This window comes from Dendrobates tinctorius, unplaced genomic scaffold (genome assembly GCF_039654945.1).
Source record: "Dendrobates tinctorius isolate UK_male_01 unplaced genomic scaffold, ASM3965494v1 ptg000054l, whole genome shotgun sequence".
Classification (NCBI taxonomy): domain Eukaryota; kingdom Metazoa; phylum Chordata; class Amphibia; order Anura; family Dendrobatidae; genus Dendrobates; species Dendrobates tinctorius.
The window spans coordinates 2,081,692-2,153,780 of NW_027361722.1; the positions used below are offsets into that span (position 1 = coordinate 2,081,692).

Below are 72,089 nucleotides of genomic sequence, written 5' to 3' on the forward strand. Positions count from 1 at the left end.
CAGCGTGACCCCTCCTGGCTGTGATCTTTGACACGGTACCTGTTCTGTTTTTTACGCCTTTCACTTGTTCAGACACGTGATAATTGGTCGGTGTATTCTCTATGTGCACCATGGACCGCAGACGGAGAGTCCTCTGACCTATTATAGCACATTGATGATTTTCCACACGGATTGCTGGATTGTGTGTAAAAAAATCACAGCATGCACTGCTTTGATCCATATTGCGTATCAGAATAATGCATGTAATGAAAGGCAGCACTGACACTCCCGTGCAATACGGACATGCACATGGAGCTGAACAGGGAGGCAGTCATATCCGCAATCAGACGCTTATCACCTACAGAATCCGGTGAATGGGTGATGTACAATATATGGACTATGGTAAAACCACCTTAATATTAACTTAATTCTGATGTGTCTACACAGGTGTCCTCATTCTCCTGACCGGACCACCACTCTCATCAGGTAAAGCCTATGTAGGGAGAGGATCAGACATTATCGACTGCAGCATGAAATGTCCCCTTGCAGACGGCGTTCTGGAGCTGTACCGAATATGTGGAGAAGAGTCACGTCTGCTTGAGTTCTGGTGTGATACTATGTGGTCCATTAATCTCTACGAGCCCAGACTCCTCTATAACACGAGCACCGGGTGCTGGAGCCTGAGAGACGCCGAGAAGAACGACTCCGGTGTGTACAATGTGCTGTATTATTATGGGGACAATGGAAGATTCCTGACCACGTTAACCATCACTGTACTAGGTAAGAGCTCACAGAGCAGATGAAGAGTTGTCGCCTTTACTAATAAAAGCTACCGTCCAGGTGCCAGGTTTACACGGGGTAAGTTGATTTGTCTTTGGTGGGTGGCTTTACACGTAAGTTTGGGATTTTTTAAGAATCTTCCCATTTTCTGTGAGGGCTCATTCACACATCAGTTTTCGTCATAGTGTGTGCCGTGTTCTGACTGGTAGAGAGCGAACTAGGAGACAAAAGAGCGCAATAGGGTCATTTCCAATGATAACGAAAGGATAGGAAATGTGAGGATACCCACCTGGTGTGTTTGCAACCAAGCAACATGAGATGGACACGTATTACAGCTGCTGCAGGACACCGGTCACGTATGGACCCATGGAAAATGGAGAACAGGAAGGAGGTGTCATTCAATGCGCTGCTGAAGGAAGCTCGATGGCAAGGTGAAATCAGCAGTATTTTATTGTAAAGGTTTATGGGTCCTGTAAACCTTTTCAATAAAATACTGTTGATTTCCCCTTGCCATCGAGCTTCCTTCAGCAGCACATTGAATGACACCTCCTTCCTGTTCTCCGTGTTCTGTCTGGTCCCATTATAATCCATGTGTTATTGTTCATTTGAGAAAAACAAGTAATATATGTGTTCTGCCCATTCATGTGCAGCAAGACATTTCTTAAGTGCTGTTCCAGCTATGGCCATTAGGTGTCATAGTTGTCCTTGTTCATGGATTTAGAATCCTTTCCCTTTAATTGTTGTTCTGTTCAGAACCGCCCCTTAGGTTTCCCGGGCTTGAAACTTGTAGCCATTTCTCCCGGGTCTCTGAGCTACTCACAATGTGTCCTGCTTTCTGCAAAATCATTGCTCCTATCAAACGAATTCCAATGAGGATTTAATGCAGTTATGTGTTGTGCTATGTACCCATGTTGGCTAGCCATAATGCAGCTCCCCATGATATTTGCAATGTATTTTCAGCTCCTTTTAATGCTCTGAATGTAGTCATGTTTAGATATCTCTTTTCACTGCATTGTGTGTTGTATTACTCAGCCTCTGTAATAATGCCAGCTACTGATATAACAACACTCTGTATCATTGCTTTACTGTTATGATAGCACCTTGTATTATTGCTGTGATGTTATCTGACAGCACTGACATACTGCACTATCTGTTTCTTTATAGTTTTTGCCCAATCTCCTCCACTATATCATCCGTTATCATCTACCATTGTTGTTCACATCATCTCAATAAATATAGACTTAAGCACCCATACAGTCTTGTTACTGGGAGTGGATGAAGGGTTTAGCCGTATGCTGGAATCCACACAGCGTCATTCGTGGAAGAAGGCAGAACAATATGGATTATAAAATAGACCCAGACACTGGAAATAAAGGTCTGTTTTTCACTTATGAGAACTTGAACTCTAGTGCCACCTATAGGAATTAGCAATCCTAGAAGTCAATGTCGACCCTTTAACGAGTCTTGTCACATGACTCAGGATAAAAACCAAAACCAGAATCTCAATTTACAGACACTGTTTTTCAGGATGCTGACCCTCATTAATTCAAAGTGTGAGATCTGGTTTGGCTATGAGAGAGGCGTCTGACCGGGATCCAAAGGGTATTGTTTCTCCTTGCGGAGAGTGACATGTTAAGCATGCTGAGATGAGGAGCCTTTCAAGCCGCAATGCTCCTCTGGGAAATATGCAAATTGTCTCTTCAGAGAGGAAGAGGACTAGAACTCTAGTGCCACCAGGGTCGGTGTTAGGGGCAGGCAAACCAGGCAGCTGCCTAGGATCCCCCCTCCTCCAGGGGCCCCCAGGTGTTTGTGTGTTACACTGCGTGTTAGGGAGAGGTGCACTATACTGTGTGTTTGGGGAGGATCTGCACTATAATGTGTTTTTGGGGGGGAGCCGCACTACACTGTGTGTTGGGGAGCTGCACTATACTGTGTGTTGGGGAGGAGCTGCACTATACTGTGTTTTTGGGGGGGAGCTGCACTATACTGTATGTTGGAGGAGGAGCTGTACTATACTGTGTGTTAGGGATCTGTACTATACTATGTGTTTGGGATCTGCACTATGCTATGTGTTTGGGATCTGCACTATACTATGTGTTTGGGATCTGCACTATGCTATGTGTTTGGGATCTGCACTATACTATGTGTTTGGGGGATGCTGCAATATATTGTGTGTGAAGGGGGCTGCACTATATTGGGTGTGGGGGAGCTGCACTATACTGGGTGGGTAGAGATGCATTATACTGTGTGTGTGTGGAGGGGGAGCTGCACTATATTGTGTGTGTGTGTGTGGAGGGGGGCTGAATTATACTGTGCATGTGGAAGGAGCTGCACTATACTGTGTGTGTGGGGAGATGCACTATACTGTGTGTGGAGGGGGGCTGCATTATACTGTGTGTGACTGCATTATACTCTAAGGGGGGCTGCATTATACTCCTTCAAGGACCATGGGGAGTGCATTATACTATATGTACTATATGGGACCTGCATTAAACTGTATCGAGGACTATCTGTCCCCATCACTCTTCCTCAGTCTGTGAAAAGAAACTTGGGAAAAAGCATCGAACAACTTTAATGCTGTCGATCACGCTCGTTTAACGGCCTGAACTCTGCACCTGTAAATACAACTGAAATGTTTGTGTGATGTGGAATATGTGAGCATTTAGGGCCCCACTTTAAACTTTTGCCCAGGGCCCCACTTTCTCTAAAACCGGCCCTGAGTGCCACCTATATGAAGTAGCAATCCTAGAAGTCAATGTCGACCCTTTAACAAGTCTTGCCACATGACTTGGATTCCGGTCAGACACCTCTTGTACAGCCAATCCAGATCTCACATAATATCTCGAAACACAGTTTCTGCAAATTGAGATTCTGGTTTTGGTTTTTATCTTAAGTCATATGACAAGGCTCATTAAAGGGTCATTAAAGGGTTGAATTGTAAGATTTCTTCTTCCTATAGGTGGCACTAGAGTTCTAATCCTCTTCTTCTCTGAAGAGACAATTTACATATTTCCCAGAAGAGCATTGCGGCTTGAAAGTCTCATCTCGGCATGCTTGGATGCCTTATGGATCACTTACAAGAAAAAACTGATGTGTAAATTTACCCAAAGGAGTAAATTCCAAATTAAGGGAAAAGAGTAGCTGATTTGCTCAGTAGCCTGAGAATTCAATCTCTCTCTTCAGATGAGCGCTGAATTTTGTGCCCAGGCACATGACCGGCTCTGTGTGCCCATCCACCGGGTGCAGAAGTTGCCTGCTATCTACAGTATGTAAACAGGTGCTTGGATGCAAAAGTGCAGCCAGTGAGGAGGTAGTGATACTTAAAGAAGTTGTCCAGTATTATAACTTTTTTTTTCATAAATCTTGCTATTATGTGCCACTCAAAACATCCACTGTGTTTATTTTAGCAATATTACCTTTTATCATGCTGTAGCAGCGCATCCTCAGTGCTGGCTCCAGCTCTTATGGAGTTAATTGACAACTTCCTTTCTCCTGACTTCCTGTCCTCTGATACTACAAGTTCCATGATGCATTCCACTGGCCTGTAAGCCAGCACCTAGCACACCAACTGCAAAACACACCCAAGCCCGTCCCACCTCTATCTTCAATCTGCGTGCGCACGCTCCATACTGAGCTGTGACGTGCGGTGCAGCACCGCCCACAGCCCAGTCACTCTTGATGACTGACCGCAGTCTGAGGAGGCTGGGTCACGCCATGCTGATGTCACGACAAGTTCCAGAGTCGGGAACTTGTCGTGACGTCTGGGGATATTAGCGGAAGCTGCAGCCTGGGGGTCACGTGACCCGGACTCAGCCGCCTGCATAGCGCCTCTCAGAGGCTATTAGGACTGCACAAGGTATTTAACAAAACCATTGTCTTACAGTATTATATTGATATGCCCACTCTGGAAAGTAGTGGACAACCCCTTTAAACAAAACTTTGTATTTGACTAGCACAGAAGAACAAACTACTAAAGTATTTCCCACTAGGCAGCAAGTCCCAGAGACATGGGTGACATGATACACAGTATGCTTGTCCTCTGGTCATTTTCATGTTTGAAGTATGGCCCCTTCCAACCCTCTGTACTGTGTGTCTGCACTGCAAGTAACAGCCCAGGGACTTCTCATAAACATGGCAGGCACTCCTCTCTTCTTTGGAGAGAGTCAGGTCTCCAGACCTTGACCTGCGGAGTCTGTAAGGCAGAGTTTGACCAACGTAGTCTGTACTTCAGTTCTTAGCTGGCGTGGTATGGTCTTCGGAGCTTAACTGCTAAAGTATGTGGGTCGCCCTCCGTCCCAGGGCTGTGGGGTACTCGGTACCGGGCCGGTGTCAGGGGGATGTGTCGCGGTGGCGGTGACCCGGTCCCTGGCCCTGGGCGCCCAAATCAATGGTGGTTTTGTGATATAGTTTATATGGTTAGTTCGTGACGCCACCTGTGATGTTCGGCAAGTAAGATGTTAAGCCAACGCTGCATGCAGATGCACTGGGAATGATGATGTGGTGCAGCAAAGATGGTGTAGCTCCCCACAGGTGGAGCTGTAGTCCCAGGTCAGTGTAGGTGCAATGGATGAGGAGAGGGGCAGAATGGCATGGTTGCTGGTACCCAGATGTAGCGGTGCTGAAGGTGCTAGCGGCGAATGAATGGAGGACACCAGGGCTTGCCGTTTCAAAGCTTTACTCACAGTTTGTGGTACACACTGGTGTCTGCCTCCGTGCCGTGTCCTCCGGGGTAGAGACTCAATCAACCTCCCGGGCAAGTCAGGGCTCACCTCTCCAACACTCCGCCAACATGTACCTTTCTGAACGACTCCACCAATGCGCCTTGTGGTGTGAAGCACTCCAGTACTTAGTTACCCTGGAATGCCTCCTTACAGATGTTCCTAGAACTCTACTTGCATGGCAAACAGCTGTAGCCTGCTTTGGGGACGCCTCACTCCCAGCTCTCTATCCGTTTTGCTGTTGTGCCTCAAGTCTTGAATGGGAGTAGTGCATTTACAGCCAACTACTCCACCGGTGTCTGCTGCAGAACCATAAGTGTCCATACAACCTCAGGGACCGGGCCCCGGCCTTGCGCTGAGAACCTATAGGCAGGGTTCCTCTTCCAACCCACTCCTCCTCTCTGTTCTCTCTACTCCTTCGTTCCGTACTTGTCCTTCTCTCTTATGGAAGCTTAGGTTGCAGTTCTACGTCTTTCTCCTCTTCTCTTTCCTGTGCCAGCTGGCTCAGATCACTGAGGCAGCTGCAGCACTCCTTCTATTCCTTTCCTCGGGAGCTCTTTCCACTAAAACCAGTCCTCAGCCTCTTCTGACTGACTGTCTTCCCTCCGCCTGACCTCCCGTCAGGCTGACCTTCTGTCAGCCTGCTCTCAGCCTGAGCTCCAGACTGAAGTAACTGCTGTTTCTAAACCTACCCAACCTTTTATATGAATCTGAACTCCACCCACCTCCCAGCACATCTCATGTTACGAAGCAAGGAATGACCAGAGGTGCTCTGCTACCCTCTAAGCATGGAGCCACAATGTGGTTGTTTGCTGAACTATCCTGTGTGTGGGTGCAGGTGTTGGAGTGTGGCAAGGAGTTCCCACCTTACCGGGATGGTGGGGCACCACACCCAGGAGAAGGTGCAGTACCTCTGTGGCTACTGAGCCTCAGGGGCACCACATATGGTCTTCCCTGGGGTCAGATAGCTCTCCGCAATCTCTACTGCCGTGATAGCCGCGGGAGATACCTTGGACGATTGCAATAGGTGTTCCTATGGCGCTCCCCTTCTGGCTGTGCCCAGTGTAACTGCCAAGCCTACCCACCCACATGTAGTTACACCCTCTGGACTCTCTCAGTTGCACCATACCTTCCAGTTTGCTCCTAACAGACTCGTACAAGTCAACTCCTCTTTTTTAAAGGTATTCAGACATTTCCACTGCCGTCTTCTCTCGGACGTCACCCTCTATCGGCTTCTGTCACCAGTTCACTGAGTCTCTCTGAGCTTCTCCTCAGCTCCAGGAGCTGTACGGTAACCTGCTCTCACACTCTTCTCCCTCTGACTACCATGGCTGTCTCAGCTGTGGCAGAACCCAGGAGTCAATTTATAATCAAAATCATCCACTTCTTCTGGAAGCTTTAGCGATAATTAATGCCTCGAGTGCTCAGTAGAAGGAGCCAGAACCTGTGTACAGGGCCCAGAAGAGGAATCGCACAGTACAATTACAAGTGAGGCATAACATGTTTAAAACAAACAAAATCACTATAAAACCTTTTTTCTGGTTGATAAAGGTTTTGGGGAGCAATGACCACCTGGTAGCAGGCACCGTGAGAGGATAGTCAAGATTTTCCAGTATCCTCCACTATTTCAGCATCACTACCTCAGACTTTACTCCTCCAGGTCTTTCTTTGATTTCTCACAGGGCATGCTAACAAAAAGCGCTGTTCAAAGGGCCACAACTACAATTTTGAAGACAACTGCATCCTGCTTCTTGTTTGCTAAGAAGGCTGCGATTGGCTGTTAGGCTCTCTAGTAACGAAAGTCTGCTCATCGGGTATGTTCGGAGGAATTAGTATGTGTGTGCTGATTGGTCAATATAGTCCTTTATGGCATCCAAGAGCAAAATAAAGAAACAAAACAAAACAATGGTGGTTACTGTGGCCAGATAAAAACTTCCACTGCACCGGCCTCAATTCTGGTCCAGATTGCAAACTACAGGTCAGGTGTAATCCGAAGTGGATCACACAGCATCGACATCTCATGTAATAGAGGCCAGCAACACGAGATCAGTAGTCACTGACTGTATGTGGGGAGGAGACCACAGGCCACGTGAGCAATAGCCAGAACCCTAACCCTAACCCTAACCCTAAGGTACTTACCAGGGTCTGAAAATGACCACAGAGCTCGCGCTCTACATCCTGCGCTGAGACCCCACTCCCTGACTGGTGCTGACCAACCTTCTCCTGATACTTCCAGATCCAGTTCTCATCTCCAACATCACCAGTAACAGCAGCCGGCTGGGTGAGGACATCGCTGTGAGCGTCCAGTTCTCTGGAGAGGAGGCGACTGTGACCTGGGAGGTGGATGGGGGACTTCTCCCTGACCGATACCGACTGATAGATGATAATAGGACGGTGATAATTCCAAGAGCCCAGAGAGACGACGCCGGGAGGAGACTCCGAGTCCGGATCACAAACACAGTCAGTGAGGAAACCCAGGAATACCAGCTGGAGATTACAGGTAAGAGGGTATTACTGGGATATTATATGTACCCCACACCTTCTATACCCCATGTACTGGAGATTACAGGTAACAGGGTATTACTGGGATATTATATGTACCCCACACCTTCTATACCCCATGTACAGGAGATTACAGGTTAGAGGGTATTACTGGGGTATTATATGTACCCCACACCTTCTATACCCCATGTACTGGAGATTACTGGTTAGAGGGTATTACTGGGGTATTATATGTACCTCACACCTTCTATACCCCATGTACTGGAGATTACAGGTAACAGGGTATTACTGGGATATTATATGTACCCCACACCTTCTATACCCCATGTACTGGAGACTACAGGTTAGAGGGTATTACTGGGGTATTATATGTACCTCACACCTTCTATACCCCATGTACTGGAGATTACAGGTAACAGGGTATTACTGGGATATTATATGTACCCCACACCTTCTATACCCCATGTACTGGAGATTACAGGTAACAGGGTATTACTGGGGTATTATATGTACCTCACACCTTCTATACCCCATGTACTGGAGATTACAGGTAAGTTGGTATTACTGGGGTATTATATGTACCCCACACCTTCTATACCCCATGTACTGGAGAATGCAGGTAAGAGGGTATTACTGGGGTATTATATGTACCCCACACCTTCTATAACCCATGTACTGGAGATTACAGGTAAGATGGTATTACTGGGGTATTATATGTACCCCACACCTTCTATACCCCATGTAATGGAGATTACAGGTAAGAGGGTATTACTGGGGTATTATATGTACCTCACACCTTAAATACCCCATGTACTAGAGATTACAGGTAAGAGAGTATTACTGGGGTATTATATGTACCCCACACCTTCTATACCCCATGTACTGGAGATTACAGGTAAGAGGGTATTACTGGGGTATTATATGTACCTCACACCTTAAATACCCCATGTACTAGAGATTACAGGTAAGAGAGTATTACTGGGGTATTATATGTACCCCACACCTTCCATACCCCATGTACTGGAGATTACAGGTAAGAGGGGTATTACTGGGGTATTATATGTACCCCACACCTTCCATACCCCATGTACTGGAGATTACAGGTAAGAGGGTATTACTGGGGTATTATATGTACCCCACACCTTCTATCCCCCATGTACTGGAGATTACAGGAAAGCGGGGTATTACTGGGGTATTATATGTACCCCACACCTTCTATACCCCATGTACTGGAGATTACAGGTAAGAGGGGTATTACTGGGGTATTATATGTACCCCACACCTTCTATCCCCCATGTACTGGAGATTACAGGTAAGAGGGGTATTACTGGGGTATTATATGTACCTCACACCTTCTATACCTCATATACTGGGGATTACAGGTAAGAGGGTTATTACTGGGGTATTATATGTACCCCACACCTTCTATACCCGATGTACTGGAGATTACAGGAAAGAGGGTATTACTGGGGTATTATATGTACCCCACACCTTCTATACCCCATGTACTGGAGATGACAGGTAAGAGGGTATTACTGGGGTATTATATGTACCCCACACCTTCTATACCCCATGTACTGGAGATGACAGGTAAGAGGGTATTACTGGGGTATTATATGTACCTCACACCTTCTATACCCCATGTACTGGAGATTACAGGTAAGAGGGGTATTACTGGGGTATTATATGTACCCCACACCTTCTATACCCCATGTACTGGAGATGACAGGTAAAAGGGTATTACTGGGGTATTATATGTACCCCACACCTTCCATACCCCATGTACTGGAGATTATAGGTAAGAGTGGTAATACTGGGGTATTATATGTACCCCAAACCTTCTATACCCCATGTACTGGAGATTACAGGTAAGAGGGTATTACTGGGGTATTATATGTACCCCACACCTTCTATACCCCATGTACTGGAGATTACAGGAAAGAGGGGTATTACTGGGGTATTATATGTACCCCACACCTTCTATACCCCATGTACTGGAGATTACAGGAAAGAGGGGTATTACTGGGGTATTATATGTACCTTACACCTTCTATACACGATGTACTGGAGATTACAGGTAAGAGGGATATTACTGGGGTATTATATGTACCTCACACCTTCCAAACCTGATGTACTGGAGATTACAGGAAAGAGGGTATTACTGGGGTATTATATGTACCTCACACCTTCTATACCCCATGTACTGGAGATTACAGGTAAGTTGGTATTACTGGGGTATTATATGTACCCCACACCTTCTATACCCCATGTACTGGAGAATGCAGGTAAGAGGGTATTACTGGGGTATTATATGTACCCCACACCTTCTATAACCCATGTACTGGAGATTACAGGTAAGATGGTATTACTGGGGTATTATATGTACCCCACACCTTCTATACCCCATGTAATGGAGATTACAGGTAGGAGGGTATTACTGGGGTATTATATGTACCTCACACCTTAAATACCCCATGTACTAGAGATTACAGGTAAGAGAGTATTACTGGGGTATTATATGTACCCCACACCTTCTATACCCCATGTACTGGAGATTACAGGTAAGAGGGTATTACTGGGGTATTATATGTACCTCACACCTTAAATACCCCATGTACTAGAGATTACAGGTAAGAGAGTATTACTGGGGTATTATATGTACCCCACACCTTCCATACCCCATGTACTGGAGATTACAGGTAAGAGGGTATTACTGGGGTATTATATGTACCCCACACCTTCTATCCCCCATGTACTGGAGATTACAGGAAAGCGGGGTATTACTGGGGTATTATATGTACCCCACACCTTCTATACCCCATGTACTGGAGATTACAGGTAAGAGGGGTATTACTGGGGTATTATATGTACCCCACACCTTCTATCCCCCATGTACTGGAGATTACAGGTAAGAGGGGTATTACTGGGGTATTATATGTACCTCACACCTTCTATACCTCATATACTGGGGATTACAGGTAAGAGGGTTATTACTGGGTTATTATATGTACCCCACACCTTCTATACCCGATGTACTGGAGATTACAGGAAAGAGGGTATTACTGGGGTATTATATGTACCCCACACCTTCTATACCCCATGTACTGGAGATGACAGGTAAGAGGGTATTACTGGGGTATTATATGTACCCCACACCTTCTATACCCCATGTACTGGAGATGACAGGTAAGAGGGTATTACTGGGGTATTATATGTACCTCACACCTTCTATACCCCATGTACTGGAGATTACAGGTAAGAGGGGTATTACTGGGGTATTATATGTACCCCACACCTTCTATACCCCATGTACTGGAGATGACAGGTAAAAGGGTATTACTGGGGTATTATATGTACCCCACACCTTCCATACCCCATGTACTGGAGATTATAGGTAAGAGTGGTAATACTGGGGTATTATATGTACCCCAAACCTTCTATACCCCATGTACTGGAGATTACAGGTAAGAGGGTATTACTGGGGTATTATATGTACCCCACACCTTCTATACCCCATGTACTGGAGATTACAGGAAAGAGGGGTATTACTGGGGTATTATATGTACCCCACACCTTCTATACCCCATGTACTGGAGATTACAGGAAAGAGGGGTATTACTGGGGTATTATATGTACCTTACACCTTCTATACACGATGTACTGGAGATTACAGGTAAGAGGGATATTACTGGGGTATTATATGTACCTCACACCTTCCAAACCTGATGTACTGGAGATTACAGGAAAGAGGGTATTACTGGGGTATTATATGTACCTCACACCTTCTATACCCCATGTACTGAAGATTACAGGTTAGAGGGTATTACTGGGGTATTACGTGTACCCCACACCTTCTATACCCCATGTACTAGAGATTACAGGTAAGAGTGGTAATACTGGGGTATTATATGTACCCCACACCTTCTATACCCCATGTGCTGGAGATTACAGGTAAGAGGGTATTACTGGGGTATTATATGTACCCCACACCTTCTATACCCCATGTACTAGAGATTACAGGTAAGAGGGGCATTACTGGGGTATTATATGTACCCCACACCTTCTATACCCCATGTACTGGAGATTACAGGTAAGAGGGTATTACTGGCAATTATATGTACCCCACACCTTCCATACCTGATGTACTGGAGATTACAGGAAAGAGGGGTATTACTGGGGTATTATATGTACCCCACACCTTCTATACCCCATGTACTGGAGATTACAGGAAAGAGGGTATTACTGGGGTATTATATGTACCCCACACCTTCTATACCCCATGTACTGGAGATTACAGGTAAGAGGGGTATTACTGGGGTATTATATGTATCTCACACCTTCTATACCCCATGTACAGGAGATTACAGGTAAGAGGGGTATTTCTGGGGTATTATATGTACCCCACACCTTCTATACCCCATGTACTGGAGATGACAGGTAAAAGGGTATTACTGGGGTATTATATGTACCCCACACCTTCCATACCCCATGTACTAGAGATTACAGGTAAGAGTGGTAATACTGGGGTATTATATGTACCCCAAACCTTCTATACCCCATGTACTGGAGATTACAGGTAAGAGGGTATTACTGGGGTATTATATGTACCCCACACCTTCTATACCCCATGTACTGGAGATTACAGGAAAGAGGGGTATTACTGGGGTATTATATGTACCCCACACCTTCTATACCCCATGTACTGGAGATTACAGGAAAGAGGGGTATTACTGGGGTATTATATGTACCTATCACCTTCTATACACGATGTACTGGAGATTACAGGTAAGAGGGATATTACTGGGGTATTATATGTACCTCACACCTTCTATACCCCATGTACTGAAGATTACAGGTTAGAGGGTATTACTGGGGTATTACGTGTACCCCACACCTTCTATACCCCATGTACTAGAGATTACAGGTAAGAGGGTATTACTGGGGTATTATATGTACCCCACACCTTCCATACCCCATGTACTAGAGATTACAGGTAAGAGTGGTAATACTGGGGTATTATATGTACCCCACACCTTCTATACCCCATGTGCTGGAGATTACAGGTAAGAGGGTATTACTGGGGTATTATATGTACCCCACACCTTCTATACCCCATGTGCTGGAGATTACAGGTAAGAGGGCATTACTGGGGTATTATATGTACCCCACACCTTCTATACCCCATGTACTGGAGATTACAGGTAAGAGGGTATTACTGGGAATTATATGTACCCCACACCTTCCATACCTGATGTACTGGAGATTACAGGAAAGAGGGGTATTACTGGGGTATTATATGTACCCCACACCTTCTATACCCCATGTACTGGAGATTACAGGTAAGAGGGTATTACTGGGAATTATATGTACCCCACACCTTCCATACCTGATGTACTGGAGATTACAGGTAAGAGGGTATTACTGGGGTATTATATGTACCCCACACCTTCTATACCCCATGTACTGGAGATTACAGGAAAGAGGGTATTACTGGGGTATTATATGTACCTCACACCTTCTATACCCCATGTACTGAAGATTACAGGTTAGAGCGTATTACTGGGGTATTACGTGTACCCCACACCTTCTATACCCCATGTACTAGAGAATACAGGTAAGAGTGGTAATACTGGGGTATTATATGTACCCCACACCTTCTATACCCCATGTGCTGGAGATTACAGGTAAGAGGGTATTACTGGGGTATTATATGTACCCCACACCTTCTATACCCCATGTACTGGAGATTACAGGTAAGAGGGGCATTACTGGGGTATTATATGTACCCCACACCTTCCATACCCGATGTACTGGAGATTACAGGAAAGGGGTATTACTGGGGTATTATATGTACCCCACACCTTCTGTACCCCATGTACTAGAGATTACAGGTAAGAGTGGTAATACTGGGGTATTATATGTACCTCACACCTTCTATACCCCATGTACTAGAGATTACAGGTAAGAGTGGTAATACTGGGGTATTATATGTACCCCACACCTTCTATACCCGATGTACTGGAGATTACAGGAAAGGGGTATTACTGGGGTATTATATGTACCTCACACCTTCTATACCCCATGTACTGGAGATTACAGGAAAGAGGGTAATACTGGGGTATTATATGTACCTCACACCTTCTATACCCGATGTACTGGAGATTGCAGGAAAGAGGGTAATACTGGGGTATTATATGTACCTCACACCTTCTATACCCGATGTACTGGAGATTACAGGAAAGGGGGGTATTACTGGGGTATTTTATGTACCCCACATTTTCTATACCCCATGTACTGGAGATTACTGGTAAGAGGGTATTACTGGGGTATTTTATGTACCCCACACCTTCCATACCCCATGTACTAGAGATTACAGGAAAGAGGGTATTACTGGGGTATTATAGGTGCCCCACATCTTCTATACCCCATGTACTGGTGATTACAGGTAAGGGGGTATTACTGGGGTATTATATGTACCCCACATCTTCTATACCTCATGTACTTGTGATTACAGGTAAGGGGGTATTACTGGGGTATTATATGTACCCCACACCTTCTATACCCCATGTACTGGAGATTACAGGAAAGAGGGGTATTACTGGGGTATTATATGTACCCCACACCGTCTATACCCCATGCCCTGGAGATTACAGGTAAGAGGAGTATTACTGGGGTATTATATGTACCCCACATCTTCTATACCCCATGTACTGGAGATTACTGGTAAGAGGGTATTACTGGGGTATTTTATGTACCCCACACCTTCCATACCCCATGTACTAGAGATTACAGGAAAGAGGGTATTACTGGGGTATTATAGGTGCCCCACATCTTCTATACCCCATGTACTGGTGATTACAGGTAAGGGGGTATTACTGGGGTATTATATGTACCCCACACCTTCTATACCCCATGTACTGGTGATTACAGGTAAGGGGGTATTACTGGGGTATTATATGTACCCCACACCTTCTATACCCCATGTAATGGAGATTACTGGTAAGAGGGTATTACTGGGGTATTATATGTACCCCACATCTTCTATACCCCATGTACTGGTGATTACAGGTAAGGGGGTATTACTGGGGTATTATATGTACCCCACACCTTCTATACCCCATGTACTGGAGATTACAGGTAAGAGGGTATTACTCGGGTATTATATGTACCCCACATCTTCTATACCCCATGTACTGGAGATTACTGGTAAGCGGGTATTACTGGGGTATTATATGTACCCCACACCTTCCATTTCCCATGTACTAGAGATTACAGGAAAGAGGGTATTACTGGGGTATTATAGGTGCCCCACATCTTCTATACCCCATGTACTGGTGATTACAGGTAAGGGGGTATTACTGGGGTATTATATGTACCCCACATCTTCTATACCCCATGTACTAGAGATTACAGGAAAGAGGGTATTACTGGGGTATTATAGGTGCCCCACATCTTCTATACCCCATGTACTGGTGATTACAGGTAAGGGGGTATTACTGGGGTATTATATGTACCCCACACCTTCTATACCCCATGTACTGGTGATTACAGGTAAGGGGGTATTACTGGGGTATTATATGTACCCCACAACTTCTATACCCCATGTAATGGAGATTACTGGTAAGAGGGTATTACTGGGGTATTATATGTACCCCACATCTTCTATACCCCATGTACTGGTGATTACAGGTAAGGGGGTATTACTGGGGTATTATATGTACCCCACATCTTCTATACCCCATGTACTGGAGATTACAGGTAAGAGGGTATTACTGGGGTATTATATGTACCTCACACCTTCTATACCCAATGTACTGGAGATTACAGGTAAGAGGGTATTACTGGGGTATTATATGTACCTCACACCTTCTATACCCCATGTACTGGAGATTACAGGTAAGAGGGTATTACTGGAGTATTATATGTACCCCACACCTTCTATACCCCATGTACTGGAGATTACAGGTAAGAGGGTATTACTGGGGTATTATATGTACCTCACACCTTCCATACCCCATGTACTGGAGATTACAGGTAAGAGGGTATTACTGGGGTATTATATGTACCTCACACCTTCCATACCCCATGTACTGGAGATTACAGGTAAGAGGGTATTACTGGGGTATTATATGTACCCCACACCTTCTATCCCCCATGTACTGGAGATTACAGGTAAGAGGGCTATTACTGGGGTATTATATGCACCCCACGTCTTCTATACCCCATGTACTGGAGATTACAGGTAAGAGGGTATTACTGGGGCATTATATGCACCCCACGTCTTCTATACCCCATGTACTGGAGATTACAGGAAAGAGGGGCATTACTGGGGTATTATATTTACCCCACACCTTCTATAACCCATGTACTGGAGATTACAGGTTAGAGGGTATTACTGGGGTATTATATGTACCCCACACCTTCTATACCCCATGTAATGGAGATTACAGGTAAGAGGGTATTACTGGGGTATTATATGCACCCCACGTCTTCTATACCCCATGTACTGGAGATTACAGGTAAGAGGGTATTACTGGGGTATTATATGCACCCCACGTCTTCTATACCCCATGTCCCCCCATATCTCCCCCTACAGAGCCAGCGCCACTATGTACTGACAGGACCTTGGTGAGGTCACAGTCATGTAATCAGTTACAAAAAACAGACGGAGGGCACCGCTGTACTACAATAAAGCAAAAAAGGGGTTCTCCCAAGACATGTTAGTGAACAATAGCACAGAAAAAAGGGAAAGCAACATGCCCATGAAATGGGATCACCACAGATAGTGGAATGCAATTAACAAATTTTATTTATCAATACTGGCACAAACATAGAACAAATAAAAATGAGAAAAATGGTTGCACTCATTTGCATTAAAGCATGTCAATGTGAAATACAAGAAGTGTGAATAGCATAATGGCTTTTGAAATTTAGGAAAACACATGAGATACATAGCACAAAATTTGGCCAAAAAATGTGAACCCATTCACCAACGTCAAGGTAATCTCAATGAATGGGTCCCTGACCTGACTGCCTAATATGAACACTTACCTCTGGCTAATAACTTGGTAAAGCCTATATTTATAGGAAGGTCGGAACAAAATGTGATTGGATGTAATTAAAATCACAGCATGGTGAATGGTGGAGTGCTCAGTCAGAAAGCTAGCATACAAATTACGCTATTCACACTCCTTGTATTTCACTTTGACATGCTTTAATGCAATTGAGTGCAAACATTTCCTTATTTTGATAAGTAAGCTGTTTTTCGGTATGCACCTGTTTAGACTAGTTCTAGATGTGCCATCAGTTTTCTGTAATTTACAAACATAGAACAACACAGTGTCCATAAAAACAGCTAAAAACATTCAAAAAAGCAAACAGGTCATTGTAATGTCCACACATATAAGGAATTCAAGAGGGAACGCTTTAACTGTACTTTATTCTTCTCCTTCTTCCTCCAGCACACAGCATCACATTTCCCTCATCAGGCTAAACTGAAACTCCCAACCCACTTCCTGTCTATAACCTTCCAGTCACAAGATTTCCTTTCTTAAAGAGACAGGTCAAATCATTATACATTACATCATCCCTCTTCTTTTTTTTTTTTTATATATATATATATATATATATATATATATTAACAACCTCAAAAAAATATTGACAAGGCAACAACGAGAAAAGAAAAAGAAAAGAGAGAAAAAGAAAAAAACAAAGAAGAACATCCAAGAAAAGACATATGTCTGTACTGTCTTATTTGTTAATTTCAAATCAGACATTTTAATTACATCTCTTCAATAAGTCTCGATGGAGCCCTTCTTTCCAGTGTAGGGTAATGTCTGGGTTCATTGGGGGTGTCCATTGCTGACTGATCAACTACCCCTTGATGGCCCTCTCCACCGTCGGGTACCATATCTTCCACCGGTGGGATTTCATTACCATTGTCCAAGGGTATAATTTTAAAATGTGAGGAATTTCGGGTTATAGCGTGTCCATCTTGCTCAACCGTGACCATGTTGCCTCTTCTCTCAGTAACATTATATTTTGCCAGACCATATACAGCTGAGGTTTTGTTGGTTGATCTTTGACGCTTCGCCTTCTGTCTGCATAATGTTTCATGGCTTGCTTGTTAGAGAAATCTGTTGATTGCACTGAAGAGTCACTTGGTAGGGGATGGCTGGTCACATCAGGGATCCGTATACGAAGAGTTCTACTGAACATTAGATGCGATGGAGCAGCATTAGTGGTGGAATGTGGCGCATTGCGGTAATTGCGCAAGAATTTGTATAGTGATGGTTTCAGTGGGGTGTGCTCCAGACTAGCTGCCTTGATTCGTTTCCCCATAGTGCGCATGAAACGCTCTACAATTCCATTGGCTTGCGGCCAGCAAGGTGTGATTTTCCTGTGGCTGAACCCTAAGTATTCAGAAAACTGTGTAAACATATGTCCATTCAATGGAGGTCCATTGTCTGTTTTAACCACCCTTGGAATGCCATATGCAGAGAATATGTCGTCCAGTTCTGGTATGACACTATTAGCAGACGTTGAAGAGATGAACAAAATAACAGGGTATCTAGAATATTCATCAATTGTTACTAGAATGTATTGGCCATTTGGTAATGGTCCATATATGTCGACGGCCACTTCCTCCCAGATAGCAGTGGGTAACGGAGACATTTGTAGCGGCTCTAAGGCTAGTTTCACACTAGCGTTTTTGAGCGCAGCGACGGCCTGCGCACGGCCGCCGCTAAGCCCCGCCCCCTGCTGCGCCTCCGCCGGTAGCTCCGCCTACCGGCGAATGACGCTGCATGCGTCCTGCGTCCCCTATCTTTATCATTGGGGGCACAGGCCGTGCGCAGTATGCGTTTGGCGGCGCATGCGCCTTTTTGACGGTGCGCCGGCGCAACCAAACTGCAGCAGGTTGCGTTTGGCGCAGGTTGGTGCACCGTCAAAAAGGCGCATGCGCCGCCAAACGCATACTGCGCACGGCCTGCGCCCCCAGTGATAAAGATAGGGGATGCAGGACGCATGCAGCGTCATGCGCCGGTAGGCGGAGCTACCGGCAGAGGCGCGGCAGGGGGCGGGGCTTAGTGGCGGCCGTGCGCAGGCCGTCGCTGCGCTCAAAAACGCTAGTGTGAAACTAGCCTAACCTTGGTGATGGTGTAATTAATTGACAAGTAGAACAGCGTCTAATCTTCTCTTCCACCAATTGATCCATACTTGGGAACCACACTTTTTCTCTGAGTAACTTTTTTGTACCAACAATCCCTAGATGACCTTCGTGTGCTATCTGCATGACTAAGTTGTGCAAGGCCTTAGGTACAACCAGTTTGGTACCTCGATGGATGAGGTGCTCTTCAGTGACTGACAATTTCTCACGTACATTTGAAAATAGTTTTAATTCCTTCAGATCAATCCCAGAATCAGGAATTTTTTCTTTTGAATTTCATGCCACCTTCGATTTTGGATGATTTCTATTAAGGCACAGAGTGTCTTGTCACTTGTTGTATTCACAAACTGATCTGCAGAAAGTCCTTTTGGCACGGCGTGAGCTGCAACAAATCGTATGTATTCTTCCATGGAGGCATGCCCAGGTATATCATCATTCACAGGATGTCTTGAGAGATAATCAGCCGGATTGCTATATTTTCCATGTTTGTGAACAATGTTGTAATTGTAGTCCTGTAGACGTAGACCCCATCGTTCGATCCGTGCAGGTATTTTAGCTCGGGGATTTCCAAAAATTGTAAAGAGAGCTTGATGATCCATGACAATGGTGAAGGGAGCTCCATAGAGAAATAAGTAAAAGTGTTTACATCCCCAGACAAATGCCAAGCTTTCTTTTACAGGTTGTGAATATTTTCTTTCAGTGCTTGTTAGGTTTTTGCTTGCATAGGAAATGATGTGGGGACTTTGATTGTCATCCTTGTATTGCGCTAAAATAGCACCCAGTCCCACCGGAATGGCATCCACAATGAGGTCAGTTCGAAGAGCTGGATCAAAATAGGCCATGGTGGTTGTTGAGCAGAGTTCATTTTTAATTGTGTCAAAAGAGGCCTGACAGTCCTGGGACCATTGAAAGACACAACTTTGTTTTGTAAGTTCTATTAATGGAGTGCTGATTGTTGAAAAATTTGGAATGTATCTAGCAGAGTATTTGAGGCTGCTCTGATGGATTCCACTTTCTTGAGATCAGGTCGTACTCCTTCCGCTGAGAAGATGTGACCATAGAACACCAATGAACTTTTATCAAATTCACATTTCTCTTTGTTCAAAGTAAGTCCAGCAGAGAGCAGGCATTCGAAGATAGCATATAGGACACGATTGTTTTCAGCTTGAGTTGTCCCAAAAACCAGTATGTCATCACTATAATTGAAGGCATTTGGAATGTGTTGAATGACGCTCCTTATCATGTCTTGAAAAATTTCCGCTGCTGAGAAGACCCCAAAAGTCAATTTTTTATATCTTCTGAGACCCACATGGGTGGAAAATGTTGTTAAGTATCTGGATTCAGGACTCAATTCTAACTGATGATAGCCCTTATTGAGGTCAAGCTTTGAGAAAACGGTTGCTCCATTTAATAAACGAATGATGTCATCAATTGTAGGTGAGCTATGTCTTTCTCTCTGAATAGCGGTGTTGGGCAGGCGCATGTCAACACACCGTCTCACCTGCTCTGGAGTCTTTGGTTTTGGAACTACCACAAGTGGAGAGACCCACGGAGTGGGACCAGTAACAGTTTCAATAACGTCCTCATCCATGAGCAATTGGAGTTCCTTTTTCTACCTTCTCTCTCAGGTGAAATGGAATCCGCCTGTGAGCCTGGGCTACTGGACGAACACTGTCATCTACATGAAGATGCACTTGAGAGTTCTTTAGTTTTCCCAAACCACTAAATAAGGAGGGGAAGCTGTTCACCATGGCCTGTACGTCCAGATCCGCTGGGTCGGTTATAGTATGAATAATCTGGAAGAGTCCTAGCTTCAGGGCAGTGTGATAGCTGAGAAGACAGCCTCCCGATCCTTGTAACGGGTGAAATGTGGTTTTCTGCCTATTTTCTTTATAGCTAAGTTCAGCGTCAAATTGTCCCATTGTAATTAGAGGTGTTTTAGATCTATATGGAAAGATTTTAGTATGCACCTGCTGTAAGACTGGCTTTACTTTCAATTGTTCATATGCATTGCTGTCTATGATATCCACTGAAGCTCCCGTATCTATTGTAAAGGTGATATCCGTGTCGCCGATGGCGAGCGTGATGCAGGGAGACCGCACTGAGCCAGTGACAGAGGTCGTGAACACATAGTTCTCAGCCACAGACATTTCTTCTGTATCCTGATTTACCATTTTTATATTCGCCGGCTTTGTAGTAGACAGAGGAGACTTGTTGTGCGCTGATTAGTAGACAGCTGTAAAATGGTTCCCTTTTCCACATTTACTGCATGTTTGTCCGATAGCTGGACATTTGTTCAGGTGGTGAGGGAAAGCTTGTCCATATCTATAGCATTTCTTCTGTGTCGGGGCTTGCTTGTCTTGTGCACTTTTATGTTTGAGATTATGCACATGTAAATTATCCCCATTCTCCATTGCGGTGGCCTGATGATCTGCTAACTCGATAGCCCGGGCCATCTGGAGTAAATCACGCAGAGAGAGATCCGGCTGCAGTTCTTTACGCCTTATGTTATTAGACGAGCAGATGACAATTACTTGAGTTAGGATTTCATCATCTACATCCGTAAATGCACATCCATGGGCTAGCTCTTTTAGCCTTGTGACATAGGTGTCGATGGATTCTTCTGGAAGCTGCTTAGCAATTATGAACTTGTATCTCTCATATCTGAAGTTCTGTTTGGGGTTGAAGTAGTCAGTGAGAGCTTTGGTGCAGTTGCTGTACGTGTCTGTGTGGCGCCCCCAGGAGTATGGTCGCCACACTGGCTTTGCCTTCCTCCAGGGGAGGGTAATGCCAGGCTTGGAGGCAATGATGGGTCTCTCTCACAGTCAATCCATACATGCAACACAGTTCCACTCCAGGCCAGCAGGGGGAACTCTGAACCAGGATGTAGGGGAAGGGTGTCCTCTGAGGGCCGAGTGGGAGGAGTGGGGAGATAGTCTGCGGAGGGTCAAGTGTGCAGACATGGAGAACGAAGCTGAGAGGTTGAGCTGCAGAAGGTGAGCTCCCTCAGCTTGAGAGCGCGCGAACTGGAGTCTGGTCTCCACGGTGGTACGGATACTGATGGTCCTGCCACAGATACCAGCGGAGTAGGAGGCTGTAAATGCCCTGCTCTCACCACAGACTTTGGACACAACAGTAATTGAATAGAGAGCCAGGACTCAGGAGAGGAGTCCCCGAGAGAGGCTACAGCTGTCTGTCATACAAGTAACATTCTAGGAACATCTGAGGAGAGGCATTTCAGAGTAACTAAGGACTGGAGTGCTTCACACTACAAAGCGCTAGGAAGGAGACTGCACAGCCCATCTGTGAGAGAATCCTGAATTGCCTCCAGGCTAACCTGCTCCAATACCATCTGTGATCAGGACCCTAGACTGCATATACTCAGTAAAGGTATAGAAACTGCAACTGCTGTGTCTTGTCTGTTCCTACGCTTCCAGCACTGCTACATCCCAGTGCTGGATACATCTACACTGCCCTGGGACTCCAGCTCCACCTGTGGGGAGCTTTACCATCTATGCTGCATACACCATCAGTCCCAGCGGATCTGTATGCAGCGTTGGCCTAACACCATACTTGCCAAACACCACGGGTGGCGTCACGAACTATCCTACCATTAACTACATCTCCCCATTGCTTGGGAGCCCAGGGCCATGGACCGGGTCACCGCTGCTGTGACACATCCCCTCGACACCGGCCCGGTACCACAGCCCTGGGAGGGCGACCCATCTGTCTCTGGTGCAGGTAACATGCTGTATATGTCATAGACTGCTGTGCCCGCGCAGTGCAGGAACAAGGCTCTCTTTCTTTTCTCCTCTTTTATGTCCATAGCTTGCAGGAAATTCTCTAACCCGTTTAGCCATTTTCTCCAGTTATGAGAGAGATTAATGATATCAGACATATCAAACTGTGGAAACGTGTGCAAGTAGTCAGCCATGATGGAGTCTCTCAGTGGCGCTGGCGTGTGAAGCGGTAAAGCAGGGGTTAGTACTCACAGCAGCAGGTGATTGGATCCCATCCTCGTCGCCAGTTGTAATGTACACACGGTATAAGGAATTCAAGAGAGAACGCTTTAACTGTACTTTATTCTTCTCCTTCTTCCTCCAGCACACAGCATCACATTTCCCTCATCAGGCTAAACTGAAACTCCCAACCCACTTCCTGTCTATAACCTTCCAGTCACAAGACTTCCTTTCTTAAGGAGACAGGTCAAATCATTATACATTATAGTCATGTCATGGAATGATGATACAATGACTCTCCCACATCAAAATCCCACAAATGAATGTAAAAACACAGGGTACCCTCCACACACTGAATATATTAAATTAGATACAATACCATGCAATATAGTTCATGTAGGATAAAGTGCTTTATCCTCCCTTGAAGAAGCGACTTGGGTAGTGGCGATACGCGTGAGGCTTTGCTCTCCCCACCATCTTATCCCACAGCTGCACCAGGCACTTTACTTTTCTCATGCACTTTCATGCTCTCATGAGCTCAGATGCTCAGGGTTTCATCCTTTTCCGTCTTATTATACCTGGCCAACTAGGCCCTTTACCTTTGGACAGTGTGTAGCTAGTTTACATTTCACTCAGCTACTTTGCAGTTTTCAGGCTCATATTTTGTTGCCATACATGGACATAACAATTGATTGTATGGTGCTGTGAATAACCACATTTTTTCGGTGCAGGCCTCCTCGCCATCTACATGAACTATATTATATGGTATTATATTTAATTTAATATATTCAGTGTTTTCCGGGTTACAGTCTAGTCAGAGTCCAGGACTCATTCAAGGACAAGGGCAAGTTCTGGGTGGAGTGGAGAGCATGGCTGAACGTAGCAGAGTTAGCAGGTTCCAGTGCAGTGAAGGTGCAGCAGTGAAAGTTTCCTAGAAGAATGAGAGCACATCTTCCTCCATGTCTGGATGCTGGTACAGTCTTGGACATAAGGTTCGGAAGAGGTATAGAGAGTTATGCCTCTGTCTCCCCGATGAGGAAGATGTCAGCCGGATTGCAGAGTGAGGGGGAAGATGGTGGGAATCAGGACAGGATGGGCACAAGGACTGATGGGACACAAAACTAAGGGAACATCACTAAAAAGAGATTGTGTCTTAATCTGTATGTTGCAGCCATGTGTAAAAGAATTGCACAGTAGTCGGATCTGCTATCCCAGACCCAAGGTCTCTGTTTTGTTTGTATCCTGAACAAATCTCATGGACGGGGAGGTAACAAGGGCTGAAGCAAAAGTGAGTAAAGAACGTACTCGACCACATCACACACTCCACCCAGACATCTGTTTAGAAGAAGGGTTGCGGGCAATCAGAAGTCCATTCCGACCCACAGCAAACCGCCCCTGTACCCACTTTCACATGTAAGATTCACCTATTTCTTCCAGTGTCATGCGGCTCCTAATGATTCAGGTGCTTCTCACTTCAGCGACCTTTAGGACTGAGGAGCACAACGCCGGTCTCAATGAATCGCGCCAAGAGTGTCTTAGAAATGTCTCCTCACATGTAATAATATGGAGGCAGGAAACAGTCGGAGATTATAACTGAGCTCCGGTGTCTTTATCTCCTCAGATCCAGGATCTTCTCGGCTTCGATCCTCTGGTGGAATTGTTGTTGGGATGAGTCTCTTATTTCTGATAAATTCCATCGTTCTGCTGATAAAGGTGAGTCTGTATATCTCAATCAGTCCAGGGCCCTGGGATGTAGAGTCACAGAGGACTCCCATCCTCAGCACTGACCTCTGTGACAGGATCGCCAACGTGACTTTTTATTTTTTCTGGACAAATTATCAAAAGATCACGAACACAAAATATGCTTTACTACACACTGGAAAACCATAATGAATTATTATGATTATTAGTGATCCTCGTCTCCAGCCCATAATTCTCATATAAGACATCGGTCGCCATCATCCAGCCCTGACCTCCATGATACCAATCACTACACATCATCCTGCCCTTACCTCTCTCAGAGTCAGATGTCAAAGCCACATCTCAGGGTATTTAGCATCAAACTGACACTATTCTGATGTTTGACTTTGACATCTGATAATGTCCTAAAATGGACACTGTACTTACCTCCCTGATGCCTGTCACTACACATTACCCGTCATTTAACCCTTAAGGCCCCGTCACACACAGCGATCTCGCCAGCGAGATCGCTGTGTGTGACGGGGATCAGCGACCGGCCCCCTGCCGGTATCGCTGATCGTGCTCCATCGTCCTGGGCCATTTTTTGATCGCTGGTCTCCCGCTGGCCAGCACGCATCGCAGCAAGAGACCAGCGATCAGCGACAATGGTTTCCAATGTAAACATCGGGTATCTAAAAGCCGCGCGGCTCTTAGATACCTGCTGTTTACATTGGAAACCAGCTTGCTCGCTGGTCCTGATCGCTGGAGGGGCTGTCTATGTGACATCTCACCAGCGATCAGCCTATGTCCCAGCGATCCCATCCATGTCGGATCGTTGGTGGGATCGCTGGGACATCGTTACGTGTAACGGGGCCTTTACCACCCTGATGTCGGCTTTGATGACTCCATGTCATTCTGGCCATTTGTGTGTGGGGGGTGAACTATTCTTCCTTTTTACCAGATGTACCATTCCTTCCTATTGTTCAGTAAGTCAAAGGTCATAAGCCATAGTTTAGTGTGAGACAGTCTGATTCCCCTTTTTGCATGTTAATTTGTGGAATGCCTGCTGATTACAGATTGCATCAGTCCCCTGCAGTGTACTAGTCTGCATTATTTGAGGTGCAATTATGCAGTTTAATTGAACCAGTGAACAATGAGGGAACAGCCATGACTATCTCTCCTCAATCCTGTGGGGCAATGACCTGAAATGGGAGTTGAGGCATATAAAATGGGACCTGCTACAGGACTTCAGCAAAAGGACAATAATTCCTCCTGCTGGATTACAGAACTGCTCCACTGCCTAACATTGATGTAATGATTCCACCCCTCAGTATGTGCAGTGATTGACAGCTCAGTTGTCCAGTCTGGTGCAGGGGCATGCTGAGCTGTCTGTGCAGTGATTGACAGCTCAGTTGTCCAGTCTGGTGCAGGGGCATGCTGAGCTGTCTGTGCAGTGTTTTCCCTGTGCCTAGTGCCTTGCCTATCGATATATCTCTACCTGACCTTGTTCTAACCATCCGTTTGTCTAATCCTTTTGCTCTGTTCTGCTTTCCTCCTGGTAGTTTGACCTCAGACTGTTACTTGACAATGCCTTTGCCTCGTCCCTCTGTTTATGACATACCTGCTTGGCTATTGACTTCAGACTTCTCAGCTATCCCACTTATTGTGTGTCCGTGAGAACTAACTTAGTGTCGCATCTGAGCCCACAAGAACCCAGGGTGGGACAATTTTTTTTTGGCAACATACCTTGCTGTGCTCGGTCAGCTTCTTAAGCATGATGCTACCTCCACTTTGTGAGTGCCAGCCAAAAGCGGGTTGATGTTGGTTGAGTTTTTAGCCCAAGATGCCCTGAAATCACAGCGTTTCTAATCTCCGGCTAGCCAATGGAAGGGTGAGACTCTGTCAATTGCACCATCTTGTGTCTTTGTTGGGAATGTAATATATGATGTTACCAGTTGGTGATCTAATAAAGTCTTACCGGATTGAGGTACCCTCACCCTGTGTTGCCTGAGTAGTGTTCTACCCACGGGAAAGGAGTGCAGGCGTTCAGTGGGATAAGCCATGGACCGTGCAGTCTTTCTTAAGACAGCCGGGTCAGCAGACGAGAGCACCCACTGACCCTGTGTATCCATACTGGTCACTACACATCCCCTTTCATCCAGCCCTTTTCTCGCTGACGCCGGTCATTACACATCAACTATCAATCATAGAATCATAGAATCGTAGAGTTGGAAGGGACCTCCTGGGCCATCTGGTCCAACCCCCTGCTCAAAGCAGGATTCGCTAAATCATCCCAGTCAGATGTCTGTCCAGCCTCTCTTTGAAGACTTCCATTGAAGGAGAACTCACCACTTCTCGTGGCAGCCTGTTCCACTCATTGATCACTCTAACTGTCAAAAAGTTTTTTCTAATATCTAATCTGTGTCTCCTCCCATTCAGTTTCATCCCATTGCTTCTAGTCTTTCCTTGTGCAAATGAGAATAAAGTTGATCCTTCTACAATGTGACAGCCCTTTAGATATTTGTAGACAGCTATTAAGTCTCCTCTCAGTCTTCTCTTTTGCAAACTAAACATTCCCAAATCCTGCAACCTTTCCTCATAAGACAGGGTTTGCAGACCGGTCACCATTCTGGTCGCTCTTTTCTGAACTTGCTCCAGTTTGTTGATGTCTTTTTTAAAATGTGGTGCCCAAAACTGGACACAATATTCCAGAGGAGGTCTGACCAAAGAGGAGTAGAGGGAAATAATGACTTCACGTGATCTAGACTGTATGCTTCTGTTAATACATCCTAGAATTGCATTTGCCTTTTTTGCTGCTGCATCACACTGTTGACTCATATCCATCCCTGACCTCCCTGATGCCAGCTATTACACATCACCTGTCATCAACCATGACCTCCCTGATGCCGGTCAGTACACATCACTCATCATCCATCACTGACCTTCCTGACGCCGGTCATTATACATCACCCATCATCCATCCCCGACACCGGTATCTACACATCATACAGCACTGACGCAGGTCATTACCTATCATCCATCCCTTACCTACCTGATCCCGGTAACTAAACATCACCCATTATCCAGCCCTGACCTTCTTGACGTCAGTTACTACAGATCACCTGTCATTGTCTCCTGTTTCTATTGGTGGTATCTTTATGGCAGGAGAAATTTAAGAAAAGAAATATAATGAAAAAAATAAAATGTTATAACGATAAATATACAAATAATTTATATAGCAGGACAGAAGCCACATGGCTGCTCTGATATTAGACCTCACCCTGGAGATGATCTACTGGATCACTGGAGAGGATCACACAGTAGTGAAGACATCATCTGGGGAGTGTGTGACCCCCCCCCGTGTGTCAGGAGGACGGAACAGGACCCCGAGTGACATCACCGAGCCCCAACCTCATTCACTGATACATGAGCAGAAGATCCTAGAACTGACCAATAGGATCACTGAGCTGCTGAGCGGAGAGGTTCCTATAAGGTGTCAGGGCGTCACTGTCTATTTCTCCATGGAGGAGTGGGAGTATATAGAAGGACACAAGGATCTGTACAAAGACGTCATGATGGAGAATTACCAGCCCCTCACATCTCCAGATGGGTCTAGTCCGAGAAATCCACCAGAGAGAAGTCCCAGTCCTCTGTATTCCCAGGATCGTCCAGAGGAGAAGCAGAATGTCCTCCTGGATCATCAGCAGGAAGATCATGGTGACACAACAAGGGGACTTGACTTCACCTTATCCGAGTCGGTGAATGATTTTATTTCAGGAGAAGACTGGATGAGTGACTCCCATGGACATCTACTCTTATCTCCCTATTATGAAGCTAATGACAATTAGTTAGAGACTGGCAAAAGTAGCTCTGGATATGAACTTGATCATGGTTTCATATGACAAGCCTACAACCTGCTGTAACCACCGATCCACCAAACCGCTGCACGACCAGCTCTACCCTCACCTACTGTATCCTCACCCATCCCTTGTAGACTGTGAGCCCTCGCGGACTTGTATTGTGTAAGATTACTGTACTTGTATGTATTGTGTACACCCCTCCTCACATGTAAAGCGCCATGGAATAAATGGCGCTATAATAAATAATAATAAAAATAAATAATAATAATAATACAGTACAGTCACTGTCTCTTCCCTCCAGACTGTTTCCATGAAACCCTACAGGTGTGATGTAATGTATGGGCGAGGGTCAGCAATGACTGCTGATTGTTTCCATGAGATTCCGGATCTCACTGTATGATCTGTATATGGGGTCAATGTAGACACGTGGAGGAGGGATCACTTATGACCGGGCTAGAGGCGTGGAGCCGTGACCGATGTGACCTGTTTCTTGTCTTATAGTGGTGGCGTTATAAGAAGATGGAGACTGAGGATGAGGAGAAAAACACAGAAGAAAAAAAGAAGACTGGTCTGCAGCTCATCACTGACCGGTACTGACCATATCTGTGTGTAATTAATGTGACTGTCTTATCATTTACAGCGGCCGATTACAAGCGCTTGTTCCTGATTATAGATCGGACTTGTGGGTCCTATACATTGGGAAACCCCCCCAAAAGTGATACCATTTTAAAACAGCACCCCCTGACATACTGAAAACTGCAGTCAGGTAGTTTATTAACCTTTCAGGTGATGTTGAGGAATTAATACAAAGTGGCATGATCGGAATGAAAAATTGCATTATTACCACCGAAATGCTATTTGGTCGTGAATTGCCATGACAAACATCAGGACCACACGATCCTGATCTGATGGCACCAGTGGGGATAAAGAGGAAGCCCCCTACACTCTGTTAACTATTGACAGCGGCATCTAAGGCTTTAAACAGATATGGACGGTGCAAACACTGATCGTGGCTGATACAGCAACTTGTTAGCTATAGTGTACAGCCGACAGCTGCCGGATTGTCACCTGTAAGGGGGGGGGGAGGCTAGTCTCTTATATCTCAGGTCAGGTAAAAGGCGTATTGGCGGTCACTAAGAGGTTAAACATAAAATCCCCATGTGAACAGACCATTATAAGAGTGACGATCAATTTGTATACAGTCAATCAGCGATTGTATAGTAGTGATCAGGATATGATGGAGTCTTACTTCCCGGTCACCACCAGGTTATATTAGAGAAAGCTGAACCTGAGAATTGTGTCAGGACGTCCGTCTCCTCCAGGATGATTGCAGTGATATTGGTGCTGATTGCTGAATCTGTGATGTCTACACAGTGAAATAATGCAGCGTAGTGTGGCTCTGGCAGAGTGTGGCGCTAGGGAAGTGTGGCGCTAGGGAAGTGTGGCTCTGGCGTAGTGTGGCACTGGCATAGTGTGGCGCTAGGGGAGTGTGGCGCTGGCGGAGTGTGGTGCTTGCGGAGTGTGGTGCTGGCGGAGTGTGGCGCTAGGGGAGTGTGGCACTGGCGGAGTGTGGCGCTGGCAAAGTGTGGCACTGGCACAGTGTGGTGCTAGGGGAGTGTGGTGCTGGCGGGGTGTGGCGCTAGGGGAGTGGCGCTGGCGGAGTGTGGCGCTAGGGGAGTGTGGCGCTGGCGGAGTGTGGCGATAGGGGAGTGTGGCGCTGGCGGAGTGTGGCGATAGGGGAGTGTGGCGCTAGGGAAGTGTGGTGCTGGCGGAGTGTGTCGCTAGGGGAGTGTGGCTCTGGCGTGGTGTCGCGCTAGGGGAGTGTGGCGCTGGCGGAGTGTGGCGCTGGCGTAGTGTGGTGCTAGGCGAGTGTGGCGCTAGGGGAGTGTGGTGCTGGCGGAGTGTGGCCCTGGCACAGTGTGGCACTAGGAGAGTGTGGTGCTGGCGGAGTGTGGCGCTGGCAAAGTGTGGCTCTGGCACAGTGTGGCGCTGGCGGAGTGTGGCGCTGGCACAGTGTGGTGCTAGGGGAGTGTGGCGCTGGCGGAGTGTGGCGCTGGCGGAGTGTGGCGCTGGTGGAGTGTGGCCCTGGCGGAGTGTGGCCCTGGCACAGTGTGGCGCTAGGGGAGTGTGGCGCTGGCGGAGTGTGGCGCTGGCACAGTGTGGTGCTAGGGGAGTGTGGTGCTGGCGGGGTGTGGCGCTAGGGGAGTGTGGCGCTAGGGGAGTGGCGCTGGTGGAGTGTGGCGCTGGCGGAGTGTGGCCCTGGCACAGTGTGGTGCTAGGGGAGTGTGGTGCTGGCGGGGTGTGGCGCTAGGGGAGTGTGGCGCTAGGGGAGTGGCGCTGGTGGAGTGTGGCGCTGGCGGAGTGTGGCGCTGGCACAGTGTGGTGCTAGGGGAGTGTGGTGCTGGCGGGGTGTGGCGCTAGGGGAGTGTGGCGCTAGGGGAGTGGCGCTGGTGGAGTGTGGCGCTGGCGGAGTGTGGCCCTGGCACAGTGTGGTGCTAGGGAAGTGTGGCGCTGGCGGAGTGTGGCACCGGTGTACAATGGTGTCTGAGGACTTTGCTCTTCTGTTTTGTTTTAAAAAGAACAGAGATGATCAGATCTTCCTCCCTGAGGAGCGTTATCACATAGTGGCCTCCTATAACTGCTTATTTCCTTACAGATCGTCCTGTGGATAAAGAAAAGGAGACGAGAAAGAAGAAGATTCTTTTCATCCTGATCCAGAGAATATGGAAGACCGAGGCCGGGATGTGAAGAAACTCAGATACAGAGAATCAGAGTCCTCGTACCTTACACAGCGCACCGTCATTAACTGTATATATATTAACGTTATGGGTATTTATGACGTACCGATATGGTATTATTAATAGTACACACAGGTTCTCACAACATTAGAATATCATCAAAAAGTGACTCTCCTCTATTCTGTAGAGTCATTACACACAGAGTGATATATTCCACGGGTTTATTTCTGGTAATGTTGATGATTATGGCTTACAGCCAATGAAAACCCAAAAGTCATTATCTCAGGAAATTAGAATACTTTATAACACCGGCTTGAAAAATGATTGTAAAATCTGAAATGTTGTCCTCCTGACATGTATGATCAGTAAATGCACTCAATACTTGGTCGGGGTTCACCACCACGATCATCAACCTTCATTGTTACTAAAGTAAGTAATCTCATGGCACGGTTTCTATTGATTACATTGGGACACAGTAATTCTGCTTAAACCAATTTGCTGGGCATTAGAATGGAGAGGTTATATTTCGATTTGATATCTAGTGAAATAGTATAGGGTGCATGCGGAGCATATTGTTGATGCCTTGGGCACAAACCATTGTTACTCTATTCTATATTTATTGAATATTATTTTTCTCTCTTGATATATACCATGCGCAGTGTTTTTTGTTTCTTATGGTTGTTTTTATATGGTTAGTGTCCCCTTTTGGGGTATGTTCATTGAAATCATGGATAAGTACCTGTTTTTATATGGCGTTTATTATTGATCAAATAAATTTTTTTTTTTATTTATGTATGGTTCTCTTCTTGTTAGTGACAGTTTAATTACTGCCCCTATTGGTTTAAGATTGTATATGGAAGTGCCATTTTTTGTGATTTGGACAAAACAGATTTAATTGGAGTCCAGAGTATCTCTGCTGCCTCATTATAGTGAATGGATCCACCGGGGGTTTCATCTGTCACGTCACTCAGAGATTTAGATGGAAACCCCAAAGTAAGTGCTCAGTGTAGAGGGCAGGATAACTGTGATCCCAAATGTTATGTAAAATGTTCCCAATAAACGTTTCAACTCAATCCACAAAAAAGCAAGTCCCCACTCAGGTCCGTCATCTGTTAATGGAAATATAGGGGCTTCCATGTTACTGGTAGCACAAAGGCTCTGGAAAAGCGAAATAGCTCCTCCCTCCCCAAAAGAAATTCAGGAAATTCTGCGCTCCCAAATCCAAATGCCCCCCTCCCTTCTGAAGCCCACAGTATACCTAAACCACATATTGCGTCCACGTTTGGCATTTCTGAAGCAATGAGAGCCTGCCTAACTTACGGGTGCATGCTACCAGAAGAAAGGGCTGGGCATAACGTACTGGTAACTGCAACGTAGTGATCACTACAGCGTACTGGTCACTACAACATACTGGTCACTACAGCGTACTGGTCACTACAGCATACTGGTCACTACAGTGTACTGGTCACTACAGCATACAGGTCACTACAGCGTACTGGTTACTACAGCGTACTGGTTACTATAGTGTACTGGTCACTACAGTGTACTGGTCACTACAGTGTACTGGTCACTACAGCGTACAGGTCACTACAGTGTACTGGTCACTACAGCGTTCTGTCACTACAACATACTGGTTACTACAGCGTACTGGTCACTACAGCGTACTGGTCACTACAGCGTACTGGTTACTACAGCGTACTGGTTACTCCAGCGTACTGGTTACTACAGCGTACTGGTCACTACAGCGTACTGGTTACTACAGCGTACTGGTTACTCCAGCGTACTGGTTACTCCAGCGTACTGGTCACTACAGCATACTGGTCACTACAGCATACTGGTCACTACAGCATACTGGTCACTACAACATACTGGTCACTACAGCGTACAGGTCACTACAGCGTACAGGTCACTACAGCGTACAGGTTACTACAGCGTACTGGTCACTACAGCGTACAGGTCACTACAGCGTACAGGTCACTACAGCGTACTGGTTACTACAGCGTACTGGTCACTACAGCGTACAGGTCACTACAGCGTACAGGTCACTACAGCGTACTGGTCACTACAGCGTACAGGTCACTACAGCGTACAGGTCACTACAGCGTACTGGTTACTACAGCGTACTGGTTACTACAGCGTATAGGTCACTACAGCGTACAGGTCACTACAGCGTACAGGTCACTACAGCGTACTGGTCACTACAGCGTACAGGTCACTACAGCGTACTGGTTACTACAGCGTTCTGTCACTACAACATACTGGTCACTACAGCGTACTGGTCACTACAACGGCAGTTTGCAATTTTCACTCGGCAGCATTTATTGCTGCTTGTTTCTGGAAAACACCCATGGAGTCCAAATCATCACTACACCTGTAGATAAATTTCCCAAGGGGTATAGTTTCCCAAATGTGGTCACCTGAGCGTGGATTCAGCTCTTCAAGCAATTAGAGGCTTTGTATATGGAAACTGTTCTAGAAAAATCTGTGCTCCAGGAAGCAAATAGCGCTCAATCCAGGCCCGGCGTCAGCACCCGGTGTACCCGGGCAAGTGCTGGGGCCCTGGCACGACGGAAGGGCCCACACACTGTCTGGCTGATGGGGAATGCGACCTTGAATCTGATTCAGTGGCGCCGGCAGGAGACGCGCGCCGTTAGCCAGAGTCCAGCAGCCCAGGAGTGTCTTCCTTTGATTGGTGGAGAGCTCCCCTCCCCTGTCTTTTCTCACGTGTGCTGCAGGGAGGAAGTGACGAGGCGGAGACAGGACGAGGTGGGCGAAGGACGCAGGAGCCTCTCTTTCTGGAAACGGAGGGACCGGCGACCGGACTCCGACGGGCGACACATCTCCTGAGACCTAAGTGGCTGGCGCTCGCTGAGTGAGGCTCCTCGCTCCAAGTCAGTGAGTGGTGTGGCGGCTCCTGCTGCGGCAGCTCCAGCTGGCACTGGCACCGCCGCACCGGACACATCTCCCGGCGCTCAGTGAGGCTCCTCTCTTCGGCGGCTCCTGCTGCAGCAGCTCACCGCCGCACCGGACACTGGCTGACACACATCTCCCGGCTTCTCATCTCAAGTTCTCAACCCACAAGAAAGGTGAGTTCTGGCTTTAGGGGGGGAAGGGGGGTGACCACCTAACAGACCTAGCAAAGCAACACCAACAACCTCCAATGTCTCCAAACTCAAGACCCCGGCCTCAACCATCATTCTCCAGGACCTAGCAATCACAAATAATCAACACAAGAGCTGACCATTTAATTTGCCAAGGAGGACACAATTATCTACTAAGGGATGGCCCCTTTCTCTCATCCATACTGAAGTGTTGAACTTGGGTGGACCCTAGCACCCTCAATGGGGAATGTGAACCCCTCCAGGCTCCAGGAACTTTACTGGGAATTTTGGAGAACAGGCAGCTCCCAGGGTTGTGCCTGCTCATATCCTGACATCCGGTGTCTGCAGACAGCTGATTAAGGTCTAAATCCCCTACTCAATTTTGTCTTCTACATTGGTTCTCCAGCAAGCCACTATACAATAAATGGGGCTGCCTGTAATTCCCTGCCATGGTGGGGGGCCCAGAGGTTGAATCCCCCTATTTATGTGACGGCATATCCTATCTACATGTGTCTGTTAATATTTACAAAAAAAGCCATGATATTCAATATATTCAACGAAACTGAACTTCAGCTTTAAAAATTCTAGAATTCTAGAATCACCCCATCATATAATTAGATTGAGTTATGATTTTTTTCTGTTAAATTGTAAAATGAATATAATGGTATAAGGTAAGAGAATCGTGAGCTCGACCTCATCATTATCGTAACGTTTCCAGCTTGCAGAATGCCTTCCATTGCTCCCCTGCTCCCTTACAATATAACAGCTTTTCTCGCCTTACGCTTCGGCTGGAGATTGCAATTTGTTTTGCTAATGCATTGTATTTGGAATATGACTTTTTGCCATCGCACAGGCATAATATTATATGGAGGGAATAATTCAATCCGGAGGCAGTCTTTTATGGTTCCTGATGACTGTGGTTTTAGGATGAAAGTTACACTCCGATATAATGATTCCTTACTATTGCTCTTCATAAAATCTTTCAGTGGTGTTATGGAATACAAATGTCACAAAAATGGGTATTTTACTATATAATTGCTCAGCTTAAAATGAATTGATTTGTACGATTTTGACTTGCAAGGATTCCATTCCTGGAATTTAGAAAAGAAGCCACAGAGCAAATGTTAAAGGGTATTCACAACTCATAGCTGTATGGTAGATGAGGGTGCCACCAATGGAACTCGCATCTTTGTGACCCTATTGTGTGGTTCCCCTACATATTATTGAAGAAAGCTATGTACATGTGTGATGGTCAACGTGTGACTGGACACACCGCCTCCAGCAGGGCAAATTTCTATGGCACACGTGACCCTGGATACACCGCCTCCAGTAGGCGAATTTAAATAATATAACATAATATAAATAAAATAATCTGTCCTGGGCCCTGTATTGTTCAACATCTTTATCAACGATTTAGATGAAGGAATTGAGGGTAAACTGATTAAATTTGCTGATGACACAAAGCTAGGAGGGATAGCTAATACTAGAGAAGAGAGAGAGAGGATTCAAAAAGATTTAAATAAACTGGAGAAGTGGGCAGCAACTAACAGAATGGTTTTTAACAGGGAGAAATGCAAAGTACTACATCTGGGCAATAAAAATGGAAAAAACATATACAGAATGGGAGGAATAGGGCTAAGTGACAGCACATGTGAAAAAGACTTGGGTATACTAATAGATCACAGACTGAATATGAGTCAACAGTGTGATGCAGCAGCAAAAAAGGCAAATGCAATTCTAGGATGTATTAACAGAAGCATACAGTCTGGATCACGTGAAGTCATTATTTCCCTCTACTCCTCTTTGGTCAGACCTCATCTGGAATATTGTGTCCAGTTTTGGGCACCACATTTTAAAAAAGACATCAACAAACTGGAGCAAGTTCAGAAAAGAGCGACCAGAATGGTGACCGGTCTGCAAACCCTGTCTTATGAGGAAAGGTTGCAGGATTTGGGAATGTTTAGTTTGCAAAAGAGAAGACTGAGAGGAGACTTAATAGCTGTCTACAAATATCTAAAGGGCTGTCACATTGTAGAAGGATCAACTTTATTCTCATTTGCACAAGGAAAGACTAGAAGCAATGGGATGAAACTGAATGGGAGGAGACACAGATTAGATATTAGAAAAAACTTTTTGACAGTTAGAGTGATCAATGAGTGGAACAGGCTGCCACGAGAAGTGGTGAGTTCTCCTTCAATGGAAGTCTTCAAACAGAGGCTGGACAGACATCTGACTGGGATGATTTAGCGAATCCTGCTTTGAGCAGGGGGTTGGACCAGATGGCCCAGGAGGTCCCTTCCAACTCTACGATTCTATGATTCTATGATTCTATGATTAACATGCAGCCGGATACACCGCCTCCAGCAGGCGAATTTCAGTATTACACGTATAACTGGATACACCGCCTCCAGCAGGGCGAATTTAAATAATAAACATCAGGGAAACTGATACAATGGAGGGCCCTGCGATAGGGAACGGGGACGTGGAGACCTCCTGCACTCCCCTGAGCCAGTCTCTACACTCCTAACAGTCCCTATACAGGCTCCGCACCTGTTGCCGAGCTGGAACCTAAGAACCCTAGCTCGCCCTGCACCTAGCCCTTTCTAATGAAATGGACAGTGCAGAAACTAATCCCACCACTGCACTAAAACACACATTGACGAAAGTGACAAACAGGGAATCACCACTTAGCTTTGCTGTGTTGCTAATGCTCCCAGCAACAGAGTCCGACACCTGAGTGCATCTTTTCCTCCAACCGGATCCAACATCTGAGTGCAGCTTTCCAGCAACAGAGTCCCACATCTGAGTGCAGCTTTACAGCAACAGAGTCCAGCATCCAAGTGCAGCTTTCCAGCAACAGAGTCCAGCATCTGAGTGCAGCTCTCTTCCAGCAACAGAGTCCAGCATCTGAGTGCAGCTTTCACCATAGCTGCCACTCCACCAAGCTTTGAAAGAACTGCTCACTGACACCATAGCTGTCACTCCACCAAGCTTTGCAAGAACTCCTCACTGACACCATAGCTGCCACTCCACCAAGCTTTGCAAGAACTCCATACTGACACCATAGCTGCCACTCCTCCAAGCTTTGCAAGAACTCCTCGCTGACACCATAGCTGCCACTCCAGGATTCTAACTGAGCTGCCCGGGACTCTTCTCAAGTTCCTTCCTTCACCAAGGATGGTTGGAAAAGACCAATATTGCCAACAGTGATTGCAACCACCTGACACTCTTTTATAGGTAAGAGCCAGCAATCACACCTGCTTCATAATCAAGTGCACTAAACTAAAGTAACCAGAGTGCAATGACCCTAATGGCCAATGGGGGCAAAACTAGAACTGAAACCACCACAGTGCAATGACCCTAATGGACACCGGGGGCAAAACTCACTTTAAGCAACCAGCTTAAAGAAGAAAAAAGATTACAAGTGCTTTTCGCTGTCACAATCCAGCATGGATCATGATAACATGTAACAGAATTTTGACCATCTCTTTATTGACAGTGGCGCTCATCATGGAAGTTGTTGTCGAAGTAGATGTGGATTCCATTGGTAGGACCAGAAGGGGTGGCAGTGAGTGGCACTGTGTAGCGTGCAGTGTCAGTGTGCAGTAGGGTGACCGGATCTCATATGGGGAGGAAAAAATGTCAGAATCTTGTTCGTCTGGACCCCACAAAACGATTCCCCTTTCCAGATATTGAGAGAGCCAAAATTTGAGCTCGATCAAATGACGTTAACCCGTGCCGCTCGTCGCTCAAAGTTTGAAAAAAATCCAAATTGAGGTATTTTAAGATTTAGGTATTGTCATGATCCAGTGTTGGATCTGGCGGTATTAAAAGCACAAAGTGAACTTTTATTACTTTGGTTAAGTTCAAAGGTGTTTTGACTGTCCCCGGTGGTGGTTGAGTGGTATTGCACCTTAGGTTAGGTTGCACTTAATTATGGTTCAGGTGTGACACTCTATAAATGGGTCTCAGGGTGTTCACTCACGGCTGGTGATATTTCTTGCTGAGTTGTTGGAGAGCCTGGTGGAATGATGGAGCTGGATAGGAGTCCTGCGCAGTCAGCCAGAGAGAACGAGTGCCAGCTAATGGTGTCTGCAGGAAGGACTGGCATGGCCTGGTGGAGTCGCAGTTTATGGTGTCGGCGGGAGGTGCGGGCATGGCTTAGAGGAGTGGCGACTAGGAAGAGGGTTGCACTCAGCATGTTCGACTTGGTTGCTGAGAACTGGACTCGAGCATGCTTGGATTCTTGGCAGTGGCTGGACTCATCTTGGGACTCTGTGTACTGGACTGCTGCAAGTGGTGATGGACTCTGCTCCCAGGCTGCACGATGGTGACGGATCCAGTTATGGTGATGGATCCAGGGTGAGGGGAAGATGCACGCAGGTGGTGGGCTCTGTTGCTAGGCGCGCACGCAACAGAGCAAAGCTAAGAGGTGTTTCCCCTGTATTGTCTCTTTCCTCATGTGTGTTATTTGTGCAGTGGTGGGATTAGTCTCCGCACCGACCCATTCCCTAGTGAGGGTTTAGGGTCAGGGTGAGCAAGGGCGTTAAGGTACGCGTGCGGCGACAGGTGCGGAGCCTGTTTAGGGAATGTTAGGAGTGCAGGGACACTGGCTCAGGGGAGCTTAGGAGGTCTCCATGTCCCCATTCCCTATCGCAGGGCCCACCATTGTTAAAGTTTCCCAGGTTCCCCCCTTATTATTTAAATGCGCCTTTCTGGAGGCGGTGTTTCCAGAAATATATTTATAACGTGTAATACCTAAATTCACCAGGTGGAGGCGGCGTATCCACCTGCACGTTCTATTATTTAAATTCGCCCCACTGGAGGCGGTGTATCCAGGGTCACGTGTGTTATGGGTTCGCCTTGCGGCATCATCTGCGACCCGACACACGTGATCATGACAGGTATTTTGCATAGTCTGTTAGACTATAAAGAATGTGACAACAACATTGCAGAAATAGCCCTGACCAAATTTTCGAACCATTTTTGGTATTTGAATGCAGAGTTGGTGGGATTATCATTTTTTGATCCCACCATTACAGACAATGAAAAGTTGTTACTGGCTAATAAATTGCTCAGTAGCACAGATGAACCATCAGAGCACGCTAACCTACATGAGTTGATAATTTTACATAGTTATCTAATCTATTCTAGAGCTTTTGTTAAAGTAGTTTTTGAAACGTCAGAATATAACGCTCGACATTTGCTTACAACTTGCAGGACATTTTGCTTTTGTTCTTCATCTTTTGTCAGAAGGTCGTTAAAGTCGGTTACTTCCTACCTCTTTTAATTTTTCTTTCCTAACTTTTGGATTTACAACCCTAGCGTGCTCTGATGGTTCATCTGTGCTACTGAGCAATTTATTAGCCATTAACAACTTTTCATTGTCTGTAATGGTGGGATCAAAAAACGATAATCCCACCAACTCTGCATTCAAATACCACAAATGGTTCGAAAATTTGGTCAGGGCTATTTCTGCAATGTTGTTGTCACATTCTTTATAGTCTAACAGACTATGCAAAATACCTAAATCTTAAAATACCTCAATTTGGATTTTTTCAAACTTTGAGTGACGAGCGGCACGGGTTAACGTCGTTTGATCGAGCTCAAATTTTGGCTATCTCAATATCTGGAAAGGGGAATCGTTTTGTGGGGTCCAGACGGACAAAATTCCGACATCGATTTTTTGCGGTCACCCTAGTGTGCAGTAGTGGAGCTTGCTCTGATCCTGGGTGTCTGTGTATATACACCTGGCTGGGCAGTCCTACTCCCAGGACAGGAGGGCGGGACGGACAGGCTGGGTGGTAAAACAACATCCTCCACTCCACAATTACATACAGGGCTCCTTTCAGATGGTAAGTCAGTGACCCAACCCCTTCATTCCTATGGGAAAACATCTCAGAGATCTTCTATATTGTGACTGCAGGGAAAACTATGTAATAAGAACTCCCGCTTTCAGTTATGAGGAATGGTATGTTCCAAGCGTTGACTATCTGACACCTGCTCTTATCTGTAAGCCATAAACATAGGAATGGACATGGAGCGCCCCGCGCAGGGCCGTGGGGTACTCAGTACCCGGCCCGTTGACTTCAATGGGGGAGGTCGCGGCGGCGGTGAGAAGTGAAATCTGGCATTGTACTATACCTATATTTCTCTGCTGTATCTGTGCATCATGAATCGTGGTGTTAAAGGGGGGGGGGCCCACTGAGACGATTTTGCCCGGGGCCCTCAAAAACCTGGAGCCGGCCCTGGCTCCGTCCCTCCCGAGTCTCTCCGTATGGCTAAGTACTGTACAGCCACATATGGGGTACTGCCACGTTCAGTAGAAAATGTGAGACAAATTTTGGTGCCATTTTTACCTACTTCTTGTGTGAAAATGTAAAATCTGGGGCTAAGACAAAATTTTCGTGGTAAAAATGTAGTTATTTTGTCCTCACTGCCCAATGGTATAAAATTCTGTGCCCCACCTGTGGTGTCAATATGATCACTGCACCCCTAGATGAGTTCATTGAGAGGTGTAGTTTGTAAAATGGGGACACTTATTGGGGGGGGGCTCTGCTGTTCTGGCACCTCAGGGGCTCTCCCAGGGGGGTCATGCCACCTGCCAACCATAACAGTAACATTTGGCGCTCCTTCCCTTCTGAGCTTTGCACTGTGCCTGAAAAATATTTCCCGATTACATGTAGGGTATTGACGCGATCACGAAAAATTGAACCTCAGTTTGTTGTAAAAAAAATTCCTATTAGCCCTTAGAAAATTAAAAACTTGGGGCTAAAGCAACATTTTAGTGGTAAAAATGTAGTTTATTCTTTCTTCACCGCTGAGTGGTATAAAACTATGATCTCTGCTCCCCTAGATGATTTCATTGGGGAGTGTAGTTGGTAAAATGAGTTCACTTATGGGGGGTCTCTGCTGTTCTGGCACCTCAGGGGCTCTGCCAATGTGACATGGCACCCTCAAACCTTTCCACCACAATGGGAACTCCAATATGGCGCCTCTTCCCTTCTGAGCTGTGCACTGTGCCTCAAACGTAGCATTCCCCCACATATGTGCTATCAGCGTACTCAGGAGAAATTGTACAACAAACTGTTTGGGGCAATTTCTCCTGTTGCCCTTATGAAAATGCAATATTTTGTGCTAAAACATTTGTGAGGAAAATTTAGATTTTTTTTTTTTTTTTTACGGCTCAACATTATAAACTTACGTGAAGCACCTGAGGGTTCAATGTGCTCACCACACATCTAGATCATTTTGGAAACTAGACCCCTCAGAGAACTGGTGTCACTTGTGGGGGGTTTCCACTGTTTAGGCACATCAGGGGTCTCCAAACACATCATGGTGTCCACCAATTGTTCCAGCAAATTTTGCATTCAAAAAGTCAAATGGCGCTCCTTCCGTTCCGAGCCCTGCCGTGCACCCAAACAGTGGTTTTCTCCCTCATATGGGGTATCGGCATGCTCAGGAGAAATTACACAACAAATTTTTAATCCATTTTTTCCTGTTTCCATCGTAAACATAAAAAAATATTGGATCTGAAGTAATTTTTTTGCGAAAAAAAGTTAAATGTTAGTTTTTTTTGTTTTTTTTTTTCAAAAAATTCCTGTGAAGCACCTGAAGGATCAGTAAACTTCTTGAAAGTGGTTTTGAGCACCTTGAGGGGTGCAGTTTTTAGAATGGTCTCACTTTTGGGTATTTTCTGTCATGTACACCCCTCAAAGTGACTTTAAATATGATGTGGTCCCTAAAAAAAATGGTTTTGTAAATTTTTGAGAAATCGCTGGTCAACTTTTAACCCTTATAACTTCCTAACAAAAAAAAATTTTGGTTCCAAAATTGTGCTGATGTAAAGTAAACATGTGGGAAATATTATTTATTAAGTGTTTTGTGTGACATATCTCTGTGATTTAAGGGCATGAAAAATCAAAGTTGGAAAATTGCGAAATGTTCAAAATTTTTACGGAATTTCAGTTTTTTTCACAAATAGACGCAAGTCATACCGAAGAAATGTTACCACTAACATGAAGTACAATATGTCATGAAAAAATATTCTCAGAATCACCGGGATCCATGGAAGCGTTCCAGAGTTATTACCACGTAAAGTGACAGTGGTCAGAATTGTAAAAATTGACCTGATCATTAACGTGCAAACCACCCTCGGGGGTAAAGGGGTTAATAGAGAACAAATATCAATCATGCCTTTTACCGATCACCGTGAATAATCTGATCGCTGTGTTGTGCGGGTCGTTACGATTACAGGGACTGTCCATGTTATTTGCTAAGTTGTGATGTTTATTATTTTTTTAATAAAACACATTAAAAATGACACTGTAATTATTTTCATTATTTTTTAGTAAGTTTATAGGAAGAAAAAAAAATTATTTTATTCTCCCTCTAGAATACAGCGACCTAAAAATATACTGCTAGGTACAATATATCTCTATGTCTCAGCATAATCTGCCTTTGGGCTTCGTGGCTGCAGTACAGATCCAGTATACAAAATTCTCCCAGTGACGTCACCAAAGTCTGTGGCTTGATAGCTTTAGCTCTTGCCTGCAATTAAAGAGGTTGTCGGTTTGAGTTGCATAGAAAATCACAAAAAAGAGGAAACTACTCTTTAGTAATTGAGTTTAGTTTTAGGACTTGCTCACACTGGGGTATAATACAGAGGAGTGCAACGCAAGAGAGCATCACACTGATCTCTGACTAATGTTAAATTAGTCAGTGCTCATCTACGAGTTTTTTCTCAGCTCAGATAGAACTGAGAAAAAAAAATTGCAGCATGCTGCTATTGCGAGAATCGGATCACACTCGCCAATGCAAGCCAATGGGTGCAAGAAAAATCTCACGGCCCACGGCCCATACGTGAACTTTCCGACTTTTTTTTTTTCTAAAGAACATATCTCAAAGGAAACCCGACATATCTTCAGTCAAGTACAGTAAACTCACAACCTGAACCATCAGAATAGATAAAATAGATACATCGATTGAATAGACAAAAATATGTCTGAGATAAATACCGTAATCAGTGCTTTGTGTGTAGCTTACTGTTCATGTATTTAGCTTATAAATCAATAAATAAATGAAAAAAATGTTGTGGTGTCCCCCTGTTTTTTAATAACCAGCTAAGGGAAAGCAGACAGATGCGGGCTGGTCATAATAATCTGGGAAGGGGCCAATATCCACGGATCTTCCAAGCTTAATAATATCATCTCACAGCTGTCTGCGTTGCCTTTACTGGTTATTATAAAGGAAGGACGCTAAAAAAAATGACATGGGCTGCCACTAGTTTTAATAATCAGCAAAGGCTAAGCAGATAGCTGCAAGCTGATATTAATAGGCTGGGAAGGATCATAGGTATTGTCCCTTTCCCAGCCTAATAAGACCCAACCCTCAGCCATTCCAGAAATGACACATCCATTAGAAAATTGCCCTGGTGCGTTGGTGATCGGGGTAATGGGTTTGGGTTTGATGTCCGCTGACATCAAGCCCAGGGATTAGTAATGGAGAGGTGTCTGTCAGACACCCCCATTACTAACCCTGTGGTAAAAAATAAATAAATAAACACACAGAAAATTCCTTTATTTGAAAAAAGCACTCCCTGGCAAATTCTCTTTTACACATTTCTTACCATAAAAAAAAATCCACAGGGTCTGCTGAAGTCCATATGAAGATCCCACGAGATCTCCGTCTTCTTTGTCCATTGCTTGGAGCCCCATTCAGAGAACGCAGCTCCATAGAGTGGAGCAGCAGCCACTGCTAGGTCTCTTGCTGCGCAGTGCAAGAAGCTGACTTGACGTAAGGTTATCACAGTTCACTGGCGCTGAACTACGGTAACCTTACTGATGTCACCCCTCACAGCATGAAAGCTTACTGCTGATTCTTACTCTGCGAGCGGTGACATTAGTAAGGACACCACAGTTCAGCGGCTGTGAACTGCATTAACCTTACATCACAGCAACCAGCTTCTTGCGGTACACATCGTGAGACCTGGCAGTGGCTGCAACTCCACTCTATTAAGTTGCGTTCTCTAAATGGGGCTCCATAGACTGGACGAAGGAGACGGGGATCGTCATGGGACCTCTATATGCACTTCGGCAGACCCTGTGGATTTTTTTTATGGTAATAAATGAGTAAAAGAAGAGAATTTACCAGGGCGTGCTTTTTTTCAAATAAAGATGTCTTCACAATGCTAAGTTAGAAAGTAAAAGCAAGCTTAGTGTTTTGCCTTTTGGTGTGCCACCATGGAACTGACGAGGGCTACAGAGGCACATACAAGAAGCTCCATTGCTGCACTGCAGAGGTTATAGTCGGCCCCATGCAGATGAAGGAGCGGCCATTTCAGAGAGAGGGTAAATCACCACAGAGTGGAGCATCAAGGATTGTTCCTGTGAGGACAGACTGTGTCATCCAACAAAACAAAGAATAGCCGTCATACGAGCAAAGAATTCACACAATAGACGGGAGCACAGAGGCTAAAGGGGCTTTACACATAGCGAGATCACTAGCGATATTGCTAAAGCGTGGCGCAACAGTGATATCGCTAGCGATCTCGCTACATGTGACACCTCCGACCGGCCCCCCCGCTGGATATCGCTGGTGGCGCGTGAACGTCCAGGGCCATTTTCTCCTCGTTGGCTTCCCGCTGGCGCCGACTAGCGACGCATGGACGCAGGCCGAAATCATCATCATCGCTGCGGTGTGACAGGTAAGAGCGACGGCCGAGCATCGCTGGATCGCTGCTGGGTCGCTGGTGAGATCTGCCTATTTGGCAGCTCACTAGTGACCACTTAGCGATGCACGAGCGATCCTGACCGGGTCGTTTTGTTGTCGGGATCACTGGTGCATCGCTAAATGTAGCAGGACCCGTATTGTTAACTGTATGGATCACATATAAGTGTCTGAAGCCTCATTCGAGTACAGTGGCTGCACGGGAGGAACTGATGTGGTAACTGAGTGAGTGGGCTGCACGTTGCCAGACAGCAGCTACTGCAGGGTATCACTTCCAAGACATATGACAATAAGAAGCTGTATTGTTCAGTACTGCAGATGTGTGCTGCGCTTCACTATCAAGGACACAAGGAGATTGTGTCTACATGAAGAAAGTGCTGCTGAGGTGTTTGCCAGCAGGCTGTCCCAAGTGTGAGCAAAGTGCCACCAAGGTTAGTTTGTTCTTGTAAACCAAACTTTCCATCCTTGTTCAAGTCTGTTACTTTTTAAAGAAACTTTGTAATCATCAAGATCATTGCTGTCTTCTGAGTAACATTCATTTAAACTGTTTCTGGTGTCTGCATTGCTTCCTGCATCTCTGAGCGCGGAACCTCTCTGTCTGAGGACCGATGTATACAGAGTGTTTCACATGAGCCACCAGTCATTGGAAGCCCTTATTTAGAGGTTTATTTTTTATAGCACACTTGGACAATGAATTTATTATAACAAAGCAGTGAAAACCCCTTTAGGAGGCGTGAGAGTTGTAAAGTGGGACTGTAGATGTGACAATGAAAAAGTGTTCTCTGCCTTGGAGCTGAAAAACAGGAGGTATTACTACAGACTTAAAGGGAAATTATTATCTGAAAATTAAATAATTTGTTATGATCCATATATTTTAATCTTTATAAACAAATTTAGTAATTTTAAAATTTTCACACTGTCCACGAGGGCTTTTTTAGAGGCATTTTTCCTGTCCTTTCATGATGAGTTTTCTGTAAGGCTTCACATTATCTATCAGAGGCAGGACTATAATGACAAATAGTGCCTTCATATACAGCTCATAACATAGGATCCACCTATCACAATAAGTGATGTCACAGCTCACCTCCTCCTCCTCTACAATGATTGATAACTCTTTCATATACAGTAGATAACACAGGATCCACCAGCACCAGTCACAATACATGATGTCACAGCTCACCGCCACCTCCTTTACAATGACTGAGTGATAACACCTCCATATACAGCTGATAAGGATCCACTAATTACCATTTGTGATGTCACAGCTCACCTTCTCCCCCATCCATACAAAGACCAATAACATCCCTATATACAATATATAACACATGATCCACCATTCACATTAGGTGATGTCACAATTCACCTCCTCCTCATGTGCAATTAGTGATAACACCTCTATATACTGCTGACAACACAGGATCCTTAATTTACAAAGGGTGAAGTCACAGCTCACCTCCTCCTCCCGTACAATGACTGATAACATCTCTATATACAGTAGATAACATAGGATCCACTAATCACAATATGTGATGTCACAGCTTACCTTCTCCCCCATCCATACAATGACCAATAAAATCTCAATAAATAACTAGATCCACCATTCACAAAATGTGATGTCACAGCTCACCTCCTACTCATGTACAGTGACTGATAACACCTCTATATAAAGTAGATAACCTATTGTGAATGATGGATCCTGTTATCTCCTGTATATAGAGGTGGTATCAGTCATTGTACAGGAGGAGGTGAGCTGTGACATCACCTATTGTGAATGGTGGATCCTGTTATCTACTGTATATAGAGGTGGTATCAGTCATTTTACAATAGGAGGTGAGCTGTGACATAATTTTGTCTTTACATTATACATGTAAATATCTCTATATATAAAAGTGAATGTATGTATGTGTGTGTATCACCAATCAATCACAAAGCAGCAGTGGGACACCAACCACTCACGAAGCATCAGAGTGGGACGTGGATGGAGAGCGTGGCTGCGGACGGATACAGCAGGACGGTGCATGGAGAGCAGGGCTGTGGAGGAAGAGAGTGGGGCTGTGGAGGGAGAGAGAGGGGCTGTGGAGGGAGAGAGCGGGAGAGTAGGGCTGTGGAGGGAGAGAGCGGGAGAGTAGGGCTGTAGAGGAAGAGAGCGGGAGAGCAGGGCTGTGGAGGAAGAGAGGGGCTGTGGAGGGAGAGAGCGGGAGAGTAGGGCTGTGGAGGGAGAGAGCGGGAGAGCAGGGCTGTGGAGGAAGAGAGGGGCTGTGGAGGGAGAGCGCGGGAAAGCAGGGCTGTGGAGGGAGAAAGCGGGAGAGCAGGGCTGTGGAAGAAGAGAGGGGCTGTGGAGGGAGAGAGTGGGAGAGCAGGGCTGTGGAGGGAGAGAGCGGGAGAGCAGGGCTGTGGAGGAAGAGAGGGGCTGTGGAGGGAGAGAGCGGGAGAACAGGGCTGTGGAGGAAGAGAGTGGGGCTGTGGAGGGAGAGAGCGGGAGAGCAGGGCTGTAGAGGAAGAGAGCGGGAGAGCAGGGCTGTGGAGGAAGAGAGGGGCTGTGGAGGGAGAGAGCGGGAGAACAGGGCTGTGGAGGAAGAGAGGGGCTGTGGAGGGAGAGAGCGGGAGAGTAGGGCTGTGGAGGGAGAGAGCGGGAGAGCAGGGCTGTGGAGGAAGAGAGGGGCTGTGGAGGGAGAGAGCGGAAAAGCAGGGCTGTGGAGGGAGAAAGCGGGAGAGCAGGGCTGTGGAAGAAGAGAGGGGCTGTGGAGGGAGAGAGCGGGAGAGCAGGGCTGTGGAGGAAGAGAGCGGGAGAGCAGGGCTGTGGAGGAAGAGAGCGGGAGAGCAGGGCTGTGGAGGATGAGAACGGGAGAGCAGGGCTGTGGAGGAAGAGAGAGGGGATGTGGAGGGAGAGAGAGGGGATGTGGAGGGAGAGAATGGGGCTGTGGAGGGACAGCGGGACACGGATATAGAGCGCGGCTGCGGAGGGATACAACGGGACGGCAGGTGGAGAGCGGGGCTGCGGAAGGAGAGAGTGTGATGGCGGGTGGAGAGCGGGGCTGTTCAGGAAGAGAGCGGGACCCACAGTTAAGTACTATGCCCGGGCAACGCCAGGCTGTTCAGCTAGTGCATATATATAAAATTATAGATTTACGCCTCCTTCACCTCACTACACCGGCCAGCAGCTACACGATGGATACATCCCGGGGCCTCTGCACTAGTGGGGGAAGCGTCCAAAAGTATCCTACAAAGGGGTCCCTGTGTGTGTTCATGTATTTCTGCTGCTGACTATGTTCTGCCACTGTTTGTGACACACTGAGACCCTTTAGCTCCACGATGAGGAAGACTGACAGATATATGAAAATAGTCTTGTTTAGTGAATTTGGAACATATGTACCATGGGTAGCCGGAATGATACTTACGTTTTCCATCTGTACAGTGTGACAGAGGGTCACAGTTGATGGATGCGGACGGCAGCACTTTCCTTGTGGAGAATGTTGCAGATGGATAACAGGCTGCGCTGAGGGCCTCCATGTTCCCAGTACAGGGCTATGTGGGGCCATGTGTTGCGCTGTGCCTAACTGCACTCTGTGAACGGTGTATGGCAGCTCGCTCAGCCACCAACTTACTGATGGGCTCCAGCCTGGTGGATCCCATATTTATTCACAAAGGCCTAAAGGTAACACTGAGACTTGCTTAAGATCCACTTCCAGTAGGTCACGAGCTTGCCTTCTATGAGGAGAAACTGCCGCCATTGCTTGCTGAATACATGTTCCCTTGTAGGTCTGTTCTTCACACACCTGTGATCAGAACTGACTGAGGGTGTCCTTTCTTCTCAACCAAGACTATAATAAGAGGCACTAACCCTGAGTGCTCATCTTCTCCCCACTATGGCCCGGGCCTACAGTTAACCCTGACACCCCCCTACTATGAGAAAACTGCAGCCTCCATGACGCGCTATAATACACAGGTGACACTGGATGTAATGACGGGGGTCTTCAGAGAGGGGGTCCCGCCATCTTCTCCACCTTCTCACATTGACGGCTGATTCCTGTGGAGACGGATTTCAGTCCTGTTTAGATCTGCTGCCATCTCCAGTTCATCACCATCATCACTGTAATGTTATACTGGGGGCAGGAGACAGAAGGGCGGAACTGAGGGACATTTTGTAACCTGAACATGGATTTCCACCACGGAGTGTGAGGCGCGGACATCATCCTGCTCTGCCTGGCAATGAGGCGCTGTACAGGAGGAGGCTCATCAGGCCTCAGATCTGTCTGACAGGAAAACTGTCTGTGCTGCCCATAGCAACCAGAGCTCAGCTTATATTTTACCAGAGCAACCAATCAGAGGTCGGTTTTATTATATCAGCACAACCAATCAGAGCTCAGCTTTCATTATATCAGCACAACCAATCAGAGCTCGGCTTTCCTTTTACCTCAGAGGCTTAGGGAATGTCTGAGGCCGTCGTCTCCTTCCTGTCAGTCGGCCGTTCTCGGTGGAGGGCGCTCGTGTTATGTGTGAGCACAATATGGCGGAGGAGTGTGATGGTGGACGCTGATGTTCACACCCTCTGGTAACACAATGTCCAGGTGTAAAAAGAAACCATTCTGGATAAACAATACAGACATAAGCCTAATAAGACACAGATAAAGGCTTCTGTAACAGTGAAGGCCGAGGGGTCAGAAATAACATCCGGGCGAATAACGGCCTCAAGAGGAAATGGAAAAGAAACCGAGCTACAAAGTTACCGCAGAAAAGTCCTAAAGATAGTAAAATAAATGTCAAGAAATGTTATAAAGTATAATAATACAAGAAAGAAGAAAACTCTGACGATATCGGCACCTAAGAGATGAATATAATTGTACAGGTGAAAGGTACGGCGGAGATATCAACCCCGTACTCCTCCGATGAGCGGCCTGTGCCGATATCATACAGCAGCGCAGAGATCGAGGTCCACCCGGAAAATCACTAACTGTATATTATCACCAGAAGATGTCCGGCTGTGATTGAGCTGATGGTAAAGCCCCCGGCTGGACAGTATTCATCCTCGGGTACTGAGGGAGCTGAGGCTGGTAACTGACAGACCCTGTATCTCATCTTAGACCCTGATACTTATTTGTACGCCTGACTGCAGCAGGAGCCTCTCCCCTCTGTGCTGTCTGCAATAGACAAGTTATGCGAAGCCCCTCCCCCTGACTAAGCCCCACCCTCCTCAGTTTCCATATAACTATGGAGGAGATGATGAGAGTTTCACCTCTGGGCTTCTCTACAAGATTTCTACAGATTGGTTCCTCCAGGATCCGGTTATTTCTATTGGATTTACAAGCCACGGACCCCACACCCTGAGCAACATGAGCACTGCGTACCCCTGTATAAGACACTAGACCACCAGGGATTATTTCTCGTCTCATACAGAACATTACATTATCTCCATCCAGTAGCTGACATCAGATTACATCAGGTTATTATGGCGGACTCGGCTCTTGTACGATGTCAGACGCTCTAAGCTTACTGTGTATAAGAGAGAACATCACTGACTCCTGATCTCCATTATAGCTGTATAATCCTCTATAACACCCGCTGTAATATGGAGGTGATCTCCTGTATGCCGCCATTTTTCATTCTGCTACAGCTCCCTCTGGTGTTATCAGACGGGAATTACACTATTACATTCAGAATATCTTTATTATTATTACTATACATTTTTATAGCACCATTTATTCCATGGCGCTTTACATGTGAAAAGGGGCAAATATAGACAATACATTGAACATGAGCAATACAAGACACAAAAGTACAGAATGAGAGAGGACCCTGCCCGCGAGGGCTCACAGTCTACAGGGATGGGTGAGGATACACTAGGAAAGGATAGAGCTGGTCATGCGGCGGATCAGTAGACTGAGGATCACTGCAGGTTGTAGGCTTGTCAGAAGAAGTCGGTCTTCAGGTTCTTTTTGAAGGTTTCCATGGTAGGCGAGAGTCTGATATGTTGTGATAGAGAGTTCCAGAGTAGGAGGTGATGTGCGGGAGAAGTCTTGTATGCGGTTGTGGGAAGAAGAGATAAGAGGGGAGTAGAGAAGGAGATCTTGTGAGGATCGGAGGTTGCGTGCAGGTAAGTACCGGGAGATGAGGTCACAGATGTATGGAGGAGACAGGTTGTGGATGGCTTTGTATGTCATGGTTAGGGTTTTGTACTGGAGTCTCTGGATGATAGGAAGTCAGTGAAGGGCTTGGCAGAGAGGAGAGGCCAGGGTAGAGCGGGGAGACAGGTGGATTAGTCGGGCAGCAGAGTGTAGGATGGATTGGAGTGGTGTAAGTGCTATAGGGGAGGCCAGAGAGTAGGAGGTTGCAGTAGTCGAAGCGGGAGATGATAAGGGCGTGCACTAGTGTTTTTGTGGTTTCATGGTCAAGGAATGCACGGATCCGGGAAATATTTTTGAGTTTGAGATGGCAGGAGGAGGCAAGAGCTTGGATATGTGGCTTGAAAGAGAGGGCAGAGTCGAGGATTTTAATTTCATGTAGATTTTATTTTATTTTTCAGATTTACAGTTTAATAAAGCATATTAATAAGGGCCAAGAAATGCAAAAATAAAAGTTTATCCTGTTAAAAGTATTAAAAAATACCCACATTCCGTATCATCACAATTGTAACAACCCACTTAATAAAGTGCTGTATTTAAATTCCTCAGTAAACAGCATAAAAAAGCACAGCACACAATAGCGGAATCAATTTTTTTTCCCCAACAAAGTCAATAAACAACTTCTGTCTACCTGGAAATGGTTCTCATGTCGCTGCCGAACTACAGAGCAGCTCAGGAGCGGATACACTGCCAGAATCTGCCCCTGACAGCAGCTATGGGGCTGTACGTAGGAGACTTGGATTATGCAGCTGTATGGCAGAATATTGAGCGAGCGATCAGACGACTCCAAGCTGAAGGCTCCTAAGTGAACTAAAAACTAAACTGAATTGTGAAAATAAAAGTTTAAAACAATATTTAAAAAACAAAACCACATAAAATTCCAGATCCCCAACTTTTCCCCCATTAAATTTAAAGATATATTTATGTATTTCAATCTTTTTTATATTTGTTATTGGGGCATCCAGGAAAGTCTGATCTACAAAATTATAAAACAATAAACACCATGAAGCAAAAATAAAATAGAATTTTTGGTTTTGCCTGCGCATGCGCCCTTTTTGCGCTGCGCCGAGCGCACAAAAATGCAACAGAGTGCGTTTGGCGCACGGCGCAGCGAAAAAGGGTGCATGCGCAGGCAAAACCATACCAGCGCACGGCCAGCGTACCCAACGCTAAATATAGGGTACACTGGTCGCATGCAGCATCATGCGCCCAGAGGAGGAGCTGACCGGAGGGGGCATGGCTGGGGGTGGAGCTTAGCGGCGGCCCTGCGCTGCGCTTGGTAACGCTAGTGTGAAACTAGCCTTAATCAAAGGAAAAACTAAAACATATGGATGATGGATCACTATGAAAGGTGAAATAAACTATTTAAAAAAATCAGATTTTTTCCCACCAGTCCTAATAATAAAATATATGCATCAATATACCCAAGTTTGGTATCGCCGCACTCACACTAAGGGCTCATACTCACTTGCGAGAATCGTGCGAGTCTCTCGCATGAAAACCTGGCACTGCCGCCGGCACTGGGAATGGAGCGTGCAGCTGCTCAGAAATACATGTAGCCGCACACTCCGGTCCGAGTGTCGGCGGCAGTGCTAGGTTTTCATGTGAGAGACTCGCACGATTCTCGCAAGTGAATATGAGCCCTAATGTGGAGAATCGTTACCAGGTCACATCTACTACATTATCAAAGCTGAAGAAAAAAATGCAATGCGCAGTGATAGAAGTGCATTTCTGTCATGTTTCCCTGCACTTGGACTTTATTTCTGTTTTCAAAATATTATATAGTAAAGGGAATGATGTCATTTAAAGCTAAAACTCGTCCTGCAAAAAAACTAAGGCTCATACGGCGGTCAACAGAAAAATAGCAAAATTATGGCTCTTAGACGAACGGGAGGACAACACAAAAATGCAAAAACAAATGTGGCTGCGATGGGAAGGGGTTATGGAATAAGCCAAAACAAGGAAGAACTTGCTATGAACTGAAGGTTGTGTTTTTTTTCGCACCTCTAGAATTTTTGGAAGCAGAACATCTCCAGAGAGAAGCAGCCGGACAGTAGAACCTAAAGAGAAGAGGAGAAGAGCCGTCAGCACAGAGCACAGTACAGAGACAGATCCTGACAAGACAGTATGGCTGACATCAGCGCTGAGTACCCGCCGGCTCCTCCTCGGCCTCCACATCATATTAGAAGACTACCAGGCACTGGCTGCCATGTTGTACTGGTAAGGACTGGTAATCTATCAGGCAACTCAGGTAATCACTGCCCCCCAGGCAGGGCCGGACTGGCCATCTGGCAATTCTGGCAAATGCCAGAAGGGCCTGTCTTGTTGTGGGCTGCCTTGTCTGCTACGTTGTTAACAGAATCGGTGTTCTCAAGACACCCATACTGTTAAGAGTTGTGACGGAACACAGCAAAGCATTTGACAAAGTATCTCATACAATCCTTATTGAAAAAATGACTAAGTATGGAATGGACAAGGCAACTGTTAGGTGGATTCATAACTGGCTTAGTGATCGGACCCAAAGAGTGGTCGTAAATGGCTGCACATCCAGTTGGAAGAATGTCTCAAGTGGGGTACCACAGGGCTCTGTCCTGGGCCCTGTATTGTTCAACATCTTTTTCAACGATTTAGATGAAGGAATTGAGGGTAAACTGATTAAATTTGCTGATGACACAAAGCTAGGAGGGATAGCTAATACTAGAAAAGAGAGAGAGAGGATTCAAAAAGATATAAATAAACTGGAGGAGTGGGCAGCAACTAACAGAATGGTTTTTAACAGGGAAAAATGCAAAGTACTACATCTGGGCAATAAAAATGAAAAAAGCATATACAGAATGGGAGGAATAGGCCTAAGCAACAGCACATGTGAAAAAGACTTGGGTATACTAATAGATCACAGACTGAATATGAGTCAACAGTGTGATGCAGCAGCAAAAAAGGCAAATGCAATTCTAGGATGTATTAACAGAAGCATACAGTCTAGATCACGTGAAGTCATTATTTCCCTCTACTCCTCTTTGGTAAGACCTCATCTGGAATATTGTGTCCAGTTTTGGGCACCACATTTTAAAAAAGACATCAAAAAACTGGAGCAAGTTCAGAAAAGAGCAACCAGAATGGTGACCGGTCTGCAAACCCTGTCTTATGAGGAAAGGTTGCAGGATTTGGGAATGTTTAGCTTGCAAAAGAGAAGACTGAGAGGAGACTTAATAGCTGTCTACAAATATCTAAAGGGCTGTCACACTGTAGAAGGATCAACTTTATTCTCATTTGCACAAGGAAAGACTAGAAGCAATGGGATGAAACCGAATGGGAGGAGACACAGATTAGATATTAGAAAAAACTTTTTGACAGTTAGGCCGGGATCACACTTGCGATTTAAACGGCCGAGTTTCGCATGGTAATACACGGCGCTGCTGCCGGGACTCAGGAGCGGGGCATGCGGCCGCATAGCAATACATGGCGCTGCATGCCCCGCTCCTGAGTCCCGGCGGCAGCGCCGTGTATTACCATGCGAAACTCGGCCGTTTAAATCGCAAGTGTGATCCCGGCCTTAGAGTGATCAATGAGTGGAACAAGCTGCCACGAGAATTGGTGAGTTCTCCTTCAATGGAAGTCTTCAAACAGAGGCTGGACAGACATCTGACTGGGATGATTTAGCGAATCCTGCTTTGAGCAGGGGTTTGGACCAGATGGCCCAGGAGGTCCCTTCCAACTCTACGATTCTATGACTCTAACACAAAGTCGCTGACTCAGTCACTTGCTTTGCTCCATCCAGGGTAATATTAGTAGTAATATATTCCATCTGGTGCTTAGGGACGGGGACAGCATGAACCTGTGTGATTTCAAATGCCAGGGCTGAATTTCAGCCCCAGTCCGTACCTGCCCCCAGGTAATAGTTATGGGGTGCCCCAATAAGATCGTAAGATTAGGGTTTCTGGTCTAGCTTATGAATTTTGAAGATGATTTAAGTGAATTAGAGTTGAATATACTCAAGGACGATTTATGGTCCGGGCTGCTCAAGCTCCGGCGGTGCCCGGTCACCGGACATCACGTGATGGGGTCATGGGATGGGTAATATCATGATACAGTTCATCAGTAAGTAGAGAGGAGCCTGGAATAGGCATCAGACGCCTCAGTTATGTTATCTGAGCCCTCGGAGCAGCAGAAGGGACGAGCTTTATCTTTAGTTATACAATATCTTAGACTCGTCCACAGGGAAGAATCAGCACAAAAAGGCTCCTCTGAGACTGTCACATTGTCGGTCTCCAGTTCTGGATGGGCCATAAATGGCAGCCTGGAGGCAGCACAAGATTCTGTCTCTACTGCACTGAATAGCACATCAACATTGCAAGTTGTACAATATTCACCGTGCAATATTTTCAAAGTGCATTGCAGTTTAACAGGAGAGTTCAGCCGGGCATTAGACAGGTAATCCATGCAAGATACACAAACAAACATGCTTTTTGTTCAGTTGTACTACATTATTTATTTTCCACATCTTTGTTTCAACTTTGTTCTAGCTGCTGCTCTCTTTCACATTTACCGCCCTTGAACACATTGTGCGCCCTCTCTCGACATAAGTCCCTCTCCTATCCTCTCCCATGTACAATGCTCAGGCTCGACTGACATTTCTCAATTACTACAAACCATCCACTACCACCCGTCCTCCTTCCACTAGTATTAATATCTCTCTTCTTGCTGCATATAGAAACCCTACTAATCTAATTAACATTCAGTGCTCAGCTTCTCCTGTCTCTTTTAATTGTGCCCTCTAGAATACCAGGTCAGTGTACAACAAACTCCCATACATTCACGATTTCTTCTTTTCTAATTTCCTTAACCTTCTGGCTCTCACTGAAACCTGGATCCAGCAGTCGAACACCTTCATCGCTGCTGCTATTTCGTATGGTCGTACTGCCAGACCTGAAAGCAGACAAGATGGAGGTCTTGGTCTGCTCCTTTCATCACAATGTGCTTTCCAGGTTATACCCCCGATACTCTCAGTTATGTTTCGCTCCTTTGAAGTCCACACTGTATGACTCTTCAAACCATTCTCCCTGTTGTCACTACCTACTTAACTAAAATATTTAACCTCTCTCCCCCCACCGATATCTTTCCCTTTTCATTCAAACACACCATCATATCCCCTTTATTTAAAAAATAATCCCTCGACCAGAACGGTGCTGCTAACTACAGATCTGTTGCAATCTCCCCTTTTTTTCTAAACTCCTGAAACGTTTGATCCATTCTCGGCTAATCCACCATTTTTCAGATCACTCCCTTCTTGACCCTTTTACACTGAAACTGCCCTCACTAAAGTCTCTAATGATCTACTAACAGTGAGATGTAATGGTCCCTACTAACTTCTGATTCTCCTGGATCTCTCTGCAACATTCAGCAATGTGGATCATCAGCTCCTCCTCATTATGGCCAGTGCCCGTGTCATACATGTACATATACAGATACTGGCCGGTGACCGGGTCATACATGTACATATACAGATACTGGCCGGTGACCGGGTCCTACATGTACATATACAGATACTGGCCGGTGACCGGGTCCTACATGTACATATAAAGATACTGGCCGGTGACCGGGTCCTACATGTACATATACAGATACTGGCCGGTGACCGGGTCCTACATGTACATATACAGATACTGGCTGGTGACCGGATCCTACATGTACATATACAGATACTGGCCGGTGACTGGGTCCTACGTGTACATATAAAGATACTGGCCGGTGACCGGATCCTAAATGTACATATACAGATACTGGCCGGTGACTGGGTCCTACGTGTACATATAAAGATACTGGCCGGTGACCGGGTCCTACATGTACATATACAGATACTGGCCGGTGACCGAGTCCTACATGTACATATAAAGATACTGGCCGGTGACCGGGTCCTACATGTACATTTACAGATACTGGCCGGTGCCCGTGTCATACATGTACATATACAGATACTGGCCGGTGACCGGGTCCTACATGTACATATAAAGATACTGGCCGGTGACCGGGTCCTACATGTACATATAAAGATACTGGCCGGTGACCGGGTCCTACATGTACATATAAAGATACTGGCCGGTGACCGGGTCCTACATGTACATATAAAGATACTGGCCGGTGACCGGGTCCTACATGTACATATACAGATACTGGCCGGTGACCGGGTCCTACATGTACATATAAAGATACTGGCTGGTGACCGGATCCTACATGTACATATACAGATACTGGCCGGTGATCGGGTCATGCATGTACATATAAAGATACTGGCCGGTGACCGGATTCTACATGTACATATAAAGATACTGGCCGGTGACCGGATCCTAGATGTACATATACAGATACTGGCCGGTGACCGGATCATACATGTACATATACAGATACTGGCCGGTGACCGGATCATACATGTATATATACAGCACTGATCTTGGAAACTTGTATGTCTTTTAATGTTTTGATATTTGTATTAATAAAAGTAATTATATTTTACCATTTGAAATGCTCTGATGTTGATCTGTACTCCAATTGGAGGTGATCTTGGATTTATGTATATATACAGATCCTGGACACCTCTAGAGTCATCGTGTCCAACCCCCTGCTCAATGCAGGACTCACTAAACCACCTCAGACAGAGGTCTGTCCAGCCTCTGTTTGGAAACTTACATTGAATGAGAACTCACGTCCTCTCGTTACAGCCTGTTCCACTCATTGATCACCTTCACAGTCAAAAAGTTTTTTCTAAAATCTAATCTGTATCTTCTACCTTTCAGTTTAATTCCATTGCTCTTCCTGTTTCCATGTACAAATGAGAATACTCATGATCTCTCTACACTGTGACAGCCCTTCAGATATTTGTAGACAGCTATTAAGTCTCCTCTAGCCTTTTTGCAGCTAAACTTTCCCAGATCCTATAACCGTTCCTCGTAGGACATACTTTGCAGTCCACTCATGATCCTGGTAGCTCTTCTCTGAACTTGCTCCAGTTTTTCTACGTCTTTTTTAAAATGTGGCCAGAACTGGACCCAGTATTTCAGATGAGGCCTGACCAAGGAGGAGTAGAGGGGGATAATTACTTCACGTGATCTAGACTCAGTTTCTCTTTATACATCATACAAATGTGTTTGCCTTTTTTGCTGCTGCATCACACTGTTGACTCCTGTGAAGTCTGTAATCTATTAGTATACCCAAGTCTTTTTCATACGAGCTGTTGCTTAGTTCTATTCCTCCCATTCTATAGATGTAATTTTCATTTTTTTTCTTCCAGATGTAGAATCTTGCATTTCTTTCTATTAAATACCATTCTGCACAGCTACTGGCTGGTGACCGGATCATACGTGTACATATAGAGATCCTGACTGATGACCAGGTCATACATTTACATATACAGATACTGGCTGGTGACCGTGTAAGAGGGTAAGATATAATGTCTTCATGCTTCCCTTTCCTCTGATTGTTTTCCGGTTTCTGATGTTTACAGATGTGTTTTATGATAATTGCCTGCGGTACTGCTACATGTATAACTATGTATTACCGCTCATTGTTTATGGTATTGCCACTTGAATGTGTTACCATTATATAAAAAACGGTAATATATTGCTTTGTATTCCTGTATTATAGTATTGTATATATATTATGTGTTCTTTGTATATGTACAGTCAGGGAAAGTTAGGGTATCCTTCTTGGGACATTAGAGGAGGGCACTCTTAGTCTCCCCATAAACTGGATAGATGTAATTATGTTGTGGGCCACTAGATGGGGGCATACTAGTGGGGCCTGAAAGGATGTTCATAGAGGGTTAATTGTAGGAGGGGCTGCTGAGAGTTAAGGTTAGTGATGAAAAGTGGTTTAGTCCCGGACAGCTCGGCAGCCACATAACGTTAAGTCGTTATAGACCACTTTATCCACTGCCACTGTATTTCTTAGCAGTGGGTCAGAACAGGAAAAGGAAGATGTGGCATCTTACCGCCTGGGCCAATGCTTTTAGGGCAGAAGTTGTCTGGACTAAGGAGATGAAAGGAGTTGGAACTTCGACAATATCGGTACAGATTCGGCTGGATGCTTCGTCAGGGGCCACCAAACGTAGTGATTGATGAATTCGTGTCTGGGGCAAAACAGGCTGAAGGAAATGTCATTATAGTGAGGTCAGGCCAGGAAGGAACTGGGAAGCAGTCTAGTACGGTCAGGTCTGGGCGTGTACTGCACAAACGTGTCAACAAGCAAGGGAAAGATGAGGAAGCAAGCAAATGTTATATAACAACTGTGGATGTAACGTGCGAAATCCTAAGTAAAGAAAGTGTTAAAGTTGTCTCGGACCGTGTCTCCATTGATGGGGGTTGCCTAGAAGAGGGACCGTTATGGCCTGGGAAGTGCCCAGGTGAAGCTGGATCTGGAGATGCAGGTATGCCGAGGAGAAGAGTATTGTTTCATGTAGGGGAAGGACTGGACAGCTGCCACCAGAATACAGGTCACAACAAAGGCCCTATCCTTCTCTTACACTCGAATAATATATGTACATATATACTGACTGGTGATCGGGCCATACATTGGGGAAAAAAGTATTTAGTCAGCCACCAATTGTGCAAGTTCTATCACTTATAAAGACAGAACCTGTAATTGACATCATAGGAGTAACTCTCGACTCTGCCCTGTCTTTCAAACCACACGTTCAATCTCTTGCCACCTCCTGTCACCTCCAACTCAAAAATATTTCCAGTATCCGTCCCTTCCTCAGTCCTCAGTCTACTAAAATTCATATACATGCCCTCATCATCTCCCGCCTTGACTACTGCAACACTCTCCTCTGTGGCCTCCCTGCTAACTCTCTTGCACCACTCCAGTCTGTCCTCAATTCTGCTGCCCGACTAATCCACCTCTCTCCTCGCTACTCCCCTGTCTCCCCCCTCTGCAAATCCCTCCATTGGCTCCCAATTCCCCAACGAATCCAGTTCAAACTACTAACACTGACCTACAAAGCCATCCACAACCTGTCCCCTCCCTGTATCTCTGAACTAATCTCCCAATATCTTCCCTCACGTAATCTGCGATCCTCCCAAAACCTCCTACTCTCCTCCACACTTATTCGTTCCTCACACAACCGCCTTCAAGATTTCTCCAGAATAACCTCTGTCCTCTGGAATGCCATGCCTCAACACGTCCGATTATCCACCACCATCGGATCCTTCAAACGGAACCTGAAAATCTTTTCAGGAAGGCCTACAGCCTGCAATAACCATTCTGCCGCCTCACCACCACCTGAGCTGCCGCCTCACCACCACCAGAGCTGCTGCACCCCCCGACCTTCTGTCTCTTCCCCACTATCCCGTAGAATGTAAGTCCGCAAGGACAGGGTCCTCTCCCCTCTGTACCAGTCTGTCATTGTAAATTTGTTTACTGTTAATGATATCTATAACTTTTTATGTAACCCCTTATCATGTACAGCACCATGGAATTAATGGCGCTATATAAATAAATAATAATAATAATAATAATAATAGGTAGACCACAACTATGAGAGACAAAATTAGAAAACAAATCCAGAAATCCCCTTGTCTGATTTGGCAAGATTTATTTTGCAAATTATGGTGGAAAATAAGTATTTGGTCTTTAGCAAAAGTTAATCTCAATATTTTGTTATATATCCTTTGTTGGCAATGACAGAAGTCAAACGTTTTCTGTAAGTCTTCACAACGTTGGCACACGCTGTTGTTGGTATGTTGGCCCATTCCTCCATGCAGATCTCCTCTAGAGCAGTGATGTTTTGGGCCTGTCGCTGGGCAACACGGACTTTCAAATCCCTCCAAAGGTTTTCTATGGGGTTGAGATCTGGAGACTGGTTAGGCCACTCAAGGACTTTCATATGCTTCTTACAAAGCCACTCCTTTGTTGCCCTGGCAGTGTGCTTGGGACATTATCATGCTGAAAGACCCATCCACGTTTCATCTTCAATGCTCTTGCTGATGGAAGGAGGTTTGCACTCAAAATATCACGATACATGGCCCCATTCATTCTTTCATGTACATGGATCAGTCATCCTGGTCCCTTTGCAGAGGAACAGCCCCAAAGCATGATGTTGCCACCCCTATGCTTCACAGGAGGTATGGTGTTCTTTGGATGCAACTCAGCATTCTGTCTCCTCCAAACACAACGAGTTTTGTTTCTACCAAACAGTTCTACTTTGGTTTCTTCAGACCATATGACATTCTCCCAATACTCTTCTGGATAATCCAAAGGCTCTCTAGTAAACTTCAGACGGGCCCGGACATGTACTGGCTGCAGCAGGGGGACACGTCTGGCACTGCAGGATCTGAGTCCCTGGCGGCATAGTGTGTTACTGATGGTAGCCTTTGTTACGGTGGTCCCAGCTCTATGCAGATCATTCACTAGGTCCCCCTGTGTGGTTCTGGGATTTTAGCTCACCGTTCTTGTGATCATTTTGACCCCACGGGGTGAGATCTTGCGTGGAGCCCCAGATCCAGGGAGATTATCAGTGATCCTGTCTTCCATTTTCTTATTATTGCTCCAGTAGTTGATTTCATCACACCAAGCCGATTGCCTTTTGCAGATTCAGTCTTCCCAGCCTGGTGCAGGGCTACAATTTTGTTTCTGGTGTGCTTCGACAGCTCTTTGGTCTTCCCCATAGTGGAGTTTGGAGTGTGCTGTTTGAGGTTGTGGACAGGTGTCTTTTATACTGATAACAAGTTCACACAGGAGCCATTACTACAGGTAATGAGTGGAGGAAAGAGGAGACTCTTAAAGAAGAAGTTACAGGTCTGTGAGAGCCAGAAATCTGGCATGTTTTCAGGTGACCAAATACTTGTTTTCCACCATAATTTGCAAAATAAATCTTCCCAAATCAGACAAGGTGATTTTCTGGATTTGTTTTCTCTTTGTGACTCTCATAGTTGTGGTCTACCTGTGATGTCAATTACAGGCCTCTCTCATCTTTATAAGGGGGAGAACTTGCACAATTGGTGGCTGACTAAATACTTTATTTCCCCACTGTACATATACAGATACTGGCCGGTGACCGGATCATGCAGCTTATTTGAAATGCCTATTTATTATAATGATGGCCGGATCGTACATTACAAGGACGTTTTGCCTATTTCCTCATAGATTGTAGCTTGGAGCAGCCGGACCCTCACTCCTCCCGTAAGTGGTGAAGTATATGTTACTTTGTGATGTCTTTATTGTCCCTGCTTATTGTGAATTATTGAGGGGTTTGTTGGCCCTATATAAATAAAATTAATATGATTATTATTATTATTATTATTATCATCAACATCATGAGGCGGCTTCACACGAGGGTTTATGCCCAAAAAATAGGATTCAAACAGCGCACCACAGAGAGCCAATGTGTATAATGAGGAAACCAGAGTCCTTATAATGAATATTACGGGTTGTATCAGTTCTGGGAATAAAGAGATTTTGCCATATTAGAAGCTGATGCCGCACAGATCGGTTTTGCTGCTGATGTCTAATGTGAGAGTCCAACCAATGTGACCCTGGACAGAAGAAAATGGTAAAGACACTGATCAAGGTCTTATGGTTCTCCATTATCTGTAATGATCCCGTCACACGACCTCCAGAACGACTCATGAACTATTACATATTATTAATAACATTTACTAATATTTGAGACTCTCACATCAGGGTCTGCAGTCGGGAAGGTCGGGGGTCTTAGTTTTAAAGATCTATCTCTAGATTTATTTCTATAAAGTGATGAGTGAGAAAGAAAAGAAAAATAAGTAAGCAAATGACGGAAGACAAATTTCAAGAAGAGAAAAGAGGAAGATTTATACCTACCAGAGATAGGAGGAAAAGCAGCTTAACAGCAAAAACAGAGGCCATCGTAATCAGGTACATCTGCTGAGACGATCCTGAGACTAAAACAAGAGCAACACAAAGTATAGAAGAGATCAGAGTATGATGTGCACCCACGTTATATGTCAGATCAATTGCCCCAGTATTACCCCACGCCAATAATCTCCAGTACACGGGGTATAGAAGGAGTGAGGTACATAATCCATAAAGACGTCTCCATTGAGCACATGGATTTAATTATAACTTGGTGAGTGAGAAAGAGCTCACACTTCATTCTCCATTGAAGCAGGACCTTCTGTCATGAACATGTAGTTAGTAATTACCATGGGTGGATATGATGAGAACCTGCCAACAAGCCTAGGTTTCATATACTGAGAGGTGGAATAGCACATGGGATCCTCTGTTGAAAGCAATCAACGTCCTCTGTTCAAAAAAATTATCTCAGACTCACTGGAGCCAGTGATCAGTGATGAATATTGAGGTTTCTATCGATCAATATTTATGGGAGATATATTTTTAGGATCGTAGCAAAGGGACAAACATAATGCATTCACTCACATCGCCATGAGGCCAGTAGAGGACATCCAACTTAATATTGGTCCGATGAATGAATCTATCCATTTCATGTTCCATCTCTATAGAAAGTTAAGATCGTGATAGGAAGCATGATGACAATATCTCCTGCCTGGGACCTCCAGAGGCAAAGATATCCTGAAAGTTGGGGATATCGTAAACGTATAAATGACCTAGCAGATCCCACAACCAGCCCTCAAATGAGCTCACCAAGAGGAGATATGTGTGCGTAACCTTGATCTAATAAAAAAAATCAGCATTTCGGTTTTAGTCATTTGTTAGTCCTGGAAGGTAGAGCTTGCTGTGGTTCTGTCCATTACTCTAAGGAGTTTTCCTAAAAAGAGTACCCCCTTCGCTTACCTGTAATCTCCAGTTCATATTCCTGGGTCTCCTCACTGACTGGGTTTGTGATCCGGACACGCAGTCTCCTCCCGGCGTCATCTCTCTGGGCTCTCGGGATAATCATCGTCCTATTATCATCCATCAGCCAGTATCGGTCAGGGAGAAGCCCCCCGTCCACCTCCCAGGTCACAGCTGTCAACTCTCCATGGAACTGGACACTCACAGCGATGTCCTCACCCAGCCGGCTGCTGTTACTGGTGATGTTGGAGATGCGAACTAGATCTGGAAGTATCAGGAGAAGGTTGGTCACCGCCAATCTTGGACCGGGGGTCTCGGTGAGGGGTGTAGACCGCTAGCTCTGCGGTCAATATCATGTCTTACCCAGTACAGTGATTTCTGTAGAGAGCAGAAATGTCTTCTGACTCCTGTAAAATGTGACATTGTACACACAGGAGTCACTCTTCCTGGCGTCTCTCAGGGTCCAGCATCCCCTGCTCGTGTCCAGGTGTAGTCGGGGCTCATTTTCCTTCTGGGTTATAAGTCGTTGACACCACAGAGTTATCAGGATCATGTTTTTACCTTCACATTCTCTGGACAACCTTATGTTACCATCAGCATGAGGACATTTCATGCCGCAGTCGGTGATGTCTGATCCTGTCCGCACATTGACTCCTCTTAATGAGAGTGGTAGTACAGCCAGGATAAGAAGGACACCTGTGTAGACACATGAGAAGAACAGTTAAAATATCAAAAATGTGGGGACCCTATGCTGTTTTTTTAAATTATTTATTTAAATAATTAAAAACTATGGCATGAGGGACCCTTTATTTTTGATAACCAGCCAATATAAAGCTGACAACAGTCAGCTGCAGCCACAGCTCTCAGCTTTACCTGTGATGGTTATCAAAAATAGAGGGAAATTCACGCCATTTGTTTTTATTATATACTAGCTGAAGAGCCCAGCGTTGCCCGAGCATGGTAACTATCTGTGGTTAGTTGTAACAAATTATAATGATTATCCTCCATCCCATAGTCCAGTGCTCATATACCCATCACACATATCCTCCATCCCATAGTCCCGTGCCCATATACCCATCATACATATTCTCCATCCCATAGTCCCGTGCCCATATACCCATCACACATCCTCCATCCCGTAGTCCCGTGCCCATATACCCATCATACATCCTCCATCCCATAGTCCCGTGCCCATATACCCATCATACATATCCTCCATCTCATAGTCCCGTGCCCATATACCCATCATACATATCCGCCATCCCATAGTCCCGTGCCCATATACCCATCATACATATCCTCCATCCCATAGTCCCATGCCCATATACCCATCATACATCCTCCATCCCATAGTCCAATGCCCATATACCCATCATACATATCCTCCATTCCATAGTCCCATGCCCATACAGGGCTGCCATCAGGGCATTACTGCCCTTACTGCTGTATGGGGCGCGGTGAACAGCAGTACAGAAGGGGGCCCGCAGGTCAGGGGCCCCGTTCCTGTGCTCCTAGTCATCGGGCCCCAAGTGCTGTGCGCTGCGGCCGAAGCGTTGAAGGACCTGTGGTGACGTCATTGTCATGTGATCAGGGGGCGGAGCTAATCACAGGCCTTTGCCATTGATCAGCGCCGCCCCCTGATCACATGACGATGACATCACCACAGGTCCTTCGGCTCAACTGAAGCTGCATCTTTACCGTAGGAGCGTGGCCAGGTAAGAAGAAAGTTTTTTTTTGTTGTTGTTTTTTTAATTATTTAAAGCGGCCAATATGTTTCCCCGGCAGGATGGAGACACGGGGGAGGCAAATGGAGATGGGTAGGATTGGAGACAGGGGCAGGATTGGAGACATTGGGGTCAGGATGGAGACGGGGCAGGATTGGAGATGGGCAGGATGGAGATGGAGGCAGGATTGGAGACGGGGGCAGGATTGGAGATGGGGGCAGGATGGAGACAGCAGGATAGAGATGGAGGCAGGATTGGAGACGGGGCAGGATTGGAGATGGGGGCAGGATGGAGACAGCAGGATGGAGATGGAGGCAGGATTGGAGATGGAGGCAGGATTGGAGATGGAGGCAGGATTGGAGACGGGGTAGGAATGGAGACAGGGCAGGATGGAGACGGGGGAACACCAGAAGCACAAAAATAACCCCTAAAATTTAGCTTTTAATTCAATCACTAAAAACATTAGTGGAAATGACTAAAAGAAGGAGGGGTAGAGGACAAAAATGGAGGGTATTGAAGATATTATTTTAGTTCTCTTCCATAATCACCATATGGGCCACCAGCTAAGTTGCCCTAGTTAGCCCTAGTTTAACCCTTCCTAGCCGCGGAGGTTGGCACCCTAGTTGTAGACGATATGGCGCCCCCGCTCAACGTCGGTATCCCTAATGGCCCCTACGTCTCCCTACATATACAAAAAGGGACACAAAAAAAGAAAAAACACACACACACTTATTATACCGAAATAGTGAAGAGACATAAATAGTCTCATAGATAATACTAAATTGCTATGAACTTATCTCGTAGTAGTTCTGATGGTATAAAAACCCCAAAAAAGAACTTATCTCGTAGTCAAAAGAATGATAGATGGGGTTAATATAAAGCAGCTTAGGGAAGGGCTTATCTCGTAGTCACAAAAATGCTAATAAGCTGCAAATGGCAGACCCAATTACCAAATAGCAAAATTAGTAAAAACCGGCTACAAGAAAATTCAATGAGAAGCACATATACTAATTTTTTTGTCCGGAACCCTGGACAAACATTAGAAAATGGTACAAAAATTGTACATTAAAGGCAGTAAAAGAGCAGCCTATGTAGCACATATGGCGGCCGTTATTTTAAAAGTGGGGGTAGAAATCACCCTATTTCACAGGAATACAATATCCAGCTCAAATCCAATATCTGTGCATAGAACAAAACGCACCAGATTGTGCTATCTCACAAAAATCATAAATGCAAATAAATGAAAAATAAGGCTACCATATTCATCTCAGATTATACAATGTGGTACACCGATATTTCAATAGCAATGCATACAAACTCTAAACCAACATCGCATAATTGCTCAATAGATTAAATCTGAATAGATAGTACCACAGAGGGATCTGCCAAAAATAATGTACAACATTATACTTATCAGCCACTCGATGCATATGGAAACCCGACGCGTTTCCCCCTCCTAGTCCGCTGAGGGTTCATCAGGGGTCAAAAAGTGGGGTCTCATTACCCCTGGCCGAGAGAGCAATACAGTGTGCGGCTTACTCCAAGCGCGTTCTCCGCCATTGTTTAAAGATTCTGCGCTGGTATAGAACGCCCACTTCCGGTCACCGCAATCCAAGATAAAGTTAAAATAATATCTTCAATACCCTCCATTTTTGTCCTCTACCCCTCCTTCTTTTAGTCATTTCCACTAATGTTTTTAGTGATTGAATTATAAGCTAAATTTTTGGGGTTATTTTTGTGCTTCTGGTGTTTCTTTTGATTATATAATCCCAATTATTGTCTTGAGGTCTTTTTCAGGATAGAGACGGGGCAGGATTGGAGATGGAGGCAGGATGGAGATGGGGGCAGGTTTGGAGACGGGGGTAGGATTGGAGACGGGGGCAGGATTGGAGACGGGGGCAGGATTGGAGACGGGGCAGGATTGGAGATGGGGGCAGGATTGGAGATGGGGGCAGGATTGGAGATGGGGGCAGGATTGGAGACGGGGCAGGATTGGAGATGGGGCCAGGATTGGAGACGGGGGCAGGATTGGAGACGGGGCAGGATTGGAGACGGGGGCAGGATTGGAGACGGGGGCAGGATTGGAGACGGGGGCAGGATTGGAGACGGGGCAGGATTGGAGACGGGGCAGGATTGGAGACGGGGGCAGGATGGAGATGGTCATTTTAAAAATTGAAAAATAAATAAAAATATACCTAAATTGTATTGCATATTTTAACAAATATTTAATTAGCATAGAGTAGTGCTCGGCCAAAAGTGTCTACAGTGTTCTGATGGTGGTTTAAAAATTATTTTGGCCAAAAAAAAAAAAAAAATCTGCTGGCTATATGTGTGATCTGGTGATGGGAACTGTTAATGTGTGATTGGTGAGAAGTGGAGTTTTTCAAGAGAGGGCGGTGGGGCTGTAGACAGTTTGAGGAGTGGAAGCGGGGCTGGGGTGGAGCCTGGGCGGAGTCTTAAGGGGGCCCCGAAAATGTTGCCAGTATGGGGCCCCAAAATTCCTAGTGGCAGCCCTGTGCCCAAATACCCATCATACATATCCTCCATCCCATAGTCCCATGCCCATATACCCATCACACATATCCTCCATCCCATAGTCAGCTGGGAGTAATTTATGCTCTGTTTATTTATGTCAATGGTTTATGATTTGGTAATCACCAGATTTTGTGAGCTTCAAGGACCCTCCCACAGTTCCTTATGACTTGTGTTTTGAAACTGTTAAACTGTAAAGCGCTGCGGAATATGTTGGCGCTATATAAATAAAGATTATTATTATTCTGTGTTTTATAATTGTATGTTGTTTAACCCCTTTGACACCTAGCCTGTTTTCACCTTTCTGACCACACCAAGTTTTACAATTCTGACCACTAATGAGGTAATAACTCTGGAACGCTTCAACAGATCCTGCTGATTCTGAGAATTTTTTCTCGTGACATATTGTACTTTATTATAGTAGTAAAATTTATTTTATATGACTTGTGTTTAATTGTTAAATAAACGGAAATTTAGTGAAAATTTCGCAATTTTTAAACTTTTAATTTTTATGACCTTAAATCAGAGCGTCATATCGCACAAAATAGTTAATAAGTAACATTTCCCACATGTCTACTTTACCGCACCATAATTTTGGAAACTTTTTTTTTGTTAGGAAGTTATAAGGGTTAAAAGTTGACCAACAATTTCTCATTTTTACAACAAAATTTGCAAAACCATTTTTTTTTTTAGGGACCACCTCACATTTGACGTGACTTTGAGAGGCCTATATGATAGAAAATACCCAAAAGTGACACCATTCTAAAAACTGCACCCCTCAAGGTGCTCAAAACCACATTCCAGAAGTTTATTAATTAACCCTTTAGGTGATTCACAAGAATTTTTAGATTGTGGAAGAAAAAAATAAACATTTACTTTTCTTTCACAAAAAAATTTCCTTTAGACCTAATTTTTTGTTACTTTCACAAGGGTAACAAGAGAAAATGGACTATACATTTTGTTGTGCAATTTCTCCTGAGCATGCCTGTAAAACTTGCTGGCATAATTAGTAGTCGCCATGTCGCGTTTGGAGAGCCCCTGATGTGCCTAAACAGTGGAAACTCCCTACAAGTGACACCATTTTGGAAACTAGACCCCTTAGGCCTCTTTCACACATCAGTTTTTTGCCTTCAGGCGCGATCCGGCTTTTTTTTGTAAAACCGGATCCGGCAAAATGCAATGCCGGATCCAGTTTTTCCCCATTGACTTGCATTAGCGCCGGATCGTGCCGGATGGCATTGCGTTTCATCCGTTTTTTGCCGGATCCGGCAACTTGTCTCATTCCGGCGTCTGGAAAAAACGGCTACTGTAACGTTTTTTGTCTCCGGCGAAAAAGCCGGAAGCGCCGGATCCGGCGCTTCCAGCTTCTTGCTACAATGAAAGTCTATGGGCGCCGGAATGCGCCGGATCCAGAAAAAGACGGATCCAGCCACCGGATCCGGTTTTTTTAAGTCTGCGCATGCTCAGATCCAATTGGCCAGCCCCCAGGAACAGATATAACCTACTAGACGGATCCAGCAAAAAAACGGATCCGTTTCTACAGTTCTCCAAAATTTATGCCGGATCCGTTTTTTCTAAAAATAGTCGGATCCTGCCTGACGGCAAAAAACTGATGTGTGAAAGTAGCCTTAGGGAACTTATCTAGATGTGTATTGAGCACCTTGAACCCCCAAGTGCTTCACAGAAGTTTATAACGTTAAGCCGTGGAAAAAAAAAAAATCACATTTTTCCGAAATAAATCATAGAATCATAGATCATAGAATGGTAGAGTTGGAAGGGACCTCCTGGGCCATCTGGTCCAACCCCCTGCTCAAAGCAGGATTCGCTAAATCATCCCAGTCAGATGTCTGTCCAGCCTCTGTTTGAAGACTTCTATTGAAGGAGAACTCACCACTTCTCGTGGCAGCTTGTTCCACTCATTGATGACTCTAACTGTCAAAAAGTTTTTTTCTAATATCTAATCTGTGTCTCCTCCCATTCAGTTTCATCCCATTGCTTCTAGTCTTTCCTTGTGCAAATAAGAATAAAGTTGATCCTTCTACAATGTGACAGCCCTTCAGATATTTGTAGACAGCTATTAAGTCTCCTCTCAGTCTTCTCTTTTGCAAACTATACAAAATCTTTTTTAGCTGCAAATTTTGCATTTTCATAAGGGTAACAGGATAAATTGCTCCGTACAATTTGTTGTGCAATTTCTCCAGAGTACACCGATACCCCACATGTGGGGGAATACTACTGTTTGGGCGCACGGGGGAGCTCGGAATGGAAGGAGCGCCATTTGACTTTTTGAATGTAAAATTTACTGGAATAATTAGTGGATGCCATGCAGCGTTTGGAGAGCCCCTGATGTGCCTAAACAGTGGAAACAGCCCTCAAGTGACCACATTTTGGTAATTATAACCCTTTGGGAATTTATCTACAGATGTAGTGACGATTTTGACTCCATGGGTGTTTTCCATAACCAGGTAACAGTGGATGTTGCTGAGTGAAAATTGCAGACTGCATTTGTAGTGACCAGTACGTTGCAGACACCAGTATGTTATGCCCAACCTGTGTTTCTGGAGACACGCACCTGTAAATTAGGCAGGCTCTCATCACTACAGAAATGCCAAACATGTGGGCACAAGATGTGGTTTAGGCACACTGGGGCTCAGAAGGGAGGGGGGCATTTGAATTTAAGAGCACAGAATTTGCTGAATTTCTTTTGGGAAGCTTGAAGCCATTTAGCTTTTTCAGAGCCTTTATGCTACCAGTAACATGGAAGCCCCTATATTTCCGTTAACAGATCTGAGTGGGGACTTGCTTTTTTTGTGGATTGAGTTGAAGATTTTATTGGGAGCATTTTACATAACATTAGAGATCACATTTATCCGTCGCTCTATGCTGAGCACTTTGGGTTTCCATCTAATGGCTCAAACTCACTTGTGAGAAACTCACACGATTCTTTCGCATGAAAACCTGGCACTGCCACCAGCACTGGAGCATGCGGCTGCATGTATTTCTATGCAGCTGCATGCTTGAGTCCGAGTGCCGGTCTCAGGTCTTCATGTGAGAGACTCACACGTAAGTATGAGCCCTTAATCTCTGAGTGTCAGATTTCTGCCACTGCACAGCAAGAATCCCAAGCCTTACTTCCAGCGGTCTCCCATTCCCCTCCAACCACAGTGGAGCCTGCTCAGCAAACTTGTCGGTCCCAGCGCTCTGCCCAGACCAGCTCCATGGGTTTGCTTGCTGCTGCCACCTCTGGCACAGCTATGTCAATACATACTGCTCAGCAGCGAGATTCTCCAGGGACTAAGTTCCCATGTCGGGCCACTGAGCATGCCCGTGGAGTGATCTCCCATTGTAGATCGAAGGTCGCATGCTCAGGTCCTGCTCCTGTTCGGATTGGCCCATCCGAGAAGCCAGGGGGGTCCCGGATGCTCGCCGCTATAAAAGGTTTGCATGGCCGCTCGGGCCATGCGCTAGGATAAGACTGTATTTACAGACTATGTGGAGTGAGTGATGTATGCACGCATGAATGTCTCTGGTGAATGACTCATTAAGAAACCCCTAACCTTGGTACGCATGTGTTGTGCAGCCTAGCCTGCTAGCGCCCAGGCTTAGGCGTAGGTAGGACAGAGGTTGAGTCAGGCATCAGTCCTCACCAGGGACTCGGCATGCCTCAGTGCACGTGCTCCATAGTCAGCGTCTATAGCGGCATTCGCAGCAGCGACGCGGCGCGT

At 45.6% G+C, this 72,089-nt stretch overlaps 2 protein-coding genes across 2 annotated transcripts; one reads left to right on the forward strand and one right to left on the reverse strand.

Annotated features, from left to right (window-relative positions):
• Positions 1–209: 209 nt before the first annotated feature.
• Positions 210–32,156, forward strand: LOC141091440 (uncharacterized). Its single transcript, XM_073577005.1, has 6 exons — positions 210–349; positions 427–759; positions 7,714–7,977; positions 24,727–24,818; positions 29,147–29,235; positions 31,302–32,156. The coding sequence occupies exons 1-6, from the start codon at positions 283–285 to the stop codon at positions 31,315–31,317; spliced, it is 861 nt and encodes a 286-aa protein (XP_073433106.1). The 5' UTR covers positions 210–282; the 3' UTR covers positions 31,318–32,156.
• Positions 32,157–52,962: 20,806 nt separating this feature from the next.
• Positions 52,963–64,867, reverse strand: LOC141091559 (uncharacterized). Its single transcript, XM_073577225.1, has 4 exons — positions 64,472–64,867; positions 64,109–64,372; positions 63,158–63,237; positions 52,963–53,391 (listed from the first exon to the last, which is right to left on the reverse strand). The coding sequence occupies exons 1-4, from the start codon at positions 64,719–64,721 to the stop codon at positions 53,338–53,340; spliced, it is 648 nt and encodes a 215-aa protein (XP_073433326.1). The 5' UTR covers positions 64,722–64,867; the 3' UTR covers positions 52,963–53,337.
• Between the last annotated feature and the right edge of the window lie 7,222 nt (positions 64,868–72,089).

Excerpts from the sequence above, each read along its gene's own strand:
- LOC141091440 (XM_073577005.1), top strand. The coding sequence starts at position 283 with ATGCACATGGAGCTGAACAGGGAGGCAGTCATATCCGCAATCAGACGC. Across the intron at positions 760-7,713 it reads GTTAACCATCACTGTACTAG|ATCCAGTTCTCATCTCCAAC; the intron begins GTAAGAGCTCAC and ends TGATACTTCCAG. Across the intron at positions 7,978-24,726 it reads ATACCAGCTGGAGATTACAG|ATCCAGGATCTTCTCGGCTT; the intron begins GTAAGAGGGTAT and ends TTATCTCCTCAG.
- LOC141091559 (XM_073577225.1), bottom strand. The coding sequence starts at position 64,721 with ATGAAATGTCCTCATGCTGATGGTAACATAAGGTTGTCCAGAGAATGT. Across the intron at positions 63,238-64,108 it reads ATATGAACTGGAGATTACAG|TCTCAGGATCGTCTCAGCAG; the intron begins GTAAGCGAAGGG and ends CTCTTGTTTTAG. Across the intron at positions 53,392-63,157 it reads TGCTTTTCCTCCTATCTCTG|GTTCTACTGTCCGGCTGCTT; the intron begins GTAGGTATAAAT and ends TCTTCTCTTTAG.